The sequence below is a fragment of the Scardinius erythrophthalmus genome (assembly GCF_964197995.2).
Source record: "Scardinius erythrophthalmus genome assembly, chromosome: 4".
Taxonomy (NCBI): Eukaryota; Metazoa; Chordata; class Actinopteri; order Cypriniformes; family Leuciscidae; genus Scardinius; species Scardinius erythrophthalmus.
Window position 1 is genome coordinate 44,380,722 of NC_138224.1, and position 72,089 is coordinate 44,452,810.

Sequence of the window (72,089 nt, forward strand, 5' to 3'; positions counted from 1 at the left end):
ATGCACGGTGACCTGGAGGGCAAAACAACAGATCAACATAGCGGCTCACAAAACGACCGCCCGACCCCTATAATAATTAGCTGTAATTTTGCTGTTAATTGAAATTTCACATCTGAAAAAACATCTACATAAAAATAAATGAATGGGCAGAGAGAACTACAGAAGTTGAATAGTAGAAGATACTTTTTAATCTAAATGTAAAAATGTTAACTACAAATGTTTTATCTGCTTAAACAAAACAATACTACCGGTAGTTAGCTTGCCCTTTAACTTAAAATAATGTAAATACAAATAGGCCATCTATCCCATGAAATTATTTTGCCAGGGTAGCAAGCAAAATCTTAAATATAACGTTAGCCTCATAGCATAATTGCCTAAGTCATTTTTTGGCCAAATTGTGATATCTGCCTAACTTTACTGTCAAACCACTGCTGCATCATCCTGCCTTTCTGCCTATGTTCTTAGCCAATCACAACACTTATTAGAATCCAAAAACACTATCTGCCTTAGTCATCTCTTTGACTTAGGCAGTTTTGATACAAACAAAATGGCAGAAAACATGGGAAGACAGATGTCCAGAAGTGATGTTAGCTCTTCTGTTTGATTCGTTTTCATCTGGTAAGAGTTCATATTTCTTCAATTGTCTAGATACTAAATGTAATTTCAGTTAATGAAAGGGATTATAAACTGTATTTTAACTTGAAATCACATTTTTTGCAAGAAGATATGATGAAGTAGCTAGCCAACACTAGCAAAATATTACCTCATTTCTGGTCAGAACAAATCTTTACACTTAAGAAACGTCACCATAAAAAGACATTTAGGCAATTTTAGGCAAGTGAAGTAATTAAGCATTTACTTTTTATTTTAAATGCAAATAGATTTTTTTTTAGAAATTAGACATTTTGACTAGACATAAGTATTTGGTAAGATTTAGATTTTTTTGCAGTGAACCTATGAATGTAACATGATTTACTGTGTTAAAATACTCAACAGCATTTTCTGCTTTATTGTCAGGAAATAAAGATGATACCCTTGTAGTGGAGTTAGAGGATTTAGATAAGAGTAGACCTAAGAAAGAAGGTCATGATGTGGACATGGGGCAACAGATAGAAGAGGAAACAGCCAGTAAAGCCTCCAGAGCTGAATCAGATCCTGATTTAGTGAAATCGATGACACTGTCTTGTCTAGGCACAGAGGCGCGGCCGGTAGTGCGAGGCGCAGAGGCGACAGGGCGAGGACTCCGGGTACGTCCTCCGGATTCTGGCGAGACTGACAGGTCCTCTTCCTCCTACGTCGGCGAAGGGGCGTTGTAGGAAGTGGTGACTTGACTGGCTCTGGATCAGCCGCGCAGGCGTCTGGCTCTGGATCAGCCGCGCAGGCGCCTGGCCTGCTCTGGATCAGCCGCGCAGGCGCCTGGCCTGGCTCTGGATCAGCCGCGCAGGCGTCTGGCTCTGGATCAGCCGCCCAGGCGTCTGGCTCTGGATCAGCCGCGCAGGCTCTGGATCAGTTGGGCCGATGAGAGGAGGGATAGTAGACGAGGAATTTTTCCACATTCTCCTCCAAAGACAACTTCCCTTACTCTGTTTAGTTTTTTAGGTTGGGGCGTTTTTTAGTTAACAAAGACTCAAAGAAAACACATGGCTAAAATACACTGGGGAAACAGATCAGGCAGATAAGACACAGCTGGGCCAAAATTAACGAGCTAATAAATGGGGTGATTAACAGGGCACAGGTGAGACAGATTAACTAATGGAACAGACAAGGGAAAACTAAATCAGAACTAAACTCAAACAGAGACGTGACAGCACCTGAGTGGAACTTCGATTAAGGGTGAAAAAGGAAAACAGTGGTTAAGGTTATACATTAAGAAACAACTTGGTTAAGGTTGGCAATTTACACATCTTGGTTATATTTAGGAAAGTAAAACAACTTTTGTTATGTTATGTTTGTATTTATATGTAAGAGAAAAATGCCTAAGTCATGGCATTTTCTGCCTAAGTCACTTTTATTTGTTAGGCAATTGATGATGGGTCTTTTTCTTTTTGCATACTTGTTCACACATCTGGTTGAATGTACTGTTATAATATCAATAAAAAATAACAATGTGATTTCTAAAATTTTAGTTTTTTCTTGTTTTCCAAAAACATTGAAATATGACTTAGGCAATTATGCTATGAGGCTAACGATAAGTAAAAAGAAAAAAAAATGGATCACAAAAGCCCTGGCACATTTCAACTGTAGCCATTTTTATACACTTTCACACCTACCAAACAGACTAAATTTGGTCAGACAAAAAGAGCCAACTAACCGAATGTATCAAAACATGACCCTTCATTCAGGTGTGAAAGCCGCCTTTAAGAGTGTTCGCTATAGTTTGGGTACTGGTCATCTGGAATCCTCGATCTGGTCCTCGACCATCTCCTGACCATGGGTGTGGATGTCGGTGTTGTCACTACTGATAGAGCTCCATCTATCCGTTAAATTATGAGGGAGACCTACAACGACATTCGGCATGAGTTTGATGCATGGCACGTCAACAAGAGTAAGTGATTTGCCTACAAAAAGAACAATAAATTTCACCCCATGGTTTCTCCCTTGTGTGCAGTTGTTAAAATGCTGTTTGTGTCACAGGCAGGGGGCACTTCCCGCCACTAACTCTTCTCCCTCCCCAAGGGAACACCACGTATCCCACCCGACAAAGACCAGAACAAGAAAGAGATCGTTAAAACAATGCCGTTTCCTTTATTAAATATACTTAAAAAAAGTCTAAAAGGGTTGTAGAGAGGCGGAGCAATAGGGCCGGTTGGCCTGGGGCCAGATGGAGCCTTGAAGTCTACAGGAGGAGGACTGTACAAGCAAGTTCACATGAGACGATGAACACTTCGAGTTCCACGGATACAAGACAGTATGCTGGAGCGATTTGACTTGATTCAACAATGGCTCTCCAGGCTCAGTCGGTTGAAACGTATCAGCAATGGAGCTGTTTGGTTTTATACAACGATGGCTCTCCAAGCTCAGGATATTGGAGCGTAACAGTGGTGGGGTAGTTTGACTGGATACAACAATGACTCCAGGCTCTGCCGACACAGGGCAACAGTGCACAGATTATATGCCAATTCGGTATAACAGGCAGACTCACCAGACGATTGGAGCGGAGCAGTGGTGGAGCAGTTTGACTTGATACAACAACGACTCTCCAGGCTCAGACGGTTGGAGCGTAACAATGGTGGAGAAATTTGACTGGATACAACAGTGGTTCTCCAGACTCAGTTGGTTGTAACGTAACAGCAATGGAGCAGCTTAGCTTGATACAACAACGATCTCCAGGCTCTGCCGACACAGGGCAACAATGCACCGGTTATATGTCAATTTGGGGCAAAGAGCAGACTCACCAGGCGGTTAGAGAATAACAGTGGTGGAGCAGTTTAACTCGATACAACAGCGGCTCTCCAGGCTCAGGCGGTTGGAGCGTAACAGTGGTGGAGCAATTTGACTTGATACAACAGTGGCTCTCCAGACTCAGTCGCTTGTAACGTAACAGCAATGGAGCAGCTTAGCTTGATACAACAACTATCTCCAGGCTCTGCCGACACAGGGCAACAATGCACAGGTTATATATCAATTTGGGGCAAAGAGCAGACTCACCAGGCGGTTAGAGAATAACAGTGGTGGAGCAGTTTAACTCAATACAACAGCGGCTCTCCAGGCTCAGGCGGTTGGAGCGTAACAGTGGTGGAGCAGTTTGACTCGATACAACAGCGGCTCTCCAGGCTCAGGCGGTTGGAGCGTAACAGTGGTGGAGCAGTTTGACTCGATACAACAGCGGCTCTCCAGGCTCAGGCGGTTGGAGCGTAACAGTGGTGGAGCAGTTTAACTCAATACAACAGCGGCTCTCCAGGCTCAGGCGGTTGGAGCGTAACAGTGGTGGAGCAGTTTGACTCGATACAACAGCGGCTCTCCAGGCTCAGGCGGTTGGAGCGTAACAGTGGTGGAGCAATTTGACTTGATACAACAGTGGCTCTCCAGGCTCAGTCGGTTGTAACGTAACAGCAATGGAGCAGCTTAGCTTGATACAACAACGATCTCCAGGCTCTGCCGACACAGGGCAACAATGCACCGGTTATATGTCAATTTGATACAACAGCGGCTCTCCAGGCTCAGGCGGTTGAAGCGTAACAGTGGTGGAGTAGTTTGACTTGATACAACGACGACTCTCCAGGCTCAGGCGGTTAGAGCGCAACAGTGGGTGAGCAGTTCGCCTTGATACAACAACAGCCCTCCAGGCTCTGCTGACACGGGGCAATAATGCACAGGTTATATGTCAATTTGGAGCAAAGAGAGACTCACCAGGCGGTTAGAGCATAGCAGTGGTGGAGCAGTCTGACTTGATACAACAGTGGCTCTCCAGGCTCAGTCGGTTGGAGCATAACAGCAGTGGGGCAGCTTAGCTTGATACAACAACGACTCTCCAGGCACAGTCAGTACGAGGCAACAATGTACAAAGTGCAATTCTCTTTAATATAACAGACTCACCAGGCGGTTAAGGTGTAAATGCAGAAGGTTGGCTTAACGGGAGTTATCTGGGCTCCACTGATACAGGGCAGCAATATACAAGTTGCAGGTTAATTTAACACGACAGCTTAAAGCCTCACAGTGTTGAGGGGACAGTCAGTTGGATACAACAGCAGCTCACAGTTCTGTGGATACAAGGCAACCATGCACGGGTTAGATGACAATTCTAGTGCAACAGCAATACTCCTTTTCGGGTACAAAACCGCTGGCAGGGGCTAGCAAGGACGGCTAGTAGGCAATGCTGACTTCAGGACTCTGAAGTCTCTGGCATAAGATGCCAGTCCACCGTGATAACTTATCTGCCAGGGGTGTGTATCTTCAGTCTCCTCACATCCAAAGCGCCGGCCGCTACCGATCCAATTCCCAAGCTCCACTTTTAGCCATCTGCTCTTATGCCTTCATTTTTTGACTCAGGGTGGCCCAAACACGTAGTGTCACAACTCGCCGTTCTCCGCCCAGCTGATCTTCAATCCTCCCCGTATCGCCCGCGCCTACTGCTGTTTCCTGGGGTATTTAAAGTACTCCAAACGGTCTGGTCACCAATCACAAACCCACGTCGATTACGCCGTACACCTGTTCCTATTTTCCTCACATTACTCGTCGTCGCTTGTTTGTTTTCTAGAACCCGGAAGATCAGCCGTCTTGTTGCCGACTATGTTCATCCCCAAAAACAATTCCCCCAAGGGACACTCGCTGTCTGTTGTAGTTCCACCCCCTTGAGCTTAGTCAAAGCAAATAAGAGGGAAAACAAAGAGTTACTGACTTGGCTGAAGTATATAAGTAATCACTTATACTGGTCTTGTAGCTCCAGTCACAAAGATGGTGAGGTAATAACTAATTTCTGTCATCATTGGGCAGTGGTGCTATAGGACCAAACACTGCACAAAAACAATCAGGTTAATCTTTAATGAAGATCTCCTCTATCTCCTCAAGGAATGTGTGCGTCGGTGGAAATCCCTGCTTCAACACATGGTTGGCGTACACAGATGGGAGGAAGCCGGCGTACAACACTCGTGCCATCATGCCCCTCTGACAGACAATGAACTAAGAAATAAAATACGAAAACATTAAAGTAAATAATAAATAAAGAAATAAAAGAGGCTTCTGCAACACGAACACAAGCATGTAGTCCGCAGTTGTTGTTGCTGTTACATGACGTAGCGTGTTGTCTGACTAGGGTTGACACGTGGGCTGATGACATCATCGTTTCACGAAATAAACAGATTGGTTGGCTTTGGCTGTACACACAAAAACGCAAGGGTGTCGTTTTCAGATTTATCCACCAGTGTTGCCAACTTAGCAACTTTGTTGCTATTTTTAGCAACTTTTCAGACCTCTTTCAGGCATGAAAACTCCTGGGACTGGGATTTTTGAGCAGGTTCTGGCATGCATGGTTTTATAAATCTGAAAACTTTTGTGCGTACGCAGACTTTTAGTATGAAATCTACAGAAAGCTTTATAAATGAGGCCTCAGCTCAGTGAACATCTGTCTCATCTGCTTGTGTGTGATAGTATGGTTTTAGATGTTTAACTCTCAGGGATACCTTATGATGAGTTTGAGTCTGGGATGCACTAGTGTTAGGTCTTTTGTTTAGTGTCTTGTATTTTGTATTCATGATTTCCTGTCCTTTTGTAGTCTTTTACTTGGTCTTTGTAGTTCTTCTACTGTTTCCCCACCCTCATTTCCCCAAGTGCTCCTTGTTTTCCCTCGTCTAGTTGTGTTTTTTGATCCAGCTTCCTCACTTCGTTTTTAACAGCATACTAAAGGTAATGAATCCGGCTTATATGGCCATAATTAACACAAATGATACAGTATGATGCTAAATTTGTTGTTTTTTACAATCCAAAAACAACCAAGTAAATTAGTTCTCTATTTTTATCTATTTTTTAGAAGTCTTGAACTACTGATTATTGGGCCAAATTTGTTCCAAATAAGGTAAGATTAATGGTTTTGATTACTGGCAGAAGTTTCATTTTTGGGTGAAGTAACCCTTTAACAAAATTGCCCTACTGCCGTTATAAATCCATACATTACTAAATAAAGTAATAAACTACTCATTAATAAAATTTTTGACATAATGCAAAGATAATAATTTGTATAAAAGTAGTCAGATGAGATCTAATTTGTTTTACCAGGGGGGGGGGGGGGATGCATTCTTCAGTCGTTTTTTGCTGTGTATTCTTATAGAGATATAGTGTTGATGATTGTTATGCCAAATGTTTTGTACAATATTTACAAGTCTGTTTCCAAACCAGCATACAGATTATATAAAATACAACAAAGACACATTAAATTGAGTTTTAATTTAATCTTGATATTATTGTGAAAAGAGATTATATTACAGTAGTGTGTCAGACTTGATTTCCTGGAAACAGTGTGTAGCTTTGCCACCCCTCCTAACCATCTGAGCTCCCCCCACCTTAACTTTCATTCTGGGAAACAGTATTACACCACAGAATGCGGTATCTCTATATCTTTATAAGAACACACAGCAAAAAAACGACTGAAGAATGCATTCCCCCCCTCAGTTTTACTCTAAAACTGCAAGAAAATCAAAGCCGCAAATCTGAACAAGTTGTGTTCCAAATTTTAGGCTGATATCTCAAAAAATAGCTTTCAGTAAGTTTGTTTTGCGCAGTACCACACTTTTTCACTAGATCACAGCCAACCTCCATTTCCATATATGGTTTGAGTGATCTCATCTGAGCTATACATTTCCATAATTTTCATAAAATGTATGAAGTAATCATCCTATCCAGAAGTAATATGGGCGGTTTGGCAGTATTTGATTTGTATTCAACATATAAGTAAAGCAATAAAAAACATGTATGTGCATTATAGCTCGACACTGCATACCAAATCGAGAATCCATCATTTTTTTCTGTATATTTAAAACATTTTCAGACCTTTTTTTCCTCATAAAATTGAATTGGTGGTATCTTTTGAACTCTTGTCATGGAAACAAACTGAGGTTTCTCATTCTTATTATTCACATGTTTTTACATGTCTTTATTTTGTACAGGTCAATTTCAGATTCAGAAAGAAGAATGTCTAGTACCGTCATTCCCACAAACTCGTCGACGCTGATCATCCAGTTTCAGGCCCCAGAACAAACGGCTCCAGTGACTGTTAATGTGCCACAGACAGCTTCAGCTCCTCAAGGACTTCAGGCTTTCCTGAAAGGCCAACCAAAAGAACTCGGGTTGAGAAATCTTTCAATAAAATTTATTTTTATACGTGTGAAGGAAAGGTACGGAAAAAATCCAAAAAAGCAGTACTACAAACATTAACAAACTGTTGTGCAGATCTGGCATTCCCCTGCAATAAGTGCCTGTTTTCTGGTCTTCCTCAGACTGTCCAGATAATGATCGGTCTGCTGATTCTCCTGCTGGGAATCGTGTCTACAGTCAATCCAGCTTCTATCTTTGTCTTCAGTGGTATTCCTTATTGGGGATCTCTCATCGTAAGAAAACAATATACAACTTAAGTACAGTTCTGTCTTTTCTAACACAAGCTAAATATTCTAACAGAAGAATCCTTTCTCTCTCCTCTCAGTACATTACGGCAGGATCACTCTGCATTGCTGCAGAAAATAAACTCCATGGCAAAGCCTCCTCCAGTTTGTGTTTGGTATGTGCACATCATTGTTATTTTCAGGGGTTCAAGCACAATCTTTATTTAATGTAAGACAAACTGCCTTAACTGCATTAAACAAACTGCCCAAAACGGGATGAAAGTAAAAGTATTAATTTCTAAAAAAAAAAAAAAGAAAAAAAAAAAGAAAATATTACTGAACCCAAAACTTTTGAACGGAAGTAATGATTTCTGAAGGATCATGTGACACTGAAGACCAGAGTAATGGCTGATGAAAATTCAGTTTTGCATCACAGAAATAATTATATTTTAAAGGATATTCAAATAGAAAACTATCATTTTAAATTGTAATAATATTTCACAATATTACTGTATTTTTGAGCAAATACATGCAGGCCTGATGAGCATAAGAGACATCTTTCAAAAACATTAAAAGTAGTAATGTTTCCAAACATTTGACTGGTACTATATGTAAGGAATAATTGACGACAGGCCGTTGAATTATTAGAAAACTAATGCACACCCGAGGTGGTAATGCGGTCACGACGCGAAGCGGAGTGGCCGTTCACCTCGGGTGTGCATTATTTTTCTAATAATTCAACGGCCTGAAGTCAATTATTCCGCTTATACTACAGTTACCACACCTCGAAACATTGTTCAGATTATGTATTTCAAGACGTTTGTAAAGTTTTTGTCATTAAAACGCTCTTGTATGTAGGACTAATTTCTTACGCATCTAGTCCAATGCCTCCGTTGCTAATTCCAAAACGTCATTTTAGAGTTGGTAACGGAGGTTTGAGCCACTGATAGCAGACTAATGCTGGGACACACGACTAGCTGACACATTCTCTGACTGTTTTCATCGCAGCAGATTTTAAACACCGACTTTGAACACAGACTGAACGCGCTGAACGCGCGTTTGGGCATTATCAGTCATAAGTATCAAATTGCATTCATAACCGGCCTTAAAGTGTGTCCCCGGCTTTATGCAGTTATTAATGCAGTTATTAGAGAGAGATGTTGCAATAATGAGACAGAAAAGCATGTGCGTCAGTATTATTAGCCTATTTATTAATTTAATTCGTTTTAATTAATTCGGTCATTCTTTTTTTTTTTTCTTTTTTTTTTCATTGACAGATGACAGTAGACTATAGCCAAATAAATGAAACACAAAGCCCTTTTAGCAAGTGGGCCTATAAATAATTATTTATTTATTATTATCTGCAATAAAAATCCGTACTGCAGGACTATCCATTTATTTAGCCTATATTCAGTTTAATTTTCTATTGATTATAATATAGACAGGACTATATACTTTATTTATTAAAATTAAACTGCATGTTTCTATTGATTGTGAAGCTAGACATTGAAAATTGCAGATCAAGCGCATGGGGCTAAATACTTTTTATTGTTATGAATTGTATCCTATTTTCCGTTATTACCGTTAACTACGCGAAGTGATATGGAACTGTAATGCGGTCAAGACCTGCCTGGAACTACTTTAGCCGTGCGTTTCCCTGAAAATAATGCACACCTTAGAACGTTCGTCAACCAATCAGATTCAAGCATTCAACTGCCCTGTAGTATAAATATATATATATATATGAGGATTATATGAAAACACCAACAAACAACAAACACTCAACACTTTTTCCACATTTTGTATAACATTTTGTCAATACCCCATAATGACAATGTGAAAGAAGTTTGTTTGAAATCGTTGCAATTTAAAAAAAAAATAAAAAACAAAAAAAATCACTTGTACATAAGTATTCACAGCCTTTGCCATGACACACAAAATTGAGCTCAGGTGCAATCCTGTTTCCACTGATCACCCTTGAGGTGTTTCTACAACTGGATTGGAGTTCACCTGTGGTAAATTCAGTTGATTGGACATGATTTGGAAAGGCACACACCTGCCTATATAAGGTCCCACAGTTAACAGTGCATGTCAGAGCACAAACCAAGCCATGAAGTGTCTGTACAGCTCTGAGACAGGATTGTGTCGAGGCTCAGATCCATTTTGGATTAAGCCTACAACAATTACATAACATAACATAACAAAATGTGGAAAAAGTGAAGCGCTATGAATACTTTCCGGATGCTCTGTAAATGGTTAATTTGATTGACTATGCATAAGTTTGCAAAGAAATTGGTGATCTCCAAATTACTTTTAGTTTTACATGATACAGAAAACATGTCAAGTTGCCAGACATGAATGAATGTATTTCTATTCTATTAAAATGAAGAGACAATATTATTTGTCTATTGTAAAATAGTACATAGCAGAATAGTTCCACACACAGACACCCGTATTATATTTGAAATTATAAGACTTTTATTATATTTGAAGAGAGATATTGCCGTTGTATAATTGGATTGTCTTCATGAGTCATTTGTACTTGGGCCTGATAATTGCAACTTGCAACTTTATTTATTTTTATAGTGCTCCATATATATTGTTTCATGATCTGCTTTAACACACTGATTAAAGTGGTTTCTAACTTAACTAGTTTTTTGTTATTGTTTTTCTGTCTATAGGTGAAAGGTTACTTAGAATGAACATCTCAAGTGCTATAACCAAAGAGTATAGAAGCCCAAGAGGCGAAACTCAATAGAACGCTCCATAGCAACAGTTGCCCCCATGACGTGACGGCGCGGCCGCCATTATGGACTGAAAACTGAAGGAAAACGCTGAAAAATAATGGAAGTCAATGGCACTGAAAAACTTAACATAACAAAAACTTAACATAACTTAATTTTTTCTGGCCGTCATATCTAAATATGAAAACAATTTAAAATACATAATGAGGATGACCGACGTTAAATGACGTTAAATGACAGAAATATACGTCTATGTGTTGGTTATGCATAATTGCCTTAAGAAAATAGTATTTTGGGACAAAATATTACTATAGAAATACTATAGCTGCTCTAGGATATTATAGAGGTATTACAGAACATACTTCTGTGATAATCTGTAATACCTCTATAAAATTTTTATGCTGCTATAGTATTTATATAGTAGTCTTATCGTACTTCTGTAGTATGTCCCAAATTATAGTATTCCTATAAGATTACTATAATATTTTGTCCCAAAATACTATAAGATTCCTATATAGTACTTTTTCGTAAGGGTATGTCCCCCACCGAATCGGCTTCAGCCTACCACGGTTTGCAAAGATACAATTATAAAATTACTGCAAACCTTTAATCTATCAATATTTATGTTCTATTATGCATTTTCCTTGTTATATGAATAACAGAAATTCATGTAAATAATATAGGCTAGGCTATAGGCAGACACACAGTAATTAGATATAAGATATTTATTCAAATGTTGATTTTGAAATTAGTGAACATCACCATATATATGATTTGGAAAAATAAATAAATAAATAAAATTATAAATGAACATTTCTAAAGACAGTTAATATTTTACATAGAATATCACAAAAATATTAACAACTTGTTTTTTCAACATCTTCAGTGAAAGTGCACACAGTGAACGTTTCAATGGCAAGAAAAAAAACAATCTATGAATGTCCTATTACAGGCGGAAAGGTACAAAAAAGATGTGCAATCTAGCAAGTGCACACATGAACTATAAACAGTACTAAAATGGATTTTGCCATTGACTGGCGCTAACGATTTCAGCAGCTTTCAGTCCATAATGGCGGACGCGCCTCCGCAGCGCCATCTACAGACTGTTACCCATAACACAACAGAGTTTCGCCTCTTGGGATTCTATACTCTTTGCTATAACTGCAGGCATTTCCATTATTATCCTTTCATTGGAGTTGCCAATAGGATATATCCCTTACTGCTATGGATATGACTGTTATAATTACAAGGTATGTTAACAAATTTTCTAGTCACAGTTTTACTTGCATTTAATAGAAGAATTCAATAGACCTCCTACTGCGCCTGATCATTCATATGAATCACAGCTTGACATTAACACCCGCCAAATGCGTGTGTATTTCAGCAGTGGCGTGTTGCAGTCACTCCTACTAGCCACTTCGGCGGACTGAATTTCATATACACACTTTTCAATTGTAGTCTTTTTAAAAAGGTTAGTTAAATCATCTGAAATAATAAACTAATAGCAATGTAGTGGTCAAAAATAGCGACAGCGAGTTACACACAAACCCGCCTCTCGTCACTCACTCATTTAATTTGCTCCAGAAATTTATTCAGACACCTTCAACATGTCTCACATTATCAGTTTATTCGCTATAGTTTAGAAAATGATAATAACAAACTACAAGAACTCAGAGTTATCAAATCAGTTGATATTTCACTGGTTTTGTCCATCCTTCTGTTAGACTATCTCACAAATTAATTAGGTTGATTAGCTGTCATCTGTTAAATTTAATTACATAATACCAATTTAGGTCAACCAATTACCAAGCGATGCTTAATTTTGTTCAGTCTGTGTGTAAAAAGGTCACATTAGCAATTAAAGAAAAAACACTAAAGCAAAACATGTCAGGTCAAAGTGTCTGAATAATTTGGTAGTCACTGTATGAAGAATATTTGGATGAAGAATTTCAGTTACTTTATTTTGCTATAATTTGTGGTTTGACTGTAGCCAAATTATGAGATAGTAGTAAAAATATCTATATGGCAGTTTTTCCTCATGGTTTTGGTAAAATTGTAGCCCGTGAAAACGCTGAGTGGCTTGTAACTTCTGAAAACGACTCTACACAGTGGCTAGTGAGCAAAAAAGTTAATGTCAAGCCCTGTTTACCATGCAAGAAGGCTTTGACGTTATACGTTTAGTATGATTTGTTATATTACCATATGAACCTCAAGGATTGTACATTCTGCACTTGCAGCCAGCGTGTGAGTGAGTAACTATCATTTATTTTATTGATATTTGTGCTAATGATGAGTGTTTTCTCAGACCTTATACCAGGGGATCCGTGGTGTGTCCTTGGTATTCACTATCCTTGAGTTTATCATCTCCATCTTTCTGTCAGCATTTGCCTGTAAAGCCAACGCCTGCTGCTGTTCTCCACAGGTGAGTGATGCGTTCAGGGCTAGAAGCTGAGTGGCCGCTATGGTTGCTAAGCAGTTGCTAGGGTTTTCTGGGTGGTTGCTAGGACATTGCAGATTGACAGAAAGAAAGAAAGTTTCGACACCAAAATATTTCAGCAGGATTTTTGTCTTTTCCTTTTTCCATTTGAAATACAGTGTTGCCTATAAACCTGTAATACTAGAACTGTCATCCAATGTCATTACATTTATATTGCAGTAAGAAGGTATAAAACGAAACGTGTATTTTTCCAAAGGTACTGAATGTTCACCAAGTTGTTATTCCACAGTCCTATGCCTTTAGACCCAATCCATCAGAGGTAAGAAAAGCTTGTAGCACCAGTCTAATGGGACTTTGTGGAAAATATAATGTGTGTGTTCAAGAATTGATTAGAATGATCAATAAATAAGCATTAAAGCTGATGGCATACCTGTTTTTCTTGCAGGTACCTCTGGTGAGCGACTCACATGAATCATGATCCTGCAGATGTTCCCCCACAATACAGTGAAAGTTCTGCTCCTAAATATGAATATTAAAAAGTGGACAGAGCTGTGGTCCTGCTGTTGGGTTTGATGCTTTCACAGGACACACGGGTTCTTCCAGTGATTCAGGCCTTGTCCACACTAATACGTGTGGCATCTTTTAAATGCTGTTTAAACTTGTGACAATTTTTTGATAAATAACGTTGTTAAAAAAAAAGCATATTTTTCTCTCCGTTTTGTCCTTCTGTTCACACTGAGACGCATTTTTATTCATAAAAAACGTTCTCCAAAGTGGATGAATTGGAAAACACCGTTTTCGCGTTATAGTGTGGACTGTCAAAACTAAGTTTTTTTTAAACATTGACGTAAGTTTAGTCATGTGACGCATATTCATGTTTATACCAGTATTGTGCCTGTTATGTATGATCCACTTTCACACTGTTGCTAAAATGTTACTTTACACACTCTTCATATCACAGTCCTGCAAGGAAGACAGAAAATTTACTTGCATTTTGTCCTTCAGTAAAACATGAGAGCAGTCTCGCTTTAGACCAAACATATAATGGTGACTGAGTGCATCAGTGAATGGGGGAGATATTTTGCTAAATAAAATAATCCTGTCAGAAGAATTGCGCAATAACTTTATTATTTACTTTTCCATCTGTATCATCTCAGTGAGCTTCTTTTTTTTTTCAGCGTTTTTAAACGAAAATGACATTTTTAAATGTATCCGGATTAATGTAGACGTCAAAAAGTCTTCGGCGTCAAGACGCCCTTACCAAACTACACTAACTACAATATAACAAAAACTTACAGGGTGTGGCACTCTCCTAAACTAGTGTGTCTAATTCAAATCAAAATTGTCCTACGTGGTGCGCAATGTATGTTGCGCGACTTACTAACCTGCTCCCTCCTTCCCAGCCTCACATGCACCGTGATGACTGAACTAGGATGAACAGTAAAACAAACAAAAACACTTCACAACCACTATATGACAAGTGATTAATGCAAACGATAGACACACAGAAAACAACAGCGAGCCAAACAAATGCAAATGTCAAAGTGAGCAAAAAGCTGGGGACATGGAAGAGATACGGGTATTTGAGGAAGGTGGTGTAATGTGATTGGATGGGTGAACCGAGACGTCATCATCCTTCAGGAAAACTGACAGACTGTAGATTGATCCAATGAGCATCTGAAACACACACACCCACACACACACAACAACAAACTACCCACATGTCCCTATTACAACACTCTAAATACGTACATGTACGTAACAAGGAGTTTTTCAAAAGAAACCGCTAGTGTGGATGGAGAGCGTTTTTATATGTTTTTAAATGTATCCGGATTAATGTAGACGTGCCCTTACTGTCCTTTATCTCTGCTTTCCTTTCACTAAAAAGAGGACACGAATGTAATCACTGGATCAAATAGTAAGTACAGATTTGTAATTACAGACACTTTTGGGTAAAAATACTCTTCAAGATACTGCTTCACAATTTTTTTACATCAACAATGCTGCCTAATCATCAGTGAAACTCTTTCTCTTTAAAGGGACTGTAAGTAGGAATTTCTCCCATCTAGTGGTGAAATTATATTTTGCATTCAAACGAATAATGCTCTCCAGCGCCTCACTTTTTCAAATGCGCGTTGCATCTACGGTAGCCGTTATGTACCAAAAAGCTATGACAGGATGTCTTATAATAGCACTTCGAGTTTTTCTTCGGGTGAACAGGTTTGTTATTTAAAACAAACTGAAACTTGAAACAACGAAAAAAGAATGTTACAGTTATCAATTACTGACTGTGAAAAACATTAAATAAGGTAGTAATAAAGCCTTCTTTACTCGTTATATTTTTTGAAGTACTTGCATTGTTAGATATCATCATCATCAGAGCCTTTCTCTAATGTTACTTTACTCAATAGCTGCTATTCATCAAAGAGCCTGTTTAACTTTTACTATAAATGTTCTTCTGTCTATATAATAAAGTACACAACCAAGCAATGAAAAAAAAAAAAAAAGCTTGTAATTAATACCGTAACATTGACTTACCTGTCGAGAAGAAAGCAGGCAACTTCAGCGTCTCTTTTGAAAGCTTTCTCCTGCATTAGCTATCCCGACATTAACCCTTGTTTTTGTAATCTCTGGTCACGTTTCCTTTTACGGTCTATTTTGGACTTTTTCGACGACGAGGACTCCTTATCCTGTGACTCGGCATTTGTATGGTCCTCCATTATAAATAACCGTGCAGTGCATCCTTTTAAACTTGCCGCGGCACAAGCGCCTCTCTCTGCTCCTCCGCTTCTGCTGGTTTCAGTCACGTGACGCTGGCTCTGAACGAAACGCGTTGTGGAAACGCGTTGGCCTAGTACTTTTTGTCCCTCTCTGCTATTATAGTTTTTCAAGATGGCGGAACTACATGGAAGCCTCCGTGGACCTACCCATCCCATGTATATAAAGATAATAAATTCTTCGTTTACGAGGATTAGTCTGATCATTGGCAGAGGTATTTGTACATCATTGAGGGCATATTTATGAATAAAAATATTGATTTTAGATAATAAAATACCTAAAAAGTTACACACAGTCCCTTTAACTTGAGATTTGTGACTATTAGACTGTTATTATAGGAAGTTGGCTTATAGCATGCTGTGTTCACGGAACAATGCAGACCAAGGCTATAACTGTAACATGATATCTTCAGTAGCCGAAATATGAGTGGGCAATAGGCTAATTATAGTTAGGATATTGAAATCGCCGTGAAACTGTTGTAGCAATAGTTGGTTGTTGTCCTATAGAAAAATGTATTGGATGTCATAATTGGATGCCAAGAATATTAAATGCCCGTCCATTGATTTGTTTCTGCTGCCGGCTCTGGCTACGGGAATGTATGAGAAGGAAATCGAGTCAGCCAACCTGCTATATATAGCTTATTATGAACGAACTCATCTTTGAGATGAACGTGTTCTAGACCATTTTTAGTCAATAAAATGTTAATACAATAGTACATTTTTGACCATTAATTTTTTGACATTATAGGGGAAGCCGAGCTTCCCTTGCAGTCTTAAAGAAATCCCCACTGGTAGGATTCTAATGCAAGGAGTGGTTTCCCGCGAGAGACCTGTACTAACTGAGTTACATGTGCATCAGATACCTGTGTGTGTGTGTGTGTGTGTGTGTGTGTGTGTGTGTGTGTGTGTGTGTGTGTGTGTGTGTTACAGGGGTTTAATGTGAGAGACCTGTCCTAACTGAGTTACATGTGCATCAGATAGAATGAATGAACAATAAAGAAGGATAATGTAGACTAAAGTACTAAAGTACGTAGGAATATTACTCTGTTTGCTGTTTCCCACCAGACTGGCTTCCATAATCTTTTCAAATATGTTTATCCTCAGAAGAGTACATCACAGGCATAGTTTCTTCAGAAGAAGACCTGAAACTTCTTCTGGAAATCCACAAACAGGCAACTGGCACATCTTACACTATTTGGTCATTCATCAGTTTCTGAATTAACTGCATGTTTTTTTGTTCGCTTGTTTATTTATGACCTTATGGAAAGTATTGCTATGAAGAACATTTGTTGCGCTTTATAGACTGCTACTTTCATTAAACAAATCTTTATTCACAGTTTTCTCAAATTTGAACCCTATTTGCATTAAATATGAGCAAGTAAAAGAAAGAGAATGTGCTATGAAAAGTATTAAATGCCTTTTTCTTTTACTATTTCTCAAATAAGATCCATCACGGGGGGTGCGTGACAAAATACATTAATATGTATTACTTTCAGACAAGTGTTCACATGACCACTTAAGTCGTGCTACCCATCATACTACCCATCAAGCCATGTTATTCAAAACCATGTGCATCAAGCCTTACTTGCTGGAAAATACTCTATAATGGAATATATGGAATAAATATATGGATAAATGGAAATTAACAGATTCAGGTGCCCAGTTTTTCTTTAGGCAGTGCACAAAGAATTACAGACATAAGACAGAAATACATGTTGAAGTGAATGAACAAAGAAATGGATTTCCAGTCACCAAAGACTCTATAATAAAAAAGAAACTCTATATTTAAATTTTGAACTAAATTCTATTTGCCCTGTCTCTTTATGCTTTCTTGTTTGCTTTGATGTGGCTGGTAAAGTGAATGACATGCTCCACACACCCGTACCAGTTGGTGGCTGTAATATGCGTGCCTGTGTGTGTCTTTGCATGGATGATTTTCAGGAAATTTAATGTGTTTAATGTGCATTGTTTAAACTGGCTTTCAGTTCAATAAAGTAACATAAACTGTGCTATGCAGTAGTGTTACTCATTGCGCGGCTCGCGAGCCTCATGTGGCTCGCTAAGCTTTAATTTGTGGCTTGCATGGCGGTAAAAAATATGGTGATATGATCATGCAGTCACTACAGATATTTCATAAAAACATTAAAAACAAGTAGGGCAATAACAGAACCCCATTGCAAACTCAAAGTGTCAGCTCTATTACAAATAATTTCGATCGGATTGAAAGGGGTGGTTTATCGAGAGAACATGTAAACACTTGATCGATTGAAAGCCGAAACTGAAAAGACGACGTATGACGCGCTGAACGAGCTGTTCTCCTGATGAATAAAGTGTCATATAAATGAGTGTCCTGTCATTCTATAATTCTCCTTTCAGTCAGCAGCATCTGTGAAGTAGAGCAGGACAAAGGCTCACCAGTCCTTGTTTCAGATTATCATACAGACGACTGGTTTTGGGCAATTTTACTGCGTGATAAATTCAAACAGCACGGTACAACGGTTCATATGTTCATAGTCTCCAAATTATGACCAGAATTGGATAAATATTAAGTCTGCTGTTTAAAACAAATCACAAACCAATGTATGAGAATGGTTATTAAGCAACAACAGTGGGAAACTTTGTATATTTGTGCAGTGTGCGCATGTCAAAAAATCTATTCCGATTTGAATCTTTTGACTTATAAACGCACACATCAACCCGATCATGTATCACATCACGATGTTTAGCGTTCATGTAAACTACAATACATTCAGATTCATCAATCGGAATGAATTCAGTCCGAATGAAGCAAAAGTTGTGCATGTAAACATATCCAGTCTCTGTGGAGATGCCAGTTATGGTGGTCTTTCTTGGATGGTTGGATGCATGATAGGCTAATGTAGAAAAAAATTGTTTAAAGCTACACTGTGTGATTTTTACCCCCATCTAGCGGTGAAATTGTATATGACTACCCAGTGAATATTAGCTTCTGTTCCTCTCAATTCCGAGGGCGTTTTAACTCCTACGGTGCCCGTATTATTCCAAGATTAACATGGCTTCCAGTTATCACTTCGTCCATGACAATAATAAACAATACGTCGAATAAAACTACAGGACAGATGTCAGGAGGTAAACGTCACCCTTGGAATCGGCTATCCCAGCATAATCAGATTAGGCTAACGTTACAATGTGTACAAAGTAAAAGCAATTAAAAATAACTAAAACGTTCAGTGTCCTTTTTTATATATAGCTTAAAAAATTGCGCCTTTAAAACTATTCATTACCTGTGATCCGTCGCACAGATTTATGTTACAAGGTAAACAATACTTTTTCACCATTGACGCGAGGATGAAGTTATACTAGAGGTCGTTCTGGCGTTATGCACAACCATGCTATGGTTAGACAAGCAACTATAAAACTTCGAATTTACACAAATGAATTACAACAGGCTGAATTACCTGTCGAGAAGAAAGCAGGCAACCTCGGCGTCCATTTTAAAATCTTTTCTCCTCATGAGCTCTTTGACTATGGTCTGACTCTATGGTCTTGCTGATTTGTCTTTCGCGTAGACGTTTTAAGTCTCTCTTTCAAATGTGAGTACGCACGCACACACACACACACACCACACTATCTTTCAAATCTGCCGGCACTCGCAAGCTCGCGAGTAATCTCCCCCTCGCATTCGTCACGGTGTCACTGAGTGAAAAACGCAAAAGGCGAAACTTGAATTTACAGGCATGTCCCTCTTTGGCTAATGTAGTTTCAAGATGGAGGGGCAACATGGCGACCGGCATTCGAACCCCTCACCCGTATGTACTTTCAATGGCAGATTATAAACTTAAGAGAATACTTTATTACTTGAAAGAAGTAAATATACATTAATGAGCACATATATTTTGAAAGAACTAAGTGTTTTTTGCTAAGAATCAACTAAAAAAGTTACACAGTGAAGCTTTAAGCTCATTCTGGGATGAATGTATTCTGGAAATCCTCTTTTATTTTTTTAAGGGAAATCATCTCGTCTCAGTTACAAATTTGACTGGTAAATCATGAAGACTGTTTTTTTCCTCACCCTTTTGTATTTATTACATTGCTTATTGAATGTTCAGGGGTGACAGATTGATAAGCAGACATGGTATTTATGACTGGATGTAACTTTTTATGCTTTGCGGTAAAATGGCTCTCCTACTGACTTTGTACTATCAGTGCGGCTCTCATGAAAAAAAATAGTGAAGACCACTATCTGTATTTTTTTTACTGTAACTGACAGTTTCCGGTCAAAAAAACAACACGGGAGTGGGAGGGAATAGGAGTCATTATTCTGGGATTGGGACGGGACTGGATGATTTTTCGTGGGATACGATCTCGGGGTCTGGCGGTACCACTTTTAGCATAGCTTAGCGTAATTTATTGAATCTGATTAGCCCATTAGCATCGCGCTCAATAATGGCCAAAGAGTTTCGATATTTTTCCTATTTAAAACTTGACTCTTCTGTAGTTACATTGTGTACTAAGACAGACGGAAAATTAAAAGTTGCAATTTTCTAGACCTATATGGCTAGGAACTATACTCTCCGGTGTAATAATCAAGAAACTTGCTGCTGTACCATGGGTGCAGCAGGCGCAGTGATATCACGCAGCAGGCGCAGTGATATCACGCAGCACCTGAAAATAGTCCCCGTAGGCATGAGCCTATGGGGACTATTTTCAGGTGCTGCATGATATCACTGCGCCCATGGTACGTTCGTAATGTTCCTTAATTATTACTTCAGAATGAGAATATAGTTCCATGTCAAATCAGCCTAGAAAATTGCCACGTTTCATTTTCTGTTAGTCTTATTACACTTTCTAACTTGAGAAGAGACAAGTTTTAAATAGGAAAGATTTTGGAAATCTTAGTCACTTTTAAGTGTGATGCTAGCGGGCGAGATGCTAATGGTCTAATCAGAATTCAATGAATTACACCAAGCCATGCTAAAAGTGGTACCGCCAGACCCGGAGATCGGCTGAATGGATTCCAAAACAGTAAAAATCAACTTCCATTTCCTTGGAAGAACAAGCAGAAAATAGTGACAACAAGCTCTCACTTGTGCGTCAAGAATTGCGAGAAATAAAAAAAAAATCATCTTCACAGGTAAACGTATTATATTTCCATTCTACACACACACATATATACACACACACACAGTAAAACTTAAATAGCCGGGGCTTTTATTTTGCCAGATCATAAAACTCGATCTGCCAATGTTTCCTATTCATTGATCAGACTGTGGTGACCTGCCATACCACACAGAAAAATTGGCTGGTGTAAATTGTATATGGGGACTTACATCATCACATCATTATTAAGGACTGATAAGAAGTGTGATGTTTTCAACAGTGTGTCTCACTAATACATTGATGGGATAAATGCAGAGACTGAATTTCCCTCACAGGATCAAAAGAGTTTACTTCATACTTATTGGCTACAGTCTTTCACATCCGTTTTTCCTGTTGATGCAGAGATACCTCAGATAAAAGAAATGCTCAATAGAAGCTCCATGCACCTCGGCAGTCCAGTGGTAGGCCCTTCAACCCCTGTTCAAATAGTGAGTACTTTTTATGCAGTGCTGTTGGAAAGTATGTGAACTGCTTGCAATCACCTTGTCTTCTATATTAATTGGTCATAATAGAATACAATTTACTGTAAATTTGTCCTAATCTAATCTCCCAAATTTCCTGGCACCTTGTGGCAATGGCTCTTTTTGACACTACTTATTGATAATATGAAATCTCCAGCATTGACAGTAGGGACCAGGAATGCTTGACATTATACTATTGGGACCAATTTCAAGTCAATTGTACATAAATCTGGAATGCTGGATATTTTGTTTACTATACTGAATTGAAACTTTTAAGCCTATCAATTTTATTTTGTCCAACAGGAAGAAATTATCCCGGGTTCAGGTGTTTACATATCACGAAGTGTGTGGCGCTCTGCTTGCCAGGCGTCCAGTGGGACTGCAATGGCAAGGATTTTGCTGCTTGGGGTGTTTGACATTGAAACGCTCGTCAAAAGTAATTTGAGAGGTCAGTATTGTCAGTACAGTAATGTAGAGTGTGGTTAAAAATGCTTATTCCATGGTCACATTTGTTATGTTAAAGCTACATTGTGTAAGAACTTCTCCCATCTAGCGGTGAAATTCTATATGACAACCAATTGAATATTACTTTCTAGCCCCCAGTACAAAGCAAAAGCAATGAAAAATAACTACAATTTAGAGTGTCCTTAGCCTGTGATCCGTCATAGCATTTATGTTACAACGTAGCCTAGACAATTCTTTTTCATCGACGCGAGGAAAAGTATCCTAGACGTCGTTCTAGCGTTATGCACAACCATGCTATAGTTAGCCAAGCAACTATAAAACTTTGAAATTACACCATAGACTGTATAGATTTACATGAAAAGGCTGAATTACCTGTCAAGCAGAAAGCAGGCAACTTCGGCGTCCCTTTTAAAATCCTTGCTCCTCACGAGCTCTTTCCATCTTGGAAAAGCCACTCCAATATTGACTTTGATCTTGTTGTTTTTCCTGTCGCGTTGTCGTTATAATTCTCTTTTTCGCTTCCTTGGTGACTCCTTTTCACGTCCTCTAGAATAGGTGTCATCCTCCATCTTCAACAGGCTTTCAAATCTGTCGGCAGTCGCGAGAAGACTAATCTCCCCCTGGCATTAAAGCGCGAAAGGCGGAGCTTGAATTTCTAGGAGTGTCCCTCGTTGGCGAATGTATTTCAAAGATGGGAGGTGGATTCAGTCATTCGCACGACTTGCGCGTATGTATTCTGAATAGCAGATTCTACACTTACGAGAATACTTTGATTAGTAGGTGGAAGTAATTACACATGAATGAGCACATATTTTTGAAAGAAAAATTTTAAGGCTATAAGCATGCTATCCAGGTTCCTTAACCACTATGCTACCATTCCAGGAATCACGATGTGCCTTACTGGCCTTATATGGTAGCGACCAACCCTCTGGCTCAAGAACTACCTTACTGAACTGATTAAAAATCAAACCAAACTGGACTACTCATATTCTGATTAAGACACCCAGATAATGCAATTGAAAGTCAAATAACTTGTGCATGTATATGCCAATCGAACTGAAGTTGGACTGGAGAAACCCTGCGTGCCGTGTCGTCTGCCTTCTGCCCCTTCTTCCAATGGAACCTATATATAACATTTTCATAGGATTTGTGTTACGTGCCTTATACTAGAATTCAGGTCTTAGTCTGATTATTAGTAATCATTTGATTAAAGGGGCGATGGTGGCGCAGATGGTAGAGGTACCATTTGGCACCTCTGCAATGTCGAGCCCCGCTCTGCCTGACCCCATCAAAGTGTCCTTGAGCAAGAGCCTGCGTCCGAACTAGGGATGGGACGGTATGAAAATTTCATATCACGATTATAGTGACCAAAGTTATCACGATTATCAATATTATCACGGTTTTGTTAAAATGAGATGGAAATGTTCAAAAAGAACTGATACACACACTGAAAACATTTCAACAAGTTTTATATTTGAAATTCAACAAACATTAACATGGAACCCTGAGAATTAGAGTTTTCCTAGTGCAGGTTTTAATGAGCAGTACCTTCAAAGAACATCAAATGCACACATAAAAACAACACAAGCAATGTGCATGTATTAACAATACAACCATATGTAAACAAATCAAATGAACAGCAATGATTGATTGTATGTCCGTTCTCTTCTTTAAAAAAAAAAAAAAAGGTGCAGCTAACCTAACATGCATCTTTGTTCAGTTGAGATTGAAATGTAAAAAATGTCAACATATTTACTTTGTCTGGTTTAACCCTCTGGGGTCTGAGGTGTTTTCTAGGCCTGGAGGTGTTCTGACATGCTCTGACATTTGTGCTTATTTCTGTTACTTGTGACATTTTCATGACTAAAGTCTGATTACACTGTATTCAGCACAAACTCTGCTACAATAATATATCAGCAGCATGTGTGTAAAAGTTTGTAGTTATGAGATAATGACGTTTATGCGTGGTTTGTGAAAATACAAAAAACAATTGTCACTGAAATAAGCTCATGAAATCCATACTGATTATTTCTTCACAAGACTTTTGAAAATTGTATCACGTAGCCTAGAATATTTGCTCTAAAACTATGTGAAAATCATCCTGACTGCATTATCATTCAGATAAGACAATATATTGATTTAAAAATTTTAAGACGTGTTTTGTGTGAGAATGCTTTATGCGGGAGCTCATTAATATGTAAGCTTTTCACACCTGAGAAAGACAAAGACCCTCCCCTAACGGCCCTATTAGGAGCCATCAGGCCCTGTCATTCTGAGCAACCTTACACAAAGAATGAGGAGATTTAACCCTCTGGGGACCAAGCTGTTTTTGGGGTCCTTGAGATGTTCTGACATGCCTTGACATTTGTGCTTTTTTCAGTTATTTATAAACATGTTAATGGCAAAGGTGTAAATTCACTCTATATAGCACAAACAGGGCTACCATAATATGCGAGCAACGTGTATGTAGATGTTTGTATTTTTAAGAGAATAATGTTTATGCGTGGTTATTGGAAAAAATTAAAATGAAAGTTGCTGAATTAAGACCACAAAATACATATTAAATATGTGTCCACAAGACTTTTGACTAATGGATGTTGTCCCTTTGAGTTCTATCTTCAAAATGATGTGAAAATAGTCTTGCTTTATCGTTCACAAAAAAAAACATTGATTTAAATGGTGTAAAACAGGTTTTGCTTGGAAAGCCAATATGCGAGGGGGAGGAGTAGTTTACACCTTAGATTACAATGTCCCACCCACTCTGCATAATTAGCCATTCATTCAGGTGTGACACTGACTGAGCCACAATGCAAGGACAAAAGATGTATTTAGAAGAAGACTTATATTGACCATTTAAGATTTCGCTTACATCTCTCTTGTAAATATGTTTAGCTATTTTATTAAAAATGTTACAGTTACAACAATAATTACAATTTCAACAATATTTCAAGTGTACTCTTTCTTTGTAAAAAAAAAAAAAAGATTATAGGCCTACATTTTATCATATGTATTCATTAGTTTGAATATAGCCAACATTGGAACATCTAACATCTTAGTCTATGAATTTATTTTTGACAAAAATAGTATTTTTTTGCAGTTTAATACGTTGCTTATACAAATACATTTTATTTCAACATATTCCAGTCGATTTTTACTCATCTCAGTAGGCTATAGCAAAGCAGTTTATTCTTTCACACACAGACGCGCGATTCATATTTAGGCTAAACAGTCTTTACAAATATGTCCCCTTCATTCATCTCACAGAAAGGCGAGTCATATTATAGAAATGCGATTCATCTTTTTGCGGTTTACATAGGCCTACACTAACGTTATTCCATAACGTTATTCCACACGTGAGAAAAGAAAACAGCCTACCTCACTCCTCAGCGGAATCTGCTCCTCATTTCAGGAGATATTGCTCCTCATCAGCACTGTTCTGAGGAATCTTTTCTCCATAAGGTAGGCTATAATGTCTCACTCGCGAGGAGTCGCGACGCGCTTTGTTTACAGCTGATGTGGGCGTTTCACAGCTCTGAAATAGTTCTCAGAATTTGCGTTTGAATAGCACGCGCTCTCCGGGGAGTGGTCAAATTACTGTGAATTAGCTCGTAATGAGCTCAACAGGAGTCGCTCTCTTTTTATACAGATTACAGAAGCTGAAAATATTTGTTTTTTATATAAATGACTTCATTTAAAAGATGCGATCTCAAGCTTTATGCCCGTGGGTCTGTTTGCCTGTTTGACTGAATTTTCGCGGAGTTATAGATCATTTTCGAACGCGTTTCAAATGGGAGTTTACTGACAGAGAGAAGGCAGAAATCGCATCATGTTAATTTCTTTATTTGTCAAAAAGCAATACACTTTATTTTTATTGTGAGTATACAGAAAAAAAATAGAAACTGAACAGGATCGATTGATGTATTACACGAAAATGAAAGATCAAAATTAACAGAGCATTTAGTGTTTATTTTCATTGCTAAAAAAAAAACCGAGCAAAACAAGCGGGCGCGTTTGTGGTCCCCAGAGGGTTAAAAAAGAATGGCTTTTAGATTGTTTGGATTTATTTACAACATAATCCAAAGATACACAACAAATGACAAAAAAGCACTCATTGAAAACAATGATCCAAAGACAGAGACCTTTGTGCCATTCCTAAAAACATTGTACATACCTTTCATTTCCAAGGTGTTTGATTTTCACTTTACCATGTTCATGTACAGAGACTTATGTGAATGTTGAAGTCAGCAGGACTCTGTGACATCTGGGCCCTAAAAGAAAAAAAAGTGAACATACTGATATCAAGAGAAAGGCCTGCACGATTTTGGGAATAAATGTGAGATTTTTCTGGTTAAAATTGCTTTTTAAAATTCACAGAATACACACACACACACAAATGTTTCCAACAATATATAATATAATGAACACCAGGTTTGTTGTGCCTTGTAGGCATAAGCTATTCGCAGTGCTGGATAAAACAATAATAACAATAACCTATCAGTATAAATCTTCCAAAAGATTTCAGTAACAACTAAGCTAGAGAAAAATATATTGATTATCATGTTACTTCAAAAGGTGCCATTTGTTATGATGATATGAAATGAGATAATAGTAAAAACATGAAGCCATTTGGTTTTGCTTTTCAAACGCGATCGCGCTCCAAAATATGAAACATTATGGTTACCATATACATATCTACGTTTGAGCAGATATCCACAAACACAGTAACAGTAAACACGGGTCTAAATATTATAATATTCACCATATATCTAGCAACAGTTCAACTGCAATGTGAAATTTATGCAACAATAACAAACTAATATGTAAGAATTTCTTACCTTACATCTTTCTTGTCTTCAAATCGCGTTCTTCTTCTTCTGAGGTAAATCAATGTAAGCTCACGGTGCGCCTTTCAAACTCGACGAAAAGCAGAGACTTGTGAAGTGTTTTGGTGTTTTGTTTTTGAGGTAATGAGCGCGTTCGCGTTCCATGTAGAGATTTGCATGTCAATCTCTTTTGCGCGAGTGGGTCGAATTAAAAATAATTAGGAAGCGTTTAAGAAGCTGGACATCTTATTGGATTTATACAAATTACTTAAACAGAGAATATTTGTTTTCAGTTTGAATCCGATGATTTAAAAGTACACACTTAAATGTATATGGCTCATAAATGTGTGACAAGTATTCGCTGAGTTTTGTTTCAGTTTATAGACGTGCTCAAGAAAAAAAAGTTCACCGCGACGGGGAGGCAGAACGCACACCCTGTTTATTTTCTTTATTTTACAAAAGCACAATGTTTTGATTTGATTGTAAGTGGACACATACAAAAGTAGAAATATCACAGATTCTTTTTTTATATTTATTTTTTCTGTATGACCATAAATGACGGAGTAATTTAAGTTTATAGTGCTACAATGTGAAGAAAATCCAGCAAAACGCGTCGGCGCGTTTGCCGACCTCAGAGGGTTAACTGCTGTTTCAACTCTCTGTATTTTCAAAGCCTTGAAGATGGCCAGGTTCAAATTATGGCCAAAGCACCCAAGCCACACTTCTGAGAATTCTTCAAAAGCCTTTATCATGTTTGTTGCGTTGTCTGTGGTTATGCAGACCAGGTCTTTTTTGTTGATCCCCTATTCTTCCAGCATGTTCTCTAAAAACTCACTGATGTTTTGAGCTGAGTGATCTTCTGGGAAGAACTGAGTTTCGAGGCAGTTTGATTCCAGTGGCCAGTCTGGGGTGAGGTAATGGATAGTGATGCTTATGTAAGGTTGACCACCACCACTTTCACTAGTCCAGAGGTCAGTAGTTGCAGCAAACCATGTTCCTTGAGCTAACTTTTTTACAAGAGCAACTTTGACCTGGTTGTACATTTTTGGTATTTCAGTTTTGGAAAAACATTTTCGTGATGGCACTTTGTAGTGTGGTACAGCAACTTTCATCAGCCTCAGAAAACCAGGCCTAACAACAATTTGGAATGGCATCATGTCTTTTGCAATGAAATATGAAATAGATGAAGTGAGGTCTCATGCATTTTTTGATGTGGGTGCATAAGCAGTCTGCCTTTTAAATGCTTGTTCAAGTGTCTGTCACACTCACAACTGTAGACGAGGATGGAGTCGAGGGACCAGAAGCATCACTGGGTTTGCCTGCTGCACGCCCACTCTGTAAACAAAGGAATAGCAAATGTATTATCATTAATAACGATAATAATAATATTCACTCACTTCAGCGTGTGTGTGTATGACCGAATATTATTAATTTTATTAATATCAATAATATTAAAAATAATAAATCATTTTCTCTCTCTCTCACACACACTCACACACACACACACACACACACACACACACATTTTGTTAAATGAACAAAATATGTTGGGGGGGGGGATTTAGGGTGACTAAACTACTGGAATACTTATAATGACTGTTGTCATCAATAGCAACGCATTATAACACAGCGCACATCTATGTCTCGGATTACCGCAGACACAATCTCTGGTTTCATTCAAATGTGTATATCTTGCATCTCAGTTTGTGATTGTATTGACAATGAAATCAGAGTAATTTAGTATTAATACTGTAGTATTGTTGTAGTGATCATATTTTCTTGATGATTGTTTTGTACACAGTAACTTACATAATTTATAAACCGGTAAGATTTAAAAACAATCACAATTCAATATTTCATGTCCCTGAAATTATTTCTGAGGAAAAAAAAAAAAAAAAAAATCTGTGTAATAAATTCACTATACATTATCCCTTAAAGTGTAAGTTGCAGGTTAACCACCACAGCCAATTAATGTGTAAATTAAAGTGCTCTATATGTATATATTTAATTATTTCTGTCTTAAAATGCGTTAAAATAACATTTATTGGGGTTTCTTCAAAGGTAGCGTGTTTTTTCAGTTACTGGGTGATGACGTCATAAGAGGAACTCGCAACCCATACTCTGCTAGATTCCTACTGTATTATGGCTATTTGGAGAACGACTGAGGAAGTGGGAAACCATCAAATTCTTTATGGACCACAGCCCTACAATTTTTAACCGGTCAGGCGTGAGAGAGGGGAGCCATGGCACTCAAAGAGTTATTAATGCTTGGTGTGAGGAGAATTAGTGGAGGGCTGGCCAGGTGTCCTGGTGAGTAACGTTAGCTACGTTAGAGCTAGTCTAGCCTGGTGCAAACTTAACCCGGATAATATAAGGGAACAAGCAAGTCTTTTCAAAATATTGCCGTCATGTAGAATAGCAAGGAGGGACAACGACTGAACTGAATACATTATTTACTTACAGTAAGTCAGTCCAAATCAGAGCTGTAACGTTAGAGATGCACACACTGCACAGGCATCAATCGCTAGTCTCATCGACGCCTCAAACGTCATGTAATACCCTTCCTCAATCCACGCGTTATCAGTTTCTCACGATTTAATTAGCGATGTTTATTGTCAGAAAAGAAAAAGAGAGATCTTTGTCCCCATCACTGTGTTTGTGTGGGCTATCAGCAGTGGAGAGTGTGTGCTGCCGTGAGGTGAACGCGTTTTGGAGTTTAGTGGAACAGCTCGACCTGCGACCGGCTGATCTGACGCGCCTGAACCCGTTTGTTTTGCGAATAGCGTATTCTCATTTCAGGCAGGATCACGGTCCATTATTTTATCCATAATTTTTTTTATCAAATAAAACATACAACCAACTTTTCTGAAGTTATGTAAGGCGAATATAGCTGCTAGCGTACGGTGACTCTACTAGTGAGTTCCTCTTATGACGTCACGCCCCATCTAGTGGAAGGGAGCGGGAGCGGTTAAAACCACTGTTAAAAGTGCCAACTTTTCATATTATATCAGCATTTTGGTATAAAAAACAATGGTGGGCGGTTCTTATCTTTATGTTTAATAAACACATTGCATTATCTTTGTGAAAAATTTAACCTGCAACTTACACTTTAAATGTCACCGTTAATAGTTTGAACATGTTCGTTCGTCTTGGCTCAAAGCCACTTGCTGTAAAACTTTTCTTCCGGAAGCTTTGCATTGATAACAAGTGAGATAGTGAAATATTTCATCTCTAATCAATATTTTTGTCCAATTATTTGCCCAAGTTAGTTTTGGTATTGAGGTAAAAGTTAACTTAACTTACCTTGCATTCACTATATAACAGTGGGTGGTTGTCACGAAGATGACTTAGCAGATTTGATGTGTTTCCCCCTTTTGCAGAGACTTTCCTCTTGCAAGATCTGCAGACAGGGTGCCCATCCTCGATCAAATTGCCCTCAGGACTCTTGTAATAGCCAAAATACGACCACACCTCAGATTTTGTCCTCTCGGATGGATGAAAAATCTCCCGAGCGCTGTCTCCGCCTTCCGCCATGTCTTCTCGTGCAAAAAAACGTTGCATGCGCGTCAGACTGATTCTGGCTGGACAGGATTTACCGCGAGTTTTCAAAATCACGATAATCAAAGGCGGTTTTAAGGATAATTAAATTTTAAATGATAATACTAACCGTCAGGACATTTTATCGTGATTTATTGTGAAACCGGTAATCGTCCCATCCCTAGTCCGAACCACACCCGTGGAGATATCTGCGGACAAATGGACAATCATTCATGGGGCTGCAGGTAGTGCATCTTAGAATGTTCAATGTATATGTTCAAATTCACATTCGGTGTTCCAAAAAAAAAAAAAGTTAGTTTCGATGAGAGGTGGTGCTGGTGTTTGGCACTATGACCCTGTCTCGCCTGCAAATTAAATTGGTGCAAAACTGTCCGCCATGCTTACACACTGATTGCAGTGTAAGTGTGGCCTTACTTGCATACTCGCGTACTTTGTCACTCAATTTTACTGACTTGTACTAGAAAGATTTTTTTTTTTATCTTGGTGTTAAGTTTATCCACCCGTGTTTTGTCTGCTTTATACCTAAAACTTTGTTCTCTAAAATCTACCTTCTCAAATGCAGTTATGTCAAAGCACTCAGTTCCGGCTGGCCAGATCGGAACAGCCCTGAATGGGAAGATGGCAGAGCTAAGACTGGCAATGTCCAGGAAAAATGTTAATTAAAAATGAGTGTGTTTCACCAGTGAGTGAGTTTGGAAATGTTTTAAATGTGGCTAGAAGTTTGAAAATGTAATACTGAGGGAAAAAAGTGAGCGCTTGGAAAAGGCTTTAAAAAGAAAATAAAGTCTGAAGTTGAAGTTAAATGAAGTTAAAGTTTTTACTTGAAAAGTTTGTACTTGTTTGTACTTGTCAAGTCTGTACTGAAAAAAATGCAGTAAAGATTGTATTTGAAAAGACTTGGAATTGTGTGTTTTGTGGAATGAGTACAAATATATGTGCAGGCTGTATAGAAAAACATAGTTGTGCCACTAACTAATATACGTGAAAGTACGGTGTCATCATATTAGAAGCATATTTGTATCCCTAATATAAGTGAAAGTATGTGCTATGGAATTAAGTACATATATGCATGTATACATATGCGTCTTACATTTCACATTTATGTGCATATACGGGAAATATATGGCACTTACATGAAAACGGACATTTTTGCTATATTTTGAAATATATGTTTCATATTGTCTGTGTTTTACAAATATGAATTTTGCATATATTCTCAAATAGGCAGCAGACATACATGGGCACTGACATTATATATAATTTACATATATTGACATTTATTACATTTCTGTATGGGCAAAGAGGAAATCTTCGACTAATCTTACAATATTTACTAGCAAAGTCTGTATCTCCCTCCAAAGCACACGCAGACACAAATGGTTCTCTAGCTACTGGTTTAATTGAAGACTTTTCTCCAAATCCACCATGAAAACTAAACAGTATAAACAACAAAATACAGAAATGACATCAGTTTGACACAAAGCGAAAGCCTGCAACAGTAATGGCATTTTACTGACACAAAATACAGACAAATAAAACAAACTACCTCGTTAGCTGCATGCTGCGAGAAAGGGAAATAGTCTTTGAATCTCCTTACGAACGTTCAAGTCCTTTGTAACGAGAATAAATCTTAATCTGAGCATACATGTCTGTGCTTGCAGTTTGCTTGCATGAACTATGAATCTGACGTGAACTTCGCATTTGCAACTTCGCAAATTCAACCAATCCTTCAAAATAAAGGTACTGCAACTTATAATAAATAAATAATGTATAAGTGTATAAATAGCAAACAAGAAAGTTAAGTGATTATAGAAAAAATAAACAAATTATATATAAATTATATCAACAATATAATGGCAGCATTTACAAAGTCTAATTAAAGTCACACTTTTCCGTCTCCAGAATGTTTAGTTTCGGTTTCGATTTGAAGCGTTTTCATTTCGGTGCATCACTAACTCAGTACCCAGATAGCAGACCGATGTCGATTCAACGTTGATTTTTAGTTGTAAAGGTTAGTATCAGTCGTCGATCAAATTTCAACGTTGAATCAACGTTCACTATTTGGTCGGTATATCAGAACGTTATTACGTTGAAAATAAAACATCGATTCAACGTTGAAATGCGGTTGATTCGTCAACATATACTGCCCCGACGCATTTGGTCGAAATCATAACGTACTTGGTGAGTTATCGATCAACTGAATAAAGAGATCATGTTTTGAAAGAATGTAACCGTGTTACCAGTGTGATCATTTTAGTTTGTGTACTAAGAGATTTAATGTAGGCTATACCAAAACGAATAATAAAAAAATAAATAACCTGTAATTATGTAAACATACTGCTCTCGCTGATATTCGTGTTTGTGTGAGTCACATCTGCAATATGCTGGCAATATGAATGATATCCAGGATCTTTTAAAGTCAATCAGTAATATGTCACTTTACTGTGGCGCAAATGCAAAAAGGGTAGCCTACAACGTCTTCTTCATTAAAGGAGAAGAAGAAATGTAGGAGAAATTAAATTTATTTTGAAATGAGAATATTATGCTATTGAGTTAATTTTGAGTTTCCAGGATTTTTCTAGGATATAGCCTTAGAAAAGAAAAGTCAGAAAAGAGAAAAATGTTAAATTTGCAGTTTCTCCCTCAGCATATAGCACAGGGTTCACCAATCTCGGTCCTGGAGGGCCGCTGTCCTGCAGAGTTTAGCTCCAACCCCAATTAAACACACCTGAACCAGCTAATCAAGGTCTCACTAGGCATAGAAACTTTCAAACAGGTGTGTTGGAGCTGGCTGGAGCTAAACTCTGCAGGACAGCGGCCCTCCAGGACCGAGATTGGTGAACCCTGATATAGCATCTATTAAACCCCATTGTAGCAGTAAAGCTTTTCTTTTTTCTGACACTTGCATATTCCATATCAACAGTGGAAAATCTTTAGTCAGAGGAAACTCTAAACAATACATTTAGGCCTACTTAGTTTACATAGTGTCCATCTCTTCTACATTAAATTAGCTGAGTTAACATAATTAGTTAATGAAATTAAGATGTTAAACATAGTTCTATATACCATTGCTTGTTCCACCACACAAACAGGACTGATTTTAAGGTTGACAATCCATTAGACCCTTCCGGAACCCAGAAACATGGACCCCCAGTGTTTTTTGTTTTTTTTTACCTCATCTCAGTAATTCATCTTATGAAATAAATGTGATCTGTTGTCAAGGTTTAAGTCTGCTGTATGCAGAATGATCAAACAGGAAAACAATTTTCTGTTATGAAATTTATTTCTTTTGTGTCTCTGTGTGTGCACAGTAGCCTACTATAACTTTAAATTCTGCGATTTCTGAGAGCAGTAGGCAAGGAATCTCAAGTGACAGCTTTCATTTTTTTTTTTGGGTTTCTGAGTTGGTTGTTTAGGCCTACATCACCAAATCTAACTTTATCTTACCTGAATCACTGTCTTGTTTGCTAAAACATAGCACCTTTTTTCTAAACATGTCAGCAACGTTCCCAGAACTGGTTATTTTTGATTAACTGAGTTGCAGGAATTCAGCATAAGGGATATGTAAACGAGTTGAGATTAATAAATTGATAAAGCACGCAAACCGTTCGTCACAGCAGCCGAAAACAAGCCAAATTTGAGGTGCACAAACTTTCTACAGGCCTCCAGAGAAATCAAGTGTTTGCACAATTTAAAGATTTAAATTGTGTTAAAAATATTTACCCAAACTGATCAGTTAGTTTCACAAGCCAGAGAAAAAATTACGCCAGCATTATCAGGCAGCAGAGGGCACAATGTTGTTAGTGTTTAGTTGTAAGAATTTTCCGGGAAGGCCCCAAAAACTGCATTCAGGTCTTGATTCTTGAAGCAAATTACTAGACAACTGACAAATTGAATCCAGTTAGATTAGGCAATAGCGTTGGAAACACTTACAAGCACATTATCAATACCACCTGACGATGATTTACTATCCACATGTGCAGAATCATGTTGTGATTAGTCAGTATTTAACCACTGATACTTTACAATTCACTTTTCCCCCCCATCATCTAATAATTGTAAAATGAGTGGAATTGGTTGCAAGATTGTAGTACCACACACGGTGTCTGAAAGGCAATCTCTTTGAAAGGTCTCTCAAAAGCAAAAGACGAGACATATCCCAGCTGACATTTTAACGTCGAGTCACTGTTGAATCAACGTCAGGTGCCAGTGTTGGATAACCATTGAATTTTGTTTAGATTTTGCAAATCTAATCAACGTTGAAATAGCAACGTCTTTCCAACGTCACGTTTCTCAACATAAGTGAATTCGTCAACATTGAATCAATAGATTTTAGTTTAGATTTTGCAAATCCAATCAACGTTGAAATTTCAACATCACTATAAAGTCTTGCTTTTCAACAGTTTATTTTGTTAAACTGTTTTCACTAAAGTATTGATGTGTTCAACAGTAACAGCAAACACCTTAAAATGGATACATAAACACTAAGTTTGCGGACACAGAGTCAGCTAGGAAGAAGCCAATTGGTCAAAGCAAGACCAGGAGCCGGTTGCATAAACAAAGCCATTATGTTAAGACAGTGTCTTAAGTTCAAATATGACCCAATAGCAGTTAATCAAGGGCAGTCAGTCTTAGTTTTTGCTATCAAATTAGGCTAATCTACATTTTTATGTAAATGATTTAAAAAAGATATGAACAGTCTTAAAGAAAATAAATAGATGTCTAAGTTGTAAGACTGTCTTAGAGCTTTATGCAACCGGCCCAATAAAGATCAATAAAGAAGATCAATAAAGACATTTCACTGACGTAAGAAACATTCTTTATTACACGGCTGCAAGTGTGCCAACATTTCACACAACAATTTTACGTGTCGAACTTTAACCTTTAGAAAAACGGCCCAACCATTGGGCAACATTGAACACGGCTGGTTAAAATCTTCTCTTCTAGTTACTTCTTTCTACCACCTCTCCTATACTCCTCTGGTGCATATTTCAAGAATTTGGCCATGTATTCGTTTACTTTTGTTGTAGTTGTATCAAATGAGCTCAAGACAGTGTCTGATGAGGGGGAAAAAAACAGATCAGTATTAGCAAACGTTAACCTCTTAAAGGGGTGGTTCAGGATTTTTGACATCGGTCCTCATTCACACGTTAGCCTGGGTGTTATTTATCAGTGGAGACAGTTTTCAAAAAATTTCACCCAGTCCTTCCAGTTGCATAGTTCGCTGGTGGTCAACAGTATCCTCTAGCCTGCCATTAAAAACAGTTTTACCCACTCCACAGTACACCAAAATAAAATAAATTATAACGCCAGACTATCGATGTAAATGTCTGTTGAGAGAATAAATAATAACCGTTGATAAATAACACACAGGCTAATTTGTAAATGAGGTCCGATGTCCAAAATTCTGAACCACCCCTTTAAATTAAAATATTTTTCAAATATCAACTTCTGTGGCTTTGCCAATGTTTCAAGTATATAAATTAGTATTTATCAATGTGCAAGGTCATTGATATTCATGTGCTTGGGCGAGCAACAAAAGGCAGTTGGTAGTAACCAGTGCTGCCGGTTAGTCTAGAGCCCAGAATGGAGTATTATATATTAGAGCATGCTCTGTAGAGTCCTCCAACTAAAATGATTATTATTCTGCTTACTATATTCAATTTTTTAAAACATTGTTACAAAACTACTAGGTTAAAGCAAACTCACCACAGATTATCTTGTAGAGACGGGTCTTCATGAAGGCAACCTTCCCACTTTTTCCTCTGAGGCTCATTATGGTCATCATTTTATTTGTCATAGTTCTGCCATGGTAAAACAGATTTATATTAGAATATTATATTGCAATCGAGTTCATTATGAAAATGTAGCAGAGAGCGAGTAAGTGGGTGTGTGGGGGGAGTGCATGACAGTATATGCCAGGGAACATCACTGTAAACTAATGCAAAAAAGGAACAATGTTACTTGCGCAGCCATTGACTTCACATGGTCTGCAGCATCAACGCCTCCAAACCTCTTCAGATGTTTACTCTGAAAAGGAGCAACAAGAAATTAAAAATATAACCAGAAAAGTGGTCAGTAGAGTCCAGACCTCCACAAAGCAGGCACATGATGAGGACGAGGAGTTTGTAGTGGTCACCAAGGTGAACAAGCCAATTGTTAATGAAACTTTGCCAGCACTTTACAAGATTAATTATTTAACCCTTTTGTTGTCTTCGTTTTTTTATGGGCCTTTCACACAGGACGCGGTATGCGCGGCACTGCGCTATAAAACCCATTCATATCAATGGCTTGCGCCGCGCAAGGATGTTTTGTTGCTGCGTCGATCAAAGCGCAAGCGCAGCGGTGCGCATCATTGGCGTGCTCACGCGCACGCCGCGGTCAAAGTTCAAAATAGTTCAACTTTTGCCGCTGCGCTCTGTGACGATTACCAGCGCGGCCAATAGAAACAGGGGATCCAAACAAGCACGGAAATCAAAATGGATGATCGTCTCATAGACAGACAGATTTACATTAAAAATAGTTGTGTTTTAACAGTCAGGCAACTTGTAGGTAGGCAATGTGTGTAAACAGGTTTTTAATATGTGTCCCCATATAGGTTTTTAAAACTCCGCCTACGTCATAGCGCAGCGCAAATCGCGTTGTATCTGAAGGGCAACGCTGAACCCAGCGGCAAGCCCCGCGCATACCGCGTCCTGTGTGAAAGGCCCATTAGAGCACTTGTCCTCCAGGGTACATTAGCTACAACTAGCATAACACACACCTCAGAAGTGAATGAAGCCGGAAAAGGCACTTCCTGCTGTAAAGACCCGGATGAAAACATACTGTGCACGCTCTATAGGCCCCATGCTCCTATAAGACGTGCACACCTCTTCGTCTTGTCTGTCTCTGTTGTTGTCTCTGATCAAAAGGTGAAGCTGTACTTATTAGATCAGTTTGAGTGTTTGTCTTGTACCCAATCAGCGAGAGGCATAAGAATATCTCTACAAATCTTTAGCATTGAAATTCAGGGCTTAAAGCAAGAAAAGATTTGAGGTCTGAAAAGTTGTCCGGGAGGAAATGTGCACAATGTATTGAATTAATTTAAAAGTGCTCTTTGCCTGAAATCAGGAATGGTGCCTGAGAACTTTAAGCCCTGTACATTCGCCCCATGCACATTAGAGTTGTGAAACCATGTGTCACTAGCCTGATACGCAGACCCCAATAGAGTTCCGAAGTTATGACGTCACTTTTGTAGGCCAAAACGCGGAAGTGAGTTAGCATTTTAGCACTTCCGGTTCCCTCGCCCTAAAAGTCTATGGGTTTTTTGAATGGGTTTTTGCTAAATCGCCTGAAATAAGGTCTGTGGTTAAAGCCTCTTAATATTTTCACGTTTTGATCTATGACATAAAACACACCAGTTATAACCTGCTTGGCATTTGGTAAAGAAAATGTTAACAAAATGAGTATATATGGTTTATTTAGGGAACATATATGGTTTAATTCTAATATATTATAATAAGCATTTGTTGATGCTATTGGACAATTCTCTTTAATGTCAACATATATAATACAACTATTATATTAAATTATATTATGTTATATTATATTATGTTATATTATATTTATTATAATACAACTATTATATTAAATTATATTATGCCTATTATATTAAATGTTTGGAATTTAACTGTGTTATGCTTGTTCAGAGATTATTTGTATAGTTATCTTAAATACATAGAACATTTATAACTCCTCTATCTCTCCCTAGTTTTACTTACCGAGACTCGATAAACCTTGTCCCTCATGCTGGCCCGTACAATACCGGCAAGTAAACCAGCATCTAAGCTGCACTGTTCTACATGTCCAGATTTATAGTGGTTCTCTCCTCGATCTATGGTTTTTCTAGCGTCTAAGAAAAAGGACATAAGATTGGAAAATGATACGGCCATAGCTAATGTTAGTGCTTCTGAGATGGTAAAAGCGCGTTTTTTTTTCTGGCGAATTAGCAAATGGTATGCAAACATACAATCAAACATAATACAGTGCAAGATAACCTTTAAAGTTTATTTTGGGGCACAATGATCAGGCATAATAATCTTAATCACAAAGAAAATAATATTAAGGTTTATATAAACTAACAAAATAACAAACGATTTTTAATCCAAAAAAAGATCTCAGAGAGGCACGCATAAACAAAAATAGTTTCTAACATTTTTGGAAAAAACGATAGGGCAATATTTCTCATGAAAAAGTGGATAAGTGTTCATACACAGCGCAGATCATGAGCGAAAATAAAGAAAACTTACCAGTTCTGCTCCCTCATTCTTGTCCTCCAGGTGATTCTCTAAAGCTTCGAGCTCTTCTTCAGTGTTTGCCGGCTTCACTTCATAACTTGTTCCAGCAGATGAGGTGGCAACGTGAATTGTATCCTTGATTTTGACAAGGAGCTGAAGAACTCTCTTCTGGAATTCTAGCCAAAAAAGAAGCGACCAATTATTATTTTTATGGACAGACACTCTTGGCCAGGGCTGAATGATCTGGTTTAAAAATAAAATAAAGAAGGGAAATTGCTACAGCAGGTATTACAAATGAAGTATAATTCTAAGTAGTGGGAATGATCAAGAGTTTTGCTGATATTTCTTCAATTTGCCTTGAGGACAGCCTACACCCTCTCGGTCCCTGTTTTAGAAAGTTCAGCAATCGTCTGACAACCCCTAGGGCAGACAACATGCATATTGTCCAGCACAAACGTTTGTATGCACTGCAAGCCTGCAGCGATCAAGGGTGAACAACCAGTCATCTTCTGTTCTTGCATCAATCTTCTCCTGTGACTGGTAGTTGAATACAACCCTGTTATGTAACACCAAGAGCAGCTCATCAACCAATGTGCGTGTTGCCTTATTTTTTACAGCCCATTTTGCCATATCACTTCTTAGATCACTTGATTCCTCCTCGGACAAAGTTCCAATTTCTGAATCACTTTCACCATCACTGTCTGAACATATAAAAACTAAATATTTTTAAGCCTAAATGTTTTATAAATAAAATCATTAAAAATTGAAAATAAGTCATAAACATTCAATCAAATGAGGTAGGCTGTGCTCATTTTTTTTAAATATTATCTTCCACATCAACCTGTATTTACATTTTACAAAAATGTAAATGATTTTAGTTTTAAGGGTAACAGTTACTTTCCGATTCAAATAGATGGTTGGGTTAGGTATGGGGACAACTCACCGTTGAAGGACGTGTTCTTCCAAATCTCTGGAAAAGAGAAGGAAGAAGAATGAAATCTCAACCTTATTTTTAAAGTTTGTGGATGGAAAGTGTGTCAATGTACCACCATGGCCTAATGGTTAGAGAGTCAGACTTGTAACCCGAATTAATAGCCAGGGCCCATCCGTAGTTGTTGAAACATGGGTTTCCTGTTTTCAAACATTACAGGGTGTGCGCGCATACCAGAGGCAGAAAGCCAGATTGGTGAGCTACTGCAACAAACTTAAGTATTGAAGCTTTCCTTATTGTTTGTATATAACTGCTGACTCAATAAAACGTGATTTTAGTCGGATCTCATTGTCTGTCTTTAATTTTGCAGTGTTACTGTGATGTGTGAATTAATACTGTACTGTAAATCAAAGATTTGATCATGGATTATGTGGGAAGCCTTAGTAGGCTACCTCCAACTGTGCTGATTATTCATTCGGTTCACATCACGTCACTGTAGCTTTGCGCCGCCATCACGGTCTCAGTAATGCCTGCAATATGTTGTGCAGTTGGCTGCAACAACAGCTGAAAGAGGAACCCTGAACTGGTATTTTATTCTATACCAAAAGAAAAGGATAGAAGAGAGAATCATTTATTTAAAAGACTTGAAGTCTCATGTTGGTTTGTGGTTAATTATATTTCCATTATACTCTCAGTGCCCAACATTATACAGACAGATTTCGACAGATAATGTTTTTTCTTCATTTTATTTGTTGGATCTGTTTAAATGGTAAAGCACTTTATCATGGAAAGTTAGTAAGATTTGGAGTTGTTTTGAATATAACTGTCTGTCTGTCTGTTAGTTAATACTTACCTAAATCTAATAAATATTTTTCTGAAGTTCATAAAGATATTGTCTTCGTCACATGCACTTTAGATGTTATTTTGTGTGAGTAACGTTAGCTCTGCAGACACATAATCTCAGCCTTGAAATGCATATTAAAGGACTAGTTCTTCCAAAAATGATAATTCTGCCGTCATTTACTCACCTTCATGTGCAAATCCATAAGTTTACTTTCCGTGGAAGACAAAGGGACTTTTTTGAATATATAGCGTAATGGAGACTCTTCTTGTCGATGTAATGATGGTCCCGCTCTCTTTTCAGGGAGAAGTAGTTCTCACTCAGCTCTCTATATTGTCTTTCGAGTCAGGGGAAAGCTCATCTAAAGGAGAGAGAGAGAGAGAGAGAGACAGACACACACACACACACGCACACTTTACTAAGGAAAGGCAAACACATTGTGTAACAAACTAACAGTGTCAGTTTATGAATTCATCAAAATTAGGAGTTTGGCAAACCTGCAGCTGATTCCAGATCAGGCATGACACTAGGTCTCTCATCGGGAGCTACCTACAACAAACAGCAGAGGAAGGCATATCAACATTAAAATATCAGCAAACTAGAAGCATAAACAATCTAGGCTGCTTTCGAGAGAAAACAACATATACAGGCAGGACACAGAAACTGGCAGAAAAAAAAAAAAACTGTCAAACAAATGAGGTCAAAATATTTATGGTAAAAAATAATGGTAATGGTAAAATAATAACAACAACAACAACAACAAAAAACATACAGACCTTGACACCTTTCTAGCACTGTCTCTGGTGATGCTGATATGAGGGAAAATGGAGGTGTGCACAAGTGTGCTTGATGTCCTTGCATGTTTCTGTTCATTCTAAAACCTGTAGAAATTTCCCGCACATATTGTTAATGTATAAATAAATAAAAGTATCCTTAAAAAAAAAAAAAATGCAGGATTCCTGTAGGTTATTTTTCTAAGGAAAACAGTTTAATTCACACCTAATTAACATATATGGATGCATCTTGTACTTCTCTTACATGTTTGATTTACTTTCAATTCTTAAGATAGATTTCAAAACTGCATTTTCAAAATTATAAAGCTCCTTTAACAAAACAAATGTGCAAACGCGTTAGTCAGCTCTGGGGAAAACGCTCACAATCCCACAAATTATCATACTATGATAAAAGCATACATTTCCACATATTATTCCATATACTACTTACCTCTCTCAACCATTTGTACATCAAAACAGAATGCTGCCAGCCACCATAAAGGATGCCACGCGTTGATAGTAAACTCGTGTCTGTGACTCGCATGGTTCTTCGCTTGTATGCATGCTTATTGGTAACTCGCATATGATCGCCACCTATGGGTTGTTGAATATGTATTATGTTATGTATGTTTCCCTTCCAGGTAACCCAACACTGACTGCACAACCGATTCATTTTAATTGTTAATTAATTTTGTAAATCTAGCTTAGTTAACATATTTATATTCTAAAGTTTATATATAATTATATTTATTAAATTATTGTGGTATATCACTTTCTTGACAAGGTAACGCAAGGTATCATTATAAAAATGTACATTAAAAAAAAAAATTAAAAAAATAATATACATTTGTGAGCGTGCCAAGCCCGCGAAACCTGGCAGCGGGCATATATAAGAAGGGGTTGTGACCACCGCGCGCAGAACCCGGTTTTCATTCCAAGTGGACATCCATATTCAACTACATTTCTGAGGTAAAGTACTTTTTACTTAACCGATGTAGGTAAATTACTTTTAAAACATACAAACCCCATACAAAGGTAAATGACACTTAAAACTTTGAAGAAAGTAAATAATAAAATCTAATTATAGCACATAGGCTACTGTAGGCCCCTACTCAGGGTATACAGATAAGTAAGTAAGATAAATAACGGCCGCTTTCACCTAATAAACATTTTTAATTGTCACAAAATGTATTAACTGTGTTTTCCAGTAAATGTACCACTACTTTTCACATAAACAATGGTTTTCCGGTTGTTTTCCCGTCCGCTATAAATGCCGTTACGTCTGTGACGTCATTTGGGATAGAGAAAATCCGCTCATATTGAAATTTACTTTTTTGAGTTTTTTTTTTTTTTTGTCTGTGATGTTATCGTTACTGTAAAATAAATCAATTATACAATTATTAATAATACTATCTTTACGTTGTATGGAAAGCGCGTTATTGTGGCTTGGCTGCGAGCGCTGGTGGTGTACGCGCAGCGCTCACGCGCTTGCAGCCAAGCCTATGAGAGCGAGAGACGTGCATGGCTTATAAAGATGAGGTCAGATTTGCCATCCGTCTGTCTGTCATATTATTAATACCACTACATCTAATAATATTTATAAATATAAACATTGTTAAATAAATATTGTTTTATTAATAACAATAATTATTATTGTATTTTATTAATAATACATTAATAATAATATTTTATTTAAATTATTATTGTCACCGTGTTAATAATATTATTATTTTCTTTTTTTCAGTATATATTGCAGTCTGATTATTGTAAGTGATAAATCTAGCAGTCATCCAGATTAGTCAAAAATCATTGCATTAATTCGTACAGATATCTCTCTCTCATATTCAGACATGTTTCTTCTTTCTCTTCCCTTTCCTTGTGTCAACAGCAGCTACAACACCCCCAAAGGCTCTTTTAAGAGCCCTAGCACACAGCGACTTTGTATTTTGTAAGTATGTTTTGAATGCCTACCAGATATTTAAGTTATAAGTCAGATACTGGCCTGACTCATATAGATTTCATGATTCAATTTGATTCACAAGCTCATGCAGTTTCTGATCTCTTTTTCGATTCATGATACAAATGCATTCACCTACCTAAACCAACCCAATGATTATCTTTTTTTATTTATTAGATTTTACATCGTTCCTCCTGCCCTCCTCCATTATCATACATCAGAGTCACCAGTAATGCCTTTACAAATTAAACGGATATCTTAGAAAACAATCTACTGTAGCATTATTTCCGATTTAAAATGTTCACAATGATCATTAATGAATAAACAATCCATGTCAATTCATACAGTATGCAGTGTCTGACTACTAATGTTTTTGTTTTTTTAAACTTTGTTTATGTGTCATCAGCAGCACCCCAACTCTCAACGACTGTCAACCCAACGACTCTTTTGGCATCTTTGGCTTTTTTTCTTGTGAGTATATTTTTTGACTGAGTATCAGATACTTTTAGTATTTGTATTTAGTTCAAACAGATACATCATGCAGCAATAATAATTTGTCTTAAGGATTTAAATAACTTGTTTTTTATAATTATAGTATATTATTATATTATACAATTTTATATACATATTCATTTTTTTTATTCAAAAATTAATTAATTTAATTAATTAGCAATAAATCATATTGATGTTTATTTGATTTTATTTACTGATTTTTAAACAAATATTTGCAATAGGCTTGCCACGATATAATACCGGTTATGAGGAACAAAATCGACAGAGATGGGAGCAAGTAACGCATGTTAAAGTCAAAACAAAAGTCCTTACTATCAAGTCTCAAGTCCCAGTGTACAAAAAATGCAGTTCCTGCTAAGGATCAAGTCAAGTCACAGTACCAATAAGTTTGCGGGCACTTCCGAGCTTATGTTTGTTTATATTATTTAATGTGCTTATTTTGCTTGCAATTTTGCAAATGAAAGGTTTGTTGTATTCTTCATACAGCACTAAATAAGTGTCTTTATACAATTAAAATAATGTATATTGTGGGAAATACACTTGTCCCTTCATTTTATGTCTAAACGTCTGGAAACTTGACCTATGTCTTCAATATTGGGATATAAAAAAGTTACATATTTAATTATAATCGTCACACAACTTTATCCGTAAACATGTTTTATTAAACTGTATTGTCAGTACCCTACATTAAAAATTAATTCAGGCTTTTGTTTGTCATTAAAAATAATGGAGACCGATTAAAAAAAAGTTTTACAAGTGATTTCTTATACTTTTGCTCCATCTAATGGACAAAATGAGTACTATAGACTTAATACGGCTAATAGTTTGTAATTATAATTATTATAATATTGCTGTTAGCCCAAACAGAACAAAACAAGTTGAGATAAATAAAGATATTAAATATAAAAATTTAATAAAAAATGATTGGCAGCATTTTTAATCTAATCTTTTGGATATATATCAGGTACAGTACATGCGTGTTTTTTCTCTAAAAAAAAGACAAACAAAGGAAAAAGGTTTGACATTAATTGCACTGAACTACACAATATTAACAATTATTTTTATCTATCTCTTATTTTTGTTTTTCAGGAGCATTTTCCAAAATCATCATTTTTATCAAACAATAACAATATACCTGTACATATAAATCTTTATATAACCAAATACATAATATATAATACTGACAATAACACACACATACCACAATGTCTTACTGGACTAAAAGGAGAAAGACTATGGCCAGTGTACAAGAGATAGAAAGAGATATTTTAGATGAATACAAAACACAAACTGAAAACACTGAGGAATCTGTTCATGGTCACAAATGTCAAGACTCTGAAAGTATAGATCTCACATCTTCTTGTAATATAGTTTCCTCTCTTTTGTCCCCACATGAGAACTCATGTGATCTGGAAAAAAACACAGATGCTGATTTCTTCTGTGATTCTGACAATCTCTCTGATCCTGGTAGTATCCAATCAAATGAATCTGATAGCAGTAGCAACAATTCACTTAATCAGTTGCAAACTAAACTGCAAACATGGGCAGCATCTTTTTTCATCCCTCTAGTAGCTCTAACAGCACTATTGGCAATCCTAAGATCAGAATTTCCTGATTTGCCCAAGGATGCAAGGACTCTTCTTGGTACACAGACAAAGGTACCCGTAGTAAAGATTTGCAATGGTGAATATTACCATTTTGGACTGGTAAATGGCTTGCAAAACATATTAGGTAGGATCTCCAATATTGCTGAAAATTTAAAAACTCTTGCTTTGCAGTTTAACATTGATGGCATCCCCCTGTTTAAAAGCTCCAGAACACAATTTTGGCCAATTCTTGCAACAGTTGACTGTGATGAAACACGATCTCCATTTGTAGTTGGTTTGTTCTGTGGCAGTAGTAAACCGAGCTCACTCAGGGAGTATTTGAAAGATTTTATTGCCGAATTAAAATTTGTTTTGCAAGAAGGCATTGTAAAGAATGGTACTCATTTTAAAGTTGTTGTCTCCTCCTTTATTTGCGATGCCCCTGCACGAGCATTCATCAAAAATGTCAAGTCTCACAATGGCTATTTTGGTTGTGACAAATGTTCCCAGACTGGAGTATGGTGTAATAAAATGACATATCCTGAAACAGATGCTCCACTGCGTACTGACATGGATTATGAAATGATGACAAATGAAGAACACCATTTGAACAGTAGTTTAAGCCCTTTACACGAACTAGTAAAAATGGTAACCCAATTCCCGTTAGACTACATGCACACCTGCTGTCTTGGAGTAATGAGGAGGTTAATTCAAATGTGGATGAAAGGGAAAAAGCTTAGAACAAGGTTGTCATCACAGCGTATAGCAGAGATTTCTGACAGACTTGTTGCTCTCCGTTCTTTTATGCCTCAAGAGTTTGCCAGGAAACCTCGTTCTTTGACAGATGTGGATAGATGGAAGGCCACAGAGTTCCGCCAGTTCATGATATACACTGGTCCCGTTGTGTTAAAAGGATGTGTTGAATCCGCAATTTATGACAACTTTCTTCTCTTTTCTATTGGCATGTTTCTGCTGCTTAGTCCCGGCCTCTCTGATTCAATGATTGAATTTGCTAAAAAGGCTCTGTTGTCATTTGTAACACATTACATCAGATTGTATGGCACAGACGAAGTAGTTTTCAATGTCCACCAGGTTATCCATCTTGCAGACGAGTATAAAGCATTCGGCCCTCTTGATAATATAGCGGCATTTCCATATGAAAATTACCTGGGTGAACTGAAACGATTGGTTAGAAAACCAGATTGTCCTTTACAGCAGGTTGTCAAAAGACTTTCAGAAATGCTTCCAAAAGAATCTCATCAATCTAATCTGTCATCAAGTTCAAAAGAGCTAAAAAAGGTGCATTTCTCAGATTTTGTTTTGTCACCCAAACAAGGAGACAACTGTATCAAAATCGACACAGACATAGCCATAATTAAGGATATAATCAAACAGAATGAAAGCGTTCATATAGTGTGTCAGAGGTTCCAAAAAACAGAATCATTTTACACTTATCCATGCGACTCCTCTGCACTTGGATGTTATAGAGTCTCTGTCTTGCAAGAAAAGACTGAAATAGTACCTTTGTCCAGTGTAAAACACAAGTACGTACTTCTTCCTGAAAATGATAATGGGTTTTTTGCAATACCCCTTCTCCATTGCAGATAGTGTTTGTTCAGCAGAGTGAGCACAGATGTAGTGTCAGGCTTTTGGAAATTATTTTAAATTTAAATAAACATAAAATATTGAAAAAGTTGAAATAAATCCTATAGGGTTATAGGATTCTATCATCATTTACTCACTCTCATGCTCCAAACCCATACGACTTTTGTTCATCTTCATAACACATATTAAGATATTTTTTTAACGAAATCTGAGAGATTTGGGTCACTCCATTGACAGTCCAGATAACCAAATCTTTCTAGATCCAAAAATGTCATAACATAGATTACACCTCTCAATTCAATTTGTGTTTGTAAAAGTAACTTCAAACACACTGGAACAATCCTCATTGGTGGGTTACGCACAAATACAAGCACTTGGGTGTATGCAATGCACTGTACATCTGTTTTAATCAATGTCTATTATGGCTAAATTAAATCTGTCCATCATATATAGCATTTAAGTCTTTTCAGAAGACTTAGATTAAACCTCTTGATTCATACTGATTCGTTTTTAATAGTACGATGACATTTTTTGATCTAGAAAGTTTTGGTTATCTGTACTGTCATTGGAGTGACCAAAATCTCTCAAATTTCATTAAAAAATATCTAAATATGTGTTTCTAAGATGAAAGTGAGTAAATCATGACAAGATTTTCGGGTAAACCCTTTGAAAGTTTGTTGAGGTGAGGTGACATTGTGAGAGAAGGGAATATCACTCATTTTCTTCCTGCTCATTAAAATAAAAAGATACTTTAATTTAACACACCCACTCTTTCTGTTATTTTCACTGCATACAAATAAGTACATTGCATTACATACAAATAAATTAATTCATGCCTGACTTACTCCACTGTGATTGGTATGGGTAAGGGAGCTGAACACGCAGCAACCCAGAACTAATCACAGCTGGGGTCAACATTTCTCAAATTTCTTATCTTTCCCAGACAATAATGGATAAAGTGAATCAGTATACATTAATAGAATTTCCTGACAAAAGCACAGATGTTGTCCCAGACAATTGGCTTTTTGGACAAAAGTGCTACTGGCCAAAATACACTCAAGAAAAATTAAAGGTGGCAGTAAAGAGACAAGAGCCTGTACAAGCTGGATGGAAACTATTTGAGCCTGTGCGATTGCTTAAAAAGTGTGGTAAGAATGTTTTTCTTTTTTTTTTATATTATTTATTTTATTATCTCAATGCACTGATAACTATACATGCTTTGCTCAATCGTATATATTATTTATATCTATATTACTAGAAACACTAGAAAAAGCACAGAAGATGCTTAAAAAGTATGTGGACTGTGATATCCACACGTCGGAAATAACTTCTGACGAAGAGGGCCATAATGAAAGAATAAAAAGAAAGAAAAGGTAATTTAAGGTTTAATGATAATAAATATCAAAGACTTTTATAGGTGTTGTCGGTAACGCTTTAGATTACAGCCCGGAAAGTACTGCGGAATTAAGACAAATTTACAGCGTATATACTTACTTTATAGGTCCACTATAATTACCGAAAGTTACATTGTAAAATCGCTTTAATTACGCAGTACTTTCCGGGCTGTAATCTAAAGCGTTACCGTGTTGTCTTATTGAGAAATAATTTTACTGTTTCCCTTTACAGGCCTAATCCACGCTTCCTAAACTTCACAGAGAATGATTCTGACCAGGATGATAATGCACCAAAAAAATCACGGCTCCCAGCTGCCCCCGTAATTGACATTCCAGGTATTATGGAAGTCTAATTAAACTGTTTTTGTAGTTAATTTTAAGAAAAAACTCTTCATGATCATATGTCCCTGAATTTCAAGGCGATTCAAATCTTTAAAAAAAAAAAAAAAAAAACTTTAAAAGTAAATTCCCATTGAATTTAATTTGAAATGCACTGAACCTGTCATAAAATTGGATGGACATATACAGTATATATGGGTTTGTGAAATGGAGCGGCCTTACGGGATGCTGGTCAGGGGCTGTAGCCGACACTGGATGCTGGTCAGGGGCTGTAGCCGACACTGGATGCTGGTCAGGGGCTGTAGCCGACACTGGATGCTGGTCAGGGGCTGTAGCCGACACTGGATGCTGGTCAGGGGCTGTAGCCGACACTGGATGCTGGTCAGGGGCTGTAGCCGACACTGGATGCTGGTCAGGGGCTGTAGCCGACACTGGATGCTGGTCAGGGGCTGTAGCGGTCACTGGATGCTGGTCAGGGGCTGTAGCCGACACTGGATGCTGGTCAGGGGCTGTAGCCGACACTGGATGCTGGTCAGGGGCTGTAGCCGACACTGGATGCTGGTCAGGGGCTGTAGCCGACACTGGATGCTGGTCAGGGGCTGTAGCCGACACTGGATGCTGGTCAGGGGCTGTAGCCGACACTGGATGCTGGTCAGGGGCTGTAGCCGACACTGGATGCTGGTCAGGGGCTGTAGCCGACACTGGATGCTGGTCAGGGGCTGTAGCGGTCACTGGATGCTGGTCAGGGGCTGTAGCCGACACTGGATGCTGGTCAGGGGCTGGAGCCCCTGTAAAAAACTCACAGTAAATGATGAGCAGCTCAGCATAGTCTATATATTGGGCCAGAGAAAACTGTATTCTTTTCTCAGGCATCCTTGAACGAACGGTTAATTTAACCCGTTTCGAAGTGTCCTTAACAGCAACATCATTGAAATCCACTAATTGAGAAAGTTCACAAAAGTCCGCCTTTATTGATTATCAAACATGACTGAATGAATTCAAAGCACACAATTGTATTACGCAAAACCCTGCTGTTAATTTAACTTGATCATAATTATTTCAGAAAGTCACATGATCTTTGAGACCAGTCCAGCTGTCTCAAGCCTCTATTCACTAGGTATGTGTTGCAATGTTATTCTTTAAAAAAAATGTTTTGCCTCTTTTACATTGTATCACAGCTGTTATAATTGCACTTCCAGATCCACAAATCCTGTAATATCCTTTTAGAAATTTATTTAGTCTATAAATAAACTGCACATTTTTCTCAGAAAATCCACACAGGGTACACCAGGGCGGACACCAGGGATCACACCAAAACACGAACACCGAAGCACACCTGGACACACACTACGGCGGACACCAGGGATCACACCAAAACACACACAACGTAGGACTCCTGGGGACACACTACGACAGACACCAGGGATCACACCAAAACACGAACAACGTAGGACTCCTGGGGACACACTACGACAGACACCAGGGATCACACCAAAACACGAACAACGGAGGACACCTGGGCACACACTACGACGGACACCAGGGATCACACCAAAACACGAACAACGGAGGACACCTGGGCACACACTACGGCGGACACCAAGACGCAAACCACGGAGCACACCGGGGCACACTGACTGAACTGGTCAATGGTAATGATCAAAGCTATTTTTTCTATTTTGAAAACAGTTATTTGAAACTTTTTATTAGACCATTAAGTTTCCTAGGGGGGAGATTTATGTTGATTTTATGTTCTTTCTTAATTTTGGAAGACATTATTCTTTTAGGTGGGACTTACAGGCTAAATGTAGGCTACTTATTCACTATAAATGTTGACATCCATCCTAACTTTTCCTGCAATGTCACTTTTTTTTTAAAGAGAGATACATGAACCACAACTCCAGTCCGACTGTCTCAGACATCTTTTCAGGTGATTCTTCAAACTGCTAACCTCTTTAAGACTAATTGTTTTACAGGTGAGTTTTAAGTGTATGAAAAAAACTGTTGTGTTGTTTTCTTCAGAAAATCCAAGTAGAGCACAACAAACACAGAATGAACATACCAACGGTAATAAATCAAAAACAAAAATTCCATTCCAATTTAAACAGTAAACCTGTTCTGCTGATGGTGATTATTAATGAACTAGTAGAGTTTCTCTCTCTTAATACAAATAAAGTATTAATATATTTATTTACTTTATTTGTAGAGTTGTCTCCTTTCAAGAGGAATGTGTTAAAAGCTCTCCTGGAAATTAAGGCAGAGCTGAAAGAGCAGAGGGCAATGATCCAAAAATTACAGGGAGTCCCTCTACCTCAACCAGAAATAGGATGCAGCTTAGGTTTACCTTTACAGTCTCTAGAAGATTTTGATGCTTTGGAGAGGTTGGACGAGACAGAAAAAAACAGATTGGTAAATCTTGTAATGCAATTACACTTAACCTACGCTGTTTGGGAAATATGGAATTTGATTTAATATCCAGGTCTTGATAAGTATGGAAAAAAGAAAACAAAGATTATTGTTTCCAGACGATTGCCCATATTCAGTTTTCATTAAAACAGAAACCATTAGAGATGACTGTACTATACCAAACATAATGCTGAAAATAATGCTGTAGAAACATTTACACTGATATGGTTACTGTAGACTTTGTCAGTTTGAACGAGTCAGGCCATTCTCTGTTGATCTCTCACCTATAGAACTTCACTGGATGTTTTAATTTTTTGGCACCAATCTGAGTAAATGCTAGAGACACTTGTCTGTAAAAATCCCAGGAAATCCACAGAAATAGAAATACTCAAACTAGCATTTGACACCGGAAGCAATCATTTATGTTTGCAAAAAAACAAAACACACACACACAAACACACACACGCACGCACGCACACACGCACACACACACACACACAAACACAGTCTAGAGTCTGTGGATGGAAATACTTTGATGAGAGATTCACAGAGAATGGCAAAAAAAATTGGGAAATGGGAATTAATGTGAACACTGATCTCTTTTTTATTAGTTTTTCCAGCTGTCACTTCTGGGTGGTCATAAACTGGAAGACACAGTAAGGAAAATGTTGAGCCACATTTTGACAAACAATCTGGCTTCATCATTTAACTGGGCAGGACGTGGACAAAAGAGGAGCTTCGAGACCTCAAATCTCTCGAAGATAATGTTCCGTAAGTAATAGACTAACTACTAAAAGAGCTTTTCACACTATCTTTGTTTAACAGTTTTGCCAAATCATTTAGGAAACTCCCCTGCAGTCAATAATTGTATCTCTTAAAACTCATCTTTGATCACCAAAAAGAAAAGGCAAAAGTCAAAGCCCTATGCTGCAATGCGAGTTTAATTTTGTTCCATAATGTTTCAGGTGCATTGAGAAGTACAGCACAAGGTAAAGAGGCTTCCAAGGCAGACTTTTCTGAGGCAGTCAAAAAATGGTTGCGTTACGCTCCAGACAGAGATGGTGGCAGTGGCAGAAGATCATCTGTTATTTAATTGTTAATTTTTTTGTGTCAATCTAAATTAATTACAGTTATTATTATATAGTATATAGTATTGTTATATAGTTTAGGTAATAATTTGTGTATCTAATATCTGTAATTACGGTGACGCATTGCTGCCACTTACATAATATTATTTTTTCCCCTCAATTATGTCGTAATAACGAGATCTTATGTCGTTTTAACGACATCTTTTCTCGTAATAACGAGATCTTATGTCGTTAAAACGACATCTTTTTCTCGTAATAACGAGATGTTATGTCATTAAAACGACATCTTTTTCTCGTAATAACGAGATGTTATGTCGTTAAAACGACATCTTTTTCTCGTAATAACGAGATGTTATGTCGTTAAAACGACATCTTTTTTTGCCCTTATAAGGACATGTGTCATGTACAAAATATGCATTTATCCACATAAAATTGATCACACGTTCAAAAAGCTTAAGCAAATAGTAGCAGCCCCCAATCATGCAAAATTAATCAATAAGGCCCTTTTTTGAAAATATATTTTAAATAGGCCTATAAGTTTTTTTATATATATATTATATAAGATTTATTTTTGTTAATAGGCTATATCTTCATTCATTACCTAGAGATATAATTAACCAAAAAGTAGTCAAAACACATCTAACAGAAAATTTTACAACATTGTGTTCTTATTTTGTTTAATTAACGAAATGTCAATCTTCGTCTTTATAACAGAAGATACAATACAATACAAAAATCTTCTAGATACAGCCTACAATCTTCACATGTATAACGGATTGTCACCTTAAACAGTCCTTTGTGTGGTGGAATAAGCAATGATATATATAAATATATGGTTAGTATTTTAATTTAAATTTAAATTTTACTTTATTATTTTATTAGTTTATTAATTATGCTAACTCAACTAATTAAATGTGAAGAGCTGGATACTAGTTACTAATGAAATAATGTCAGATATTAAATGTAGGCTATTGATTAGAGTTGCCATAGACTAAAGGATTTTTCTAGACTAGTAGTCATTCATTTAAGCAATTAGAACTAATCGCACGTTTATATTCAATGCTGGGTGCATGTACGCTATAGCCTATATTCCGCGCTCAAGCGCATGCATAAAACTTGCCGCAAAGCGCCGGCAAAAGTATGCTAATGATATGATAAATGTATCTGAAAAAAAAATAACGAAGCATTTTAATTGTTTATTAATGAACTATTATTTTCTAAATCAGTGTAGGCTGCCTGCATACGTATCTCCATACATCTCCGCTGTAATGTATGAGCCTTTCATACGGACAGGATTACATAATCAGATGGTAGTCTATAGCCTACCGTATATGCTTTCGATTGGATTTTTTTTCGTTGGTGGACATTTTTTTGTATAAACTTTATAGTTATATTTCTCATGTTTGTGACTGTGAGGCTTGTCTATACACTGTTTTCCAGTTCATTTTTGAGGCGCGCTCCAATTCACAGAGATCATGAAAGCGTGCCCTGTTCGTTTTATTTTATTTTACAAAAGCACACCGTTTTCTTGTTGTTGTGAGTTTACCCAAATAAAAGTAGTTGCGACTTATGTATTATTATTTTCTGTATGACCAGAAATGGAGTATTTTAAGTTGTTTCCACTGTTGATGGGAAAATGCGAGTGATGCCACCGGCGCCTCCATCCATGTCATATTGCGCGCTCCACACTCCGCACAAACACTTGGATATGCGCTTCATAACAGCAAACATTTATCTAGGTTAACGTTAGAGCGAGCGGCCATGCCAGACGGATAATCCTCTTCATGTTTAACTAATCAAATTCTGTTGCATTTTATTGCGCCAGTTTGAAAAGGGCGGCTGAAACACTTAGCCTATACAGATAAATGCCCAACGCTGGTGTTTTTCTTTAAACAAATTCGTTTAGGCTTTAAAATAAATATTGTTTATGGGCTAATTAATGCCACAATAATTTGTTTATTTTATTGGCTACTTGTATTTTTCATTTTTGTTTTGCATTGAATACCATTGAATATTTGCATTGAATGCATTGAATATTTGCTGTGCACCGCAATGCCATCCTCCCATAGAAAGACACGTTAAGAGCCACCTATTTTCTTTATAATAAAGGGTTTCTGTGGAAGGACAACATATTCTTTATTACTGAAGCTTTTTCTTTATTATAAGGGTGTATTATTCCATTAAAAAAGTACTGTTTATAAGGTGACAATCCGTTATACATCTTGAAGATTTTTGTATTGTATTGTAGGCTATCTTCTGTTATAAAGACGAAGATTGACATTTCGTTAATTAAACAAAATAAGAACACAATGTTGTAAAAAATAAACAACTTAGGCTATGTTCTGTTAGATGTGTTTTGACTACTTTTTGTTTAATTATATCTCTATGTAATGAAGATGAAGATATAGCCTATTAACAAAAATAAATCTTATTAGGCCTATATAATATATCATATTAAAAAAAACATATAAAATATAAAAAAGCCTATATAAAATATATTTTCAAAAAAGGGCCTCATTGATTAATTTCATGATTGGGGGCTGCTACTATTTGCTTAAGCTTTTTGAACGTGTGATAAAGGCGCGATAGGCTGTCAATTTTATGTGGATAAAGGCATATTTTGTACATGACTACACATGTCCTTATAAGGGCAAAAAAGATGTCGTTTTAACGACATAACATCTCGTTATTACGAGAAAAATATGTCGTTTTAACGACATAAGATCTCGTTATTACGAGAAAAAGATGTCGTTTTAACGACATAAGATCTCGTTATTACGAGAAAAGATGTCGTTTTAACGACATAAGATCTCGTTATTACGAGAAAAAGATGTCGTTTTAACGACATAAGATCTCGTTATTACGACATAATTGGGGGAAAAAAATAATATGTATGTGGCAGCAATGCGTCACCGTATGTAATAACTAATCTGTATAGGCCAACATGTTTCTCAATTGTTAAAATACTGATAAATTGTGTATACTTTGAGTTGTTAAATTAATTATAAGTATATTATATGTTTATTGAAATTATATTAAAAATATTATATGTAATATTACAGTATAACACTCTTGGCTTTTTACTGAAATATTTAAGGTTTAAACATTTTTAAATTACCCCAGGCTGTTTCAGTGAGAAAAGTTCTATAGGGTAAATAATCAACTAAATGAGGTAGGCTACAAATATAATGTTACATTGCTTGTAGTTATAATTGTTTGAACTATTATGCTAACAGATATTGTGGTCAACAATATATTTTATTTATTCATTTTATTTCTCTAGGTCTATTTTTAGGTATTTGCCAGCAATGAGACTGACACCATACAGCAGAGTTATTCGTTCCACTTAAAGGTATTTATGCATGCATGTATATCTATACTTGTTTACTTATTAATGCTAAATGGTTCAGGGGCTCAACAACTTTAGGCATGCAAGTTTTTTTTAAACAAAAATCTCATTTTAACCCACTACCTATTATACATGCATAGCAGCAAATATAAATAACGACAAAAGCAATAGCCTACTTTGTGTGAAAAAACAACAACTTTTCAACCATTGTGGTTTACCTGACCGTTTTTTCTTTGTGAGGAAAAACTGTGTCTTTGTACTTTGCAGGATTTATAGGTTGATTATATCTCGAAAGCTCATCACTCACTTGACCAGTGGATTTGGATTTCAGCCGTGCAGGTCGTAGGAATAGACGAGATGGTGGAAGACAACTGAGAGTTCGTAGGAAGCGTCATAGGAAGCATAGGAACTCGAACTTGAGGTAGGCTATTCTAGACAAAACATACACGCTGATTGGTCGTTCTTAAATGAGCGCGGGCTGAATGAACCAATGACGCTTATCTATTTTTATTTTATTTGATATTCTCCAGCTGAATGCAGATCTCCAGATGCTGACCTGGAACTACAGATGTAGCCTACTACTGTACACCACACCAACCTCTCTGCTTTTGCAGATGGCTTATTACTATCATGTTAAGGTATTATAATAGCAAAACTGAGCACCTGTGACAGTTTTTTTTTTTTTTTTTTTTTTGGAATTGCAAACTTTTTTCTCTTTTTGTCTCCAACAACACAAGTTACACCTTTTTGGACAAATTTTGCATATATAGATTGCTTGGAATACAAACAATATTGCATGTCCGATTGAAATGCGAAAAGATTTAGCAAGTGTGAACTGCAAAAAAAACAAAAACAAAAATACATTAAATACGAATTTTACAAATCCGTTTGTGGTTCCTACTCGAATCGCATTTCTCAAAATCTTCTGAGTCTGACTGCTCTGGCCTTAGCTCTCTACGTGCAAGATTACGGAAATCCCAAAAATGCACTTAACATTAACGCGCGAGAACACTACGTGCTACTTAAGAGTCGCTGTCCATTTGCGAAGTCCTTAAAATGATATAATCGTATCCGTGAACGTTTAACCTAATAATCGTCATCAGATGTGTATTAGCAATCAAGACAAGTGTATATAAAGCACTACATGATTTACTATTACTCCAGAGCACTCGTAGATCTACGATGATTTACGATGATTTTGCGAAACAGACATATTAGTAATATATTAAAGGATTAGTTCAGTTTCAAATAAAAAATTCCTGACAATTTACTCACCCCCATGTCATCCAAGATGTCCATGTCTTTCTTTCAAGGTTTTTGAGGAAAACATTACAGGATTTCTCACCATATAATGGAGCAAATGTTATACCACGTACTGGACATTGAAGTACGCCACCCACGTACTAAGTATTTATTCACGTGAAATTTCTCGGTACTAACAACACATATGAGATCATTAAACGACAAATTAAACCCAATGTACTAATCGATTGCTGTACACGGTATTTAATTATTATTTGTTATTTAACACATATATCTACAAACTCCACTGTCAACGGTTTTGCTATAATAATACATCATAGGCTATAATACTGTATGTAATTATAAATGTCAAGGACATTTTGTACATTGAATTGCATTTGGTTGAGGCTTAGAAAGAATGCCTGAATGTGGAATGTCTGTGTATTTTGAGTGTAAATGCTTTTTTCTATATTACTCTTAGGGTTTGTATACAGAAGATTTAAAAATGTATTTGTAAATGTATATTTTGTATAAATAATAAAGCAATGTTAACTGAATGTGACGTGTGTTTAATAAATGATTACCTATACAGACTAATTTATCAAATAAGTGATAGATTTTTAAAACAAGTAGAAAATGTGTTTATAATAACGCAATTTACACAATTGAAATCAACATCCTTTTAACGTTAGGTAAGCAAACCAATTAGATCGATTTTATGTTGATTCTATAACGTAATTTCAACAACTTGAAATCAACATCGTTTCAACGTTAGGAAAGCAAACCAATTGCGTTGATTTTCCGTTAGTTTTGAATGGCGTGTCTGACGTTGATTCAACGTTAATTCGATGAGCAAAGTGATGCCGGATCAACGTCGGAGATCAACGTTGTTTCGATGTCACGAGAAACGTCGTTTCCACGTTGATTCAATGTCAGTTTGCTATCTGGGTAGGCTACTCTGTAAATAACGACCTGACAACGCAAACTGTAGGCTACATGAACGATTACCTGGACGAGCGCAATCTTGTTGCAGTCTTGATAGAAGTTCTTGTGTGTGTTTTGTGTCGTCGTGGAAGAAGCCGATCTCGACCTTCACGCGCTGTTTTAAGCTGCGTTCACACTACACGCGACCAAGCGACGCGATACCATTCATTTTCAATGGGGAGCGGGCGACTTCCGGTGACACGCGCGGTCGCGACCGTTGGCGACTGGATGGGGCGTGTCTGGCGACGCGACAAAGTTGAGAAATGTTTAACTTTATGCAAATGAAGAGCGACTTTCGCGAGCGACAACCAATAGGAGTGAAGTCAGTAGGGCGCGCGTGATCCGTCACTCTTCAGTGCCGAGTCCGACCGAGGCCAGATGAATGAGAAGTTTATTTTAGCAGTCAGAAACTGTCCAATAATCAGGGTTCGAAATGAGGGGGGTCTGGGGGGGGGTCCCGGACCCTCCATAAGTCATTAGGGACCCCCCATAAGGATTTATTTTTGGATTTTGGGGGGTCCCCGACAAATATATTTTAACATTAATAATGACTGTGAAAATTATAGGTCTTTAGTGACGTTTTATATTTATAACAGTAATTAATTTATTTCCTAGCGCGAGGCAGCAATAAGGGCAGCTATTAGCCGAGTGAGTTCCTACAGCGTCACAGATTGTTGTTGTGGTGCTCCCGCAGACACGCACTGTAGCTGAACGCGGCAAAACGAAACCTCACAAAGAGTGAAATCCTGAATGAAAATCCTGTAAGTGCTTCGATTATGTTTATATCTCCATAATTGCTTATAGTAAAATAATAGGAGTTCGAGTTCCTATATCAAAAGTTGCATTATACCCAGTGTAATGATTAGAAGAGTACGTCAACGTTTCTTGCTGTATGTGTATGAAGCCAAATGATCTGCCAGCTAACACAGCAAACTATGGGAGCTTGTTTCCGCCACAGAGTGAAAAATAAAAAAGGTAATTGCGACTTTTTTAATCTCACAATTCTGACTTTTTATCTCAGAATTAACGTTACGTGATATAAAGTCGCATTTGCAGGTTATAAAGTCATGCGTGATATAAAGTCGCAATTGCGTTGTGTGTTAAGTCAGAATTGCGTGATATAAAGTCGCAATTGCGTGTTATAAAGTCAGAATTATGAGATACAAACTCGCAATTGCGAGAAATATACTTTTTATCTCACAATTCTGACTTTTTTTTCTCAGAATTGCATGTTTATATCTCGCAATTCTGACTTTATAATACGCAATTGGGAGATATAAAGTCAGAATTGCATGAAATAAAGTCGCAATTGCGTGTTATAAAGTCAGAATTGTGAGATATAACCAGTGGTTAAATTGGCTTTTGTAGGGAGGGGGAGCCCTTACCCATACAAAAATGTAATATATGGCCATATATGTACTTATATTTTAAATAGCATGACATATATCTATACATATATTTGACTTGTATGAGAACACAATATATGCCTGCAACATATATCTATACATATATTTGACTTATCTGAGAACACAATATATGACTGCAACATATATCTCTACATATATTCGACTTATATGTTGCAGGCATATATTGTGTTCTCAGATAAGTCGAATATATGTATAGATATATGTTGCAGGCATATATTGTGTTCTCAGATATCTATACATATATTCGACTTATCTGAGAACACAATATATGCCTGCAACATATATCTATACATATATTCGACTTATCTGAGAACACAATATATGCCTGCAACATATATCTATACATATATTCGACTTATCTGAGAACACAATATATGCCTGCAACATATATCTATACATATATTCGACTTATCTGAGAACACAATATATGACTGCAACATATATCTATACATATATTCGACTTATCTGAGAACACAATATATGTTCAACATATATCTCTACATATATTTGACTTATCTGAGAACACAATATATGACTGCAACATATATCTATACATATATTCGACTTATCTGAGAACACAATATATGACTGCAACATATATCTATACATATATTTGACTTATCTGAGAACACAATATATGCCTGCAACATATATCTATACATATATTCGACTTATCTGAGAACACAATATATGCCTGCAACATATATCTATACATATATTCGACTTATCTGAGAACACAATATATGACTGCAACATATATCTATACATATATTCGACTTATCTGAGAACACAATATATGACTGCAACATATATCTATACATATATTTGACTTATCTGAGAACACAATATATGTTCAACATATATCTCTACATATATTTGACTTATCTGAGAACACAATATATGACTGCAACATATATTTGACTTATCTGAGAACACAATATATGACTGCAACATATATCTATACATATATTTGACTTATCTGAGAACACAATATATGACTGCAACATATATCTATACATATATTTGACTTATCTGAGAACACAATATATGACTGCAACATATATCTATACATATATTTGACTTATCTGAGAACACAATATATGACTGCAACATATATCTATACATATATTTGACTTATCTGAGAACACAATATATGACTGCAACATATATCTATACATATATTTGACTTATCTGAGAACACAATATATGACTGCAACATATATCTATACATATATTTGACTTATCTGAGAACACAATATATGACTGCAACATATATCTATACATATATTTGACTTATCTGAGAACACAATATATGCCTGCAACATATATCTATACATATATTTGACTTATCTGAGAACACAATATATGACTGCAACATATATCTATACATATATTTGACTTATCTGAGAACACAATATATGACTGCAACATATATCTATACATATATTTGACTTATCTGAGAACACAATATATGACTGCAACATATATCTATACATATATTTGACTTATCTGAGAACACAATATATGACTGCAACATATATCTATACATATATTTGACTTATCTGAGAACACAATATATGACTGCAACATATATCTATACATATATTTGACTTATCTGAGAACACAATATATGCCTGCAGCATATGAACATGTATGTGTCCAAACATGTGAAGAAAATATTTGAGTTCATCCATATATGATACCATATATCTGCATATATTACAGTATAGTATTGGTTTCTCGCATATATGGACAACATTAATTATAAATATGTGACATACATATTTGTTTTCAACATATTTAATAAATGTATGTAAACATACACTCACTGTAACCCTTTACTGTAAATTTACAACGAATTTCTTACAGAATTGTAGGCTACTGTATTTCCATAATACAGTATTAAGCTGTATCTTTTACAGAACAGCTGTAAATATACAGCACATTTATGTTTTCGTCCTGATAAATTCGTTACCATCATACTGACTGAAAAGGCATTGCATTGTGGGATTGATTTCTTTCGCGCTCAATTCAGTTCAAATGTGACGCGTCATGCGAGCAGACAGTTAGGCAGCTACAACAGGCAAACTCGTTTTGTCAGCGGGATTCAACTGAACAAATAATCATTCCTGTTATCAAGATAAACAATGTCTGTGAATCTGTGAGCAATTTTAAAGCTTTTTTGAGGTTCGGTTCGGTTCGGTTCGGTTCGTGTTTCAAACATTAGTTGCCTGTGACGCAGCAGAAAATGGACGACGTTAACGGTAGCAGCTACCTGAAGACGGATGGAAGAATTTGTCATTGAATAATCTAACCTGCGCGTGACGATAAGTGGGATTTAGAGTTTGAGAAGATGGAGAATTGTTCAACTGAGTGATACGGTAAGCCAATATATAAGGTTTTTTTTTTTTTTTTTTTGCGTTCGCATTTCTACATTGTTTTCACGTATTTGGTTTGATTTTGCGAACGCGGTTTACTACCGTGGCCGCGCAAGCAATTCACTGACTCTGTTCCACCTGTTTACCAAGTAACGTTAACTTCGACATTTCATATAATAGACAACCTTTACCATGCTATTTGCATGACGTGCATTTGATATTTTTTTCGTTTTAGGCATTTGTAATCTGATGGCCATTGTTAATGTAAGTGCTTTTAAGTAGTGTTACAGTTATAGTCTATGTTGTAAAAAAAAAAAAAATGCTGTCAAATTCTGTCAGTTCTGTGATCGTGCTTTTGAATCGTTGTCAGAATTTTGCTAGCACATGAAAATCCATGTTCCTAATGCTGTTTTCAAATGTAGTAGGCCTGTTCCTGATTGCCATCCCATGGTCCTACAACTACTCCCTAATTCAAAGAAGTTAGACGGTGTTATCCTTCAAGCAGATAAGTAGAGATTATTCAGCAAATCTCATTAATTTGTAATATGTTTTATGTTTTGGTTCTGTTGATCAAGGTTGTGCTGTCCTTTTTAAAAATTGTTTCAGAAATTTGCATCGCTGATGTCCAGCAATCTACATTTGCCAGAAAGTCCACGACTTATTTCCTGGTATGTAAACATTAAAGGGGTAGATTAAACCTAAAATGAAAAGCCATCATTTACTCACCCTACTGCAAAATATGTTTTTCTTAATTAGTGTTTTTATTTTGTTTCCAGTCCAGATATCTACAATTCTTACATGAAGAAGCATTTATTAGACACGTAAAATTTGTCTTGTTTTCTGAAAGAATAAGTCAAAATTAAGTGAGTTTATGCTTAAAACAAACAAAATTATATGCCAGTGCATTTTAGCATTCTAACCAATTTTAATTTTTAGTTGAAAAATTTAATTCATAGAACTATGAATAGACAACTACATCGAACCACAGTGGAACCCACAGTAGTTATTTTAATTATTAATATTATTTATTTATTCTTTTTTTTTTATTTTCTTTTTTATTCCATTACAGGTCAATCTCTAAGCAACCAGTGCTGGATATTAAGTTTGGAAGGTCAAGGTGTGTGTGAAGGATCACAGCCTCTTCATCACTGGCCTGGCAGCGCTGTTTGCCTCCTCCTATAACTTCAGCTTGCAGTACCAGGAAGAGGCAGCACCTTGAGTTTGGTCAGAGGTTAGTCATTGGCATATTTGCCATTCATATATATGTATATATATATATATATTAGACTGAATTGTGTCACTAACCTTAAATTTATTATGTTGACTACTGGTATGAACAATATGGCCCTGGTTTCCATACAGGGCTTAGCTTAAGCCAGGTCTAGGCCTTAATAAAATTAGGGTATTTAAGCAGCTTTTATAATAATGTATCATTAAAAAAAAAAAAAAAAACATTACTGGTGTGCATCTTGAGATAAAACAGTGGCAGTCATATATTTTAAGATATATCGGTGCAAGTTGTTTTCAGTTGAAGGATTAGTGAAAATTCTGTCATTAATTACTCGCCCTCATGTCGTTCCAAACCTGTAAGACCTTCGTTCATCTTCAGAACACAAATTAAGATATTTTTGATGAAATCTGAGAGGTTTCTGAACCACCCATAGACAGCAACGTCTTTGCAACTTTTAAGGCCCAGAAAGCTAGTAAAAACATTATTTAAATAATCCATGTAACTAGTGCAACCTTAAAGGAGAACTCCGGTCAATTTTAACATTGAGCTAATTTTTTTGTAAATTTGGAGTGCTGTCAATACAGAGAACAATGACAAAAATCGGTGTTGCCTACACCGTGTTATCCTCTTTTTAAAATTTGCACCCTGTTGACTTCAATTTTTAAACCTGCTTTTAGCCTCTTAACATCCTTGATGTGTCATACAAGTGCCCAGCCATGTGAGTGATTCCTTCAGAGTGAACACGGGTGAATCTGACTGCAGTAGATGTGAAAGATATCTTGTTGAAACATCTACAAATGTCCGTATATAGGTGAAAATGCCCCTTGAAATCAATTTAAGGTGGCAAATATATTACCCCTTAATAAAAAATGTTAATTTCTGTCACTGCTGTAAACTGACCACTGCATAGAATATGAATATCTTTGTCAGTCAGCTGTCAACAGGCCTAAACAAGCCATGGCACCAAGCACAGAAACACAATCCGTAAAATGTTATCTAATTATTATCAAGAAAACTTTGAAAATATCGATCGAGACATATTTTGTCAATATTGCTCACCCCTAATGCATGGTATTAATTTTGATTTCTTCGGGTCTTAAAAAGGTCTTAAAAAGCCTTAAATTTGACTTTAAAAAATGTGCAGAAACCCTGCTTCATAATATTTAGGTTGAACCACTGTAGCTATATATTTACCAATGTTTTTACCACTTTTCTGGGCTTTGACAGTTGCAATGATATTGATATCAATGGAAGGACAAAACTATCAGATTTCATCAAAAATATCTTCATTTGTGTCCCGAAGATGAACAAAAGTCTTGAGGGTGAGTAATAATGACAGAATTAAAATTTTTGGGTGCAAACATGCATTTTAGTCTGGTAAATCATGTTGTCATATATGCAATAAACATTGCAAGGCTTGCAATTAAGTTAAATTATTTCTGTCACAAAGGTTTGGGCTGGATTCTGGCAGTGTGTGCTCTATATAAACGGAGAGTCTAAAGACTGCCTTTCCACTGATACTCTGATGGCACCGGATGAGGGCATGCTATTGTTAATGAGCTGGGTGATGAGTAGACAAAAGTTGTAGAATAAAACTTTAAATCTGGCAACCCCACTTCCAAAAATTTAGTTAGTTGACAGTGTGCATGTAAACAGACACATTGAGTTTATGTGTTTTACCAGGGCAGAAAAAATATCAGTTATTGATCACAACATCCAACATTGCATTTTTTTTTTCACAACATCCAACATTGCATTTATTTTATTTTTTTCATGTTGTTCAGTTTTAGACCGCTTTTGTGCTGTCTCTCTTTGTCAAAATATATACACTCAGTTAATAATATTTAATTGTTGTTTTTTTCTGCCTTTTAGACGCTTTCTTGACATCAATCCTGAACGTGGATCAAAAACAAAGAAAGGACAAGTAACTTCAAAGAAAACTGGCCAAGTTGTGCAAAACAAGAACACCACTGTAAGCCTACAGGTGTCCTCACTTCTGCGAAACCTTGCAGACTTTGAATGGGATTTCGTTTGCACTTTTATGGACTTCAAAAAAGAAACAGCATTTCACTGTCGTTATAAAGCTTGGAAGAGCCAGGACATTTTTTAATAGAACTCTGATTGTATTCGTCTGAAAGAATAATGTCATATACACCTAGGATGACTTGAGGGTGAGTAAATCATGTGCTAATTTAAATTTTTGGGTGAACTATTCCTTTAATTAAGTGCTAACTGTTACCTGTTTAAGTGTTAAAATTGCATTTTATGTTTAAAAAGTAATTCAGCCAACATGTTCACAGAAGGCAATTTAACTAAATAAATGTTTTAAAACCCAGAAAATGTTTTCTTTTTCCTAGTGTGACTACTCTTATGAAACCTTAAAGTATAATATTTTAATTATGTAATAATAAAAGCAGTATTCCCTGTAAAAATACAATTTATTGCTGTCGACAAGTTTAATGTAAAATGTGGTATATACTGTATTTGGTAATTACAGTGGAGTACTGTAAATGCTGTTTACTGTAGTAGTGTTGTAAAAATACAGTATGTGGATAGCAACCCAGCTGGCAGTATTTAACTGTAAATTTACAGTGAAAAGTTTTACAGTGTACATGCATGTGATACTGATGCATTTTTAAAGCTGTGGCATATGGTTATGGTACTTTGTGGATGTATTTGTCAAAAATGACAAAGAAAACACTGCATTATTGTATTAAAATACTATATTTGGTATTCACACAATAGACAATCTCCAACTATAGGCATTTAATTTCAAGGCATTCAGATATAAGGTTTGTATCCCTAATACATGTGAAAGTATGTACTATAGAAATAAGTACATATATGCATGTATAAATATATGCGTCATATATGCGTGTATAAATATATGCGTCATATATGCGTGTATACATATATGCGTCATATATGCGTGTATACATATATGCGTCATATATGCGTGTATACATATATGCGCCATATATGCGTGTATACATATATGCGTGTATACATATATGCGCCATATATGCGTGTATACATATATGCGCCATATATGCGTGTATACATATATGCGCCATATATGCGTGTATACATATATGCGTCTTACATATATTTCACATTTATGTGCATATACGGGAAAATATATGGCACTTACATGAAAACGGCCATTTTTGATATATTTTGAAATATATGTTTCATATATGTATATGTGTTTTACATATATGAATTTTGCATATATTCTCATATATGCAGCAGACATACATGGGCACTAACATTATATATGTAATTTACATATATTGACATATATTACATTTCTGTATGGGTATTTACGGTGGTAATCATTAAAAATCGCGCCATAAAATGACTTAATGTGTTTTACACCAAAGGGGCTATTTTTCCAGTATTAATGTGTAAGGTTGAGTAGTTATTCAAACAAAGATAAATACTTTACAATTTTTTATTATTTTTTACCTTTAATGTTAACAAGCAGGCAACGGATTTCACCCTCGGAAAACGTATGAAATTGAACATGTTTGAAAATATTGGTTGACAAATACACTGTTAACCCTTGCTGTAAAATAAGGCCAAATTCTGACAGTATCATACCATTTTCCATTAAAACAGTAATATACCGTAGAAATCAAAAATAGCCTACAGGAATATACTGTGAATTAACAGTGCTCAAAGTCGACACTCAGAGGCTGTTTTCACAATCACACTCTATACCCTCATTCACTATTCCCTACATTAGTTCACTAATATAGTCCACTTGACAGAGTGAATGAAAAGAAGTGAGTGAATTGAGACACTGATGAACACCTGATAAGCAGAATCACTGAAGGACAGAGAAACAAGAACAGAAAAAAGAGAAACACAATAACTACAACTGACTTCAAGCCACACTGAGTGTGAAACCAGATTACAAACCAGTTTAACATGATTTATTTCGTACAAAAGTTATTGTTGAGAATTAACAGATATTTAGTTGTTGATGTTTTATTGAAAATAATAAATTTATTATCACCATGATGGAGATCAGTATTTGTTTTAGTTGGACTCTTGAACATTTGACTTTACTATATAGGTTATTTCTCTGACTGCTTAACTATGAGTTTATAAAACACATTTTGTTATGGCAAGAAATAATCAAGAGAAAGATGATCAGTTGTTTATGACTGTTGTGTTGATTACATAATCATCCTGGACATGTCTGATTCACTGATCTTAACCAGTGTAAAAGCTTTGGATTTATTTGTATTTCGTATTAATCATATCTGTTAATCTATAACGTGAAATACAATGTTTCTGTAATTAGTTATTCTGAAGTATATTGAAATAATATTGTAGTGCTTTAAAACATTTTGATCTCCTGCTTGTCTTAGACACAAACAGACATCAACAATCAGCACATGAATCTCAACAATGGTGACAATAAAAACTTTCATGTCGTAATGCATGCTGGGTTCCAGGATAGTATAAACTCCCAGCATGCACTCCTGCATGAATGAATAAATAAAAATAAATTATTGCCACCATTGATGAGAGACATGCAGATTTTTGATATCTCTGTGTTTCTACATGACATTGTAGCTCTGTTTCTTTTTTAGGCTGTGCATTATATGTGTTAAAAAAAATATCATCGTAACTTCTTACTGTAGTTTCACAGTGGTGGTCATATAAGATAGAGGATTAAAAACTGAGACATTTAGTGAATGAACAGGCTATATGATTATTTTTTTTCATCATAATCAATATAACCGCAATCAATCACAAATCGTGTGTGTGCACGAAAAACTCAGTCAGCCAGTGAAAAACTAATGTTAAAAAGTCAAGGGTCAGCATCCCAACTAAAGCAAACACTGATCTCCATCATGGTATAACTACAAACCAAACATTTTCAATTAAACATATCAATAACAATTTCTGTAGATGTATGACAGAAATAAAAGTCATGCTGTTCTAACAGTGTGTGTAAACATCTTTTTAAACAAGAAAATGATGTTGATTTAAGAGAATCAGGGCCAATTTCTTTGGCAGTTTATGTTATATTAGTCAGATGTTAGATAATTATATACTTTTTAAATATTTTATTTTTAAATATCAAATTGGTGTAAAAAAAATCTGAACATTTTAGTAACTAAGCATGAATTTTATTAGGTTTAGTAACAACAATTTATATTGTATATTGTCAATTTCTGATAAGCTACTTTTTTTATTGCTTGACAAATTTTATGATTTCAATTCAGTTCAGTGCTTGTGATTTGATTCAATATTGACTCATTTGGATAAATGTTAGATAGACAACACAAGATAGATAGGCATTCATTTTTCTCAAGACAAAAAAAAACCTCACATAATCAGCCCAGACATATAATGCGTTTTTATAATTATAACAACGACAACTGTATTTAACATTGTTCATTAGCTAGAGATCATCCGTTCACGTGACGCGTTATAGGGATCTGTCCGTCACATTTACAAGCGCCAAAACGGTATTTATTGCTTGAATTTCGAAATAAAATTGACAGAATCTGAGAGATGAGATTATTTTTTATAACATAAGTATCCTGCTCTGTCTTGTCTGTCGGTCTCCGTGTCCTCTTTGCTTTGCGATGTTACTGTGCGTGAGAAAATTGATGTGTCACGTGAGAGCGTGAAAGTTGGCAGCTATGGGCCTTAGCAGACTAATCAAATGAAAAACAGTGCGAGCGAGGCTACATTAGTCACATAAAATGAAGTTGTAGGTTGTGTTTGAATAATTACGTATCTTATTTATCTGAGGTAAATTAAACCAAATACTCACGTATGCTCGATAAAGAATTAGACCGCACAATGAGCCCATCGGGCGGTTGAATTTAAAAGACTGATTTTGCTAGCCGTTCGCGGGTTTCCATGGTAACGTCGCTGGTGGGCGGGGTGCTGAACCAGAGAACGCGCATTATGACGTCTGATAATTCCATGTAGCCTGGGTGTCTCTGTGTAGTCTTGCTAATTATTCAGTCTCATATGCTATGTATTTACCAGGAGATGAAAAATAATTCAAGTGGAATAACAATATTGGTGCTGAAGGAGACGGAGCTGAGCTCCGGCATGGTGTTTTGTGGACCCGAGGAGGCGGAGCTGCGCTCCGGTGCGCTCCGGCCCAATTTAACCTATGGATATAACTTTTCTGAGGTAAAAAAATAAAATAAAATAAAAGTCTGTCTTTTTTCCCTTAGAATGGATTTTATATGAGTTTATATCTCACAATTCTGAATTGTGAGATATAACTTTTCTGAGGTAAAAAAATAAAATAAAATAAAAGTCTGTCTTTTTTCCCTTAGAATGGATTTTATATGAGTTTATATCTCACAATTCTGAATTCTGAATTGTGAGATATAACTTTTCTGAGGTAAAAAAAATAAAATAAAATAAAAGTCTGTCTTTTTTCCCTTAGAATGGATTTTATTTGAGTTTATATCTCACAATTCTGAGAAAATATATCAGAATTGCGTTATAAAGTCAGAATTGCGAGAAAAAAAAGTCAGAATTCTGACTTTATAACACGCAATTCTGACTTTATTTCACGCAATTCTGACTTTATATCTCGCAATTCTGAGAAATAAAGTCAGAATTTCGAGATGTAACTCAACTGTGAGATAAAAAGTTGCAATTATCTTTTAAAATGTTTTATTCTGTGGCAGAAACGAGCTTCCATAGCAGACCTAGCAGCTAGACTAGTTATTCAAAGCTAGCTTAACAACCTACTTGTCCAGTCAGTGATTACGAAAGATAGCCAGTCCAGGACTTAATTCAAGTCTGTGAGTTGATTAAAGTGAATGTGATTTGAGCATGAATGAGTATACATGAGAGCTTGGTAAGCTATCTAGGAAGCTAATATTATGTTTCTTAATTTAGAATCCTGCATCATGGAGAGAAAAAGAGGAAAAAGAACTTGTAACTTTGTTGCTCCAGAGTTAGAGGTTTACCTGTTAGATTATAGCCACTTCTCCAGACACCACTACAATACTGGGCCTAGCCCAAACCATGAAAAACATCCCAAGACCATTATCCCACCTTCAACATTGGTCCATATAATTTTGCCTACAGTATATAATGTAGCAAGGTAGTCTTCAGAATTTTTAATAATTTAATCATTAAATTTTAGGGGACCCCCCAAGAGTCTTAAGTCATTTCGAACCCTGCCAATAATGTATGATATGTCTCCTTGTACATACAGTGATATTTGCCGTGCTGACTCCAAACCTGAATGGTTTCGTGAACTCAGAAAGACCAGTATTTGCCCATTTGCTGCAGTTAAATAGCCGCGATGTTTCTCATTCATCTGGAGCCCCGTTCACACTACAAGCGACTTTGTCGCTGCATGTCGGTGAGGTCGCTAGTGGGCGTTCCCACTACTGGTTGCCTAGTAATGTTTATGAGTGACATTCACAGTTGTAGACAACAAATCTGTTTTCTTGCTGTTACAAGCTAACATTTTGGAAGGAAAAGTTTAAATATAAATGGAATCAGTATAAAATGCATAATATTAAAGATGAATGAGAAACAGCGAGTGCTCTTTGCTATCGCGGCTATTTAACTGCAGCAAATGGGCAAATACTGGTCTTTCTGAGTTCACGAAACCATTCAGGCTCGGAGTCAGCACGGCAAATACCACTGTGTGTACACGGAGACATATCATACTATATTGGACAGTTTCTGACTGCTAAAATAAACTTCTCAATCATCTTGCCTCGGCACTGAAGAGTGATGGATCACGCGCGCCCTACTGACTTCACTCCGATTGGTTGTCGCTCCAGAAAGTCGCTCTTCATTTGCATAAAGTTGAACAGATCTCAACTTTGTCCGTCGCCAGACACGCCCCATCCAGTCGCCAACGCGCGTCACCGGAAGTCGCCCGCTCCCCATTGAAAATGAATGGTATCGCGTCGCTTGGTCGCGTGTAGTGTGAACGTAGCTTTACACGGACGATAGTAACTCAATTAGAGATGGGTGTGCCGTGCACTTGTGGAGGCAGAACTGCTGCTGTCACAGGGATAATTGATGAGTTTCCCCCACAACAGCTAGATCATGTCTTGTTAATAATGTATTGCTTATATACATAATATGAGTGATCATTTGAAGCGTATTGTATGTTTTATACACAGCGAAAATAGCCTGCATCTGGATAGCACTGTAAATAAATATGGTTATCAGTGCATTGGAGACTACATATAATTTTGGTTTGAATAATATTTTCTCAATAAATAGGCAAGAATAAACCCGGAAAACTCCATGATTACTGTTCATTCCGACAACAAACACTTGAATGCAACAAGCTCATAATCACGAATGACTTCTGAAGTGGCATCATAAATCCACTAACAACAACCTGTGCAAAATAACCATACAAGTCTGGAAATGATGTAAATACATAAAAGCAAATGGAATAACAGCAAACCTTCTGCAACATTTTTTAGAAATGAATGTAAAAGTTTTCTTTTATAAAATACTTGGTGAATCCCTTGGTGAATTGTATAAAGTCATGCACGAGTCTCTTTTTTTTTTAAAAAATTTTTTATATGTACGTTTAAATTATTTTGTTTATTTTTATTTCATATTATCTTCCTTACAAGCAATCCTTACAATAAAAATGTAAGTGTTTTGAAGATTATGCTTTTTTTATTGTACTTAATATTCTGATGTTGTTGTTTTAAAAAAAAAAACTATATATATATATATATATATATATATATATATATATATATATATACACCCACACATATATACATGTTATTTGTGTATATTTTCATATGCATATTATTGTTCCCTAATTGAGTTTGTAAGTTGATATGGTTCAATAAAATAAAATGTCTGGAAATAGGACGGCGTCCAGGGAGTGAATTTCAATGGGGGATGCCTTCCAGTTAACTAGTGATATATATTTTTTAAATCTATTATTCACTCAGTAGCATACGAAGGCAAAACAAATTCAGCACAAAAACGTAGAGCAATATAATAAAAATATGCCTTTGGATTTAATCATTTAGATGCATATAATCATTTAGGGGCATAGAATTTAGTAGGGACGCTAAGGACGTGTCCCTTTGTCCCTAGCAATAATTTTGCTCAAAAATTAAAATATATTTATATAAGCACTGTTGTCCGGTTGGGTCTTGTGGGTTTTATGTGGGTGTGATGCAGGGTTATTATAGTTTTGCATTTTTCATTAGTTTTTATTTTTATTTCGTTTTGACTTTTTGTTTTCAAATTCAGTTTAGTTTTAATTAGTTTTTAAAGTGGGTTTGCTAGTTTAATTTAGTTTTTATTTTTTGAAAATGCTTAGTTTTAGTTTAGTT

At 36.5% G+C, this 72,089-nt stretch overlaps 1 long non-coding RNA gene across 1 annotated transcript; it reads right to left on the bottom strand.

Moving 5' to 3' along the window:
• Nucleotides 1–35,233: 35,233 nt before the first annotated feature.
• LOC308689473 lies at nt 35,234–41,815 on the bottom strand. The gene is made up of 8 exons (XR_014030009.1): nt 41,707–41,815; nt 41,259–41,363; nt 40,980–41,031; nt 40,670–40,843; nt 39,654–39,680; nt 38,723–38,886; nt 36,144–36,464; nt 35,234–35,491 (listed from the first exon to the last, which is right to left on the bottom strand). It is a non-coding gene; the product is annotated as an uncharacterized lncRNA (long non-coding RNA).
• Nucleotides 41,816–72,089: the final 30,274 nt, after the last annotated feature.